Source organism: Nuphar pumila, chromosome 2, assembly GCF_984573655.1.
Source record: "Nuphar pumila chromosome 2, dmNupPumi1.hap1.1, whole genome shotgun sequence".
Lineage (NCBI taxonomy): Eukaryota > Viridiplantae > Streptophyta > Magnoliopsida > Nymphaeales > Nymphaeaceae > Nuphar > Nuphar pumila.
The window spans coordinates 112,415,965-112,488,053 of record NC_143250.1 but is presented as its reverse complement, the minus strand read 5'-3'; the positions used below and the strand labels follow the sequence as shown (position 1 = coordinate 112,488,053).

The 72,089-nt window shown below is 36.9% G+C and overlaps 3 protein-coding genes and 1 non-coding gene across 10 annotated transcripts; 2 read left to right on the top strand and 2 right to left on the bottom strand.

Moving 5' to 3' along the window:
• Nucleotides 1–5,638: 5,638 nt before the first annotated feature.
• Nucleotides 5,639–9,841, bottom strand: LOC149846770 (protein WEAK CHLOROPLAST MOVEMENT UNDER BLUE LIGHT 1-like). Of its 7 annotated transcripts, none has more exons than XM_089996554.1 (4): nucleotides 9,706–9,813; nucleotides 9,390–9,496; nucleotides 7,965–8,722; nucleotides 5,639–7,715 (listed from the first exon to the last, which is right to left on the bottom strand). In XM_089996554.1, the coding sequence occupies exons 3-4, from the start codon at nucleotides 8,634–8,636 to the stop codon at nucleotides 5,871–5,873; spliced, it is 2,517 nt and encodes an 838-aa protein (XP_089852680.1). In that variant the 5' UTR covers nucleotides 8,637–8,722; nucleotides 9,390–9,496; nucleotides 9,706–9,813; the 3' UTR covers nucleotides 5,639–5,870. The 7 variants fall into 7 exon arrangements, with proteins under 7 accessions (XP_089852680.1, XP_089852683.1, XP_089852686.1 ...); XM_089996557.1 differs by having other exon boundaries at nucleotides 7,965–8,683; XM_089996560.1 differs by having other exon boundaries at nucleotides 7,965–8,653.
• Nucleotides 9,842–16,101: 6,260 nt separating this feature from the next.
• LOC149846769 (U6 spliceosomal RNA) lies at nucleotides 16,102–16,201 on the top strand. The gene has a single exon (XR_016430666.1). It is a non-coding gene; the product is annotated as a U6 spliceosomal RNA (small nuclear RNA).
• Nucleotides 16,202–18,700: 2,499 nt separating this feature from the next.
• Nucleotides 18,701–39,678, bottom strand: PAI1 (phosphoribosylanthranilate isomerase 1). Its single transcript, XM_089996552.1, has 4 exons — nucleotides 39,488–39,678; nucleotides 20,829–21,193; nucleotides 20,573–20,739; nucleotides 18,701–19,080 (listed from the first exon to the last, which is right to left on the bottom strand). Exons 1-4 carry the CDS (start codon nucleotides 39,528–39,530, stop codon nucleotides 18,858–18,860), a joined length of 798 nt encoding a protein of 265 aa, XP_089852678.1. The 5' UTR covers nucleotides 39,531–39,678; the 3' UTR covers nucleotides 18,701–18,857.
• A 14,265-nt stretch (nucleotides 39,679–53,943) lies between these two features.
• On the top strand, nucleotides 53,944–69,436 carry LOC149846767 (elongation factor). Its single transcript, XM_089996551.1, has 6 exons — nucleotides 53,944–54,275; nucleotides 57,445–57,550; nucleotides 57,719–57,912; nucleotides 57,994–58,021; nucleotides 68,091–68,199; nucleotides 69,207–69,436. Exons 1-6 carry the CDS (start codon nucleotides 54,006–54,008, stop codon nucleotides 69,286–69,288), a joined length of 789 nt encoding a protein of 262 aa, XP_089852677.1. The 5' UTR covers nucleotides 53,944–54,005; the 3' UTR covers nucleotides 69,289–69,436.
• The last annotated feature ends 2,653 nt before the right edge of the window (nucleotides 69,437–72,089 follow it).

The following is a 72,089-nucleotide window of genomic DNA, read 5'->3' as shown; positions in this document are numbered from 1 at the left end:
TTTTGTCATTCTTTAGCTTGTGGAGGTCATTTTTCTAGTCGGAAGACTGCTGCAAAAGTCCTTCAGTCTGGATTTTGGTGGCCCACACTTCATAGAGATGCTCACGAATTCTGTAGGAAGTGTTTGTGATGTCAGCAAACAGGTCGCATTACCAAGCGCGACATGATGCCTCTTTTACCTATTCTGATTGTGGAAATTTTTGATGTTTGGGGCATTGATTTCATGGGTCCTTTTCCGCCATCATTTGGATTTACATATATTTTAGTGGCGGTTGATTATGTTTCAAAATGGGTCGAGGCTGTGGCCACCCGGACTAATGATCATAAAGAGGTGCTTCGATTTATTAAGCACAACATTTTTAGTCGGTTCGGAGTTCCTAGAGCGATCATCAGTGATGGTGGTACGCACTTTCGTAATGTGCAGGTAGCTTCCTTACTTAGGAAATATTTTGTGCATCATCGGATTGCTACACCTTACCACCCACAAACCAGTGGCCAAGTTGAGGTATCTAACAGGGAGATAAAGAGGATTCTTGAAAAGACAGTCAGACCAGACCGCAAGGATTGGTCTTAGCGCCTTGATGATGCCTTGTGGGCTTATAGGACTGCTTTTAAGACCCCGATTGGTATGTCACCATTTCGATTAGTTTTTGGGAAACCTTGCCATCTTCCTGTTGAGTTAGAACATAGAGCATATTGGGCTATAAAAAAATTCAGATTCAACATGACCCAAGCTGGAGTCGAGAGAAAATTACAGTTGAGTGAGCTAGAGGAATTGCGTAATGAGGCCTATGAGAGTGCAAAGATTTACAAAGCTCGAACTAAGCATTTTCATGATCAATATATTGTTAGGAAACAGTTCGAGCCTGGGCAAAAGGTATGGCTTTATCATTCACGTCTTCATCTTTTTCCAGGTAAGTTGAAGTCAAGATGGAATGGTCCATTTGTTGTGCATAGGGTGTTTCCATATGGAGCGATAGATCTTTTTGACCCTCGTACGGGTGCTATTTTTAAAGTAAATGGGCAACGGCTGAAGCCTTATATCTCAGATACTGGGACAGGACAAGACATTGAGGATGTTGATCTTTTAGAAGTTTAGGACTCACACATGTTTGTATATATTTTAAAATTTTGTAAATATTCATAGAAAAACAATTTTTTTAAGAGTACTTTCATATAGTTCATGTGCATAATTCATAAACCATGATCAGGGTAGGCATATTTTCACATTTTAGATTTCATTGAGTTTACTTTCTTTCCCTCATTGATTTTATCTCATGTGCATTCACTTAGTTTCACATAAGCATGGGGGAATGCCACTGGGACAGTGTAATTCAAGCATGGGGGAGGGTGTAGTAGCTCACCAGAATATTTTTGTCTACGTTCTTGCACATGTTTACACATCTCTCATAAAAAGTAGATTTTTAAAGAAAGAGTTTGAACTTATATGAATGTTATTTCAAATCTAATGTTTTTAGAGGATTTTTAAGCCCCACGAAATTTTTTTTCTGACATAGATCTAAAAATTATGGTTGTTTATGCGGATTTCGAGGAAATGATGATAGATATATGTTAGAATTTATTTTGAATCATAAATATGAATATGCATAGTTTTATTTTTGAAAAACTAAGCAAATGAACAAAAAGCGTAAAAATGAGCTCAAAAGAAGAAAAAATATATATATAGCATGCGTTAGGTTGTTTGGATAATTCCACAATCCTTAGTAGATGAAAATTAGATGTAAGTTGAAACTTTTAATTCCATTTCGAAAAGGAGAGTGGAAAACTTTGTGATCCTAAGTAACTGAGAACAGATACAAGTTGAAATGTTTGACTCTCATGTTATAAAGGTGAATGAAGGAAGTCACTTTTATGTCTTAGTTGATATCTTTATTGAAAAAGTATAGAAGATATTGACATTGCACAAGGCATAAAAGCAGACCACACGCAAGCTATATGAGAAAAAAATAAGTGCGCAAAAAGAAAAAGCGTGAAAAGAAAAAAAAGAGAAAAGAGCTTAAAAAGAAAGAAAAGTTCAATGCTTAGAAGTGTAATTGAGAAAACCTGTGCAGGAAACATATGAGTGAGGATAAGTAAATAATAATATGTTTTTATTGGATTTTCTAAGAATAAAACATAAATAATTGTGATATTTAGAAAAGTGAAAGAAATTCTTTTTCTGTGGTGGTATATAAAAGACTCTAATTATATTTCGATTGTGAAATAATAGGAACTATTTGTAAAAACAAAGTCTTTAATTACCTACTGCTTATGAGGATGTGTAATATTATGCATACATGACAGAGATGTTTGTGGGTAGCATCAATGCAAACCCTCACGAGACCTTACTCGTCCACTGGGGTAACCCAGGGGTTGAAAGGGCTTGTTGCATGAGCTAAATGCAACCGTGATTCCTACGAAAGTGAGTTAGGTGATAGTTTGATTTCTTGCATTTTTCTAGTTTGCTCGAGGACTAGCAAAACATAAGCATGGGGGTATTTGATCATGCATATAATTCAGGGTTTATTAACATTTAAATATGCATGATTTTATAAAATAATGTTTCAAAAACCCAATATTATGTTAGTTTTTGAGTAAAAGTGCTAAAATGATTTAAAATTAGAAAATGAATAAAAAATAGTTTTATTTTACATTCTTATGCCTATTTTAGTTTTTTTAGTTGGTTTTAGTTTTTATTAAAAAGAAAAAATAAAAAAAATAGAGAAAAATAGTTTTATTCATTTTAAGTGTTGTGTTTTTTTAGAAAAGAAGAAAAAAAATTTATAGTAGATTAGTTTTTGAAGTTCTTTTATAAATAGTTTTGTTTTTTGAAAATTTTCACAGTTTTCTTTACTTTTGAAAAGAATAAAAATAAAAATAATAAATAAAGAAAAAATATCTAAATAATAATACAAACCGGGTGGAACCGGTTTGTATTTCTAAAAAGAAAAAAGTGAAAACCAAACCGGCTGGAACCGGTTTGGAAGTTTTGAAAATAAACAATGGTTGTTTCAAACCGGTTCCAACCGATTTGAACCCTTTTAAAAAGGGGCGTAAAGCAGAATCGGAGGGGTGTTTTTCATTTTCTGTGCGCCAAAATTTCTTTCCCTCCCTCTCTGATTTACGCCCTCTGCGAAGGGTATTCATTTGTTGTAATAGCTAGTTGTTTTTACTTTTCTGAACATTTTACATTTCAATAATTCGACAATAAAGAATAGTTTAGATTTGTGTACTTGAATACGATATATTCCCGTTCCCTGAGTTCGACCCGGTCTCATCCACTAGTGAGAACCGGTTTTTATTATTTGATGTCTGGTTTTCACATGTTTTTCATATAAAAATCTTTTCAAAATTACAACGATTTAAAAGAAGACATCAGTATCAAAGCAAGTGCAGTTTGATATTTGCTTATATTGAGCATCGAGTTGTCACTTACCATGCCAATAAAAGACACATGTCGTACATGTGTGTTGACGATAATGCTCTTATTATATCCACGAGGTTGTAAAGCGAGTTCAATAGAAATTGTTGACAGAGCAGCGATATGAATGCGAAAATCGCCCCAGCATGCGTGTAACGATGTGTTTCTGCACACACACGTTTTCAAAGTTTGTGTACAAATATCTTAGAAATACATATTACAAAACATATAATATCTTACAAATCGATATACATATCGAATAATATATTAAAAATCGATACGGCAGTTCAGCATAATAACTTACAACTCGACAATACAAAACCATAATATCTAAAAGGTCGATAAATATATCGCACAATAAATTACAAATCGATACGGAAGAAATTGAGCATAATAGCAAACAAATCGATATTAATTAACAAAAATATATCTCACAAAAATGGGAGTATGTTACTAATACAGCGGTTTGAGATACAATGCATATAATGAGTGAATGTAGGATACCTGATGGGGTAGAGGCCCTTCCTAACATTTGTAAATAAGCATTCTTGTCAACAGGTCCAAGCGTATTACAAATATCGATAAGTTTCCAACCATCGTAAGAACAAGATCTACCTGCAATAACCAAACAATGCCTTAATGGCACACAAGACGACATGCCTTCTTCATCGATAGCATGATGAGATGAAAAGCTACTCACGCCACCTTAATGGCACTGGTTGGAATGTTTGTGCATCATTGCTTTCTTCCATAATGCCTAACAACAACAAAAATGAAGAGAAGACACGGGAATGTTTTGTGACACAAGGCAGGCACGAGAAGACGACGATGTGTTGTAAAACAGGATAAAAAACAAGGCGGAAACCTCGACTGGAGACGAAGGCAAAGTTTGGGTTGATAATGGGAGCTACTGTTACAGCAGATGGCGCATGAGTTTAATGAATAGAGAATGTCTCCACTTTAAATAGTTAACATCAAACTTTCTAGATGGAGGATTTTTTTGCCCTTTTCTCGAACCATAGTTTCTCAACTTTTGAATGGAGGATATTTTTGTCATTTCCTTGAACCGTCATTTCAGGGTAAGAATAGCAAGAAAGGGTACTTAAGTCTTTGCAACAACACCAGACTACGATGCAAAGTTATGTCAACATACACGGGAATACAAGCCTCATGTGCGTAAATACGTGGCGCTCATTCGACCCCCCGAACACAGACGTGGGATTCAGTGAATCATCGGGGGCGAACATACACCACCCTCCCCATTTGAGAGGTCCCGTTAAGTAAAGAAAATTTTAGACAATCACCATATTTTGGACCTACTTTGGTTGGATGGTCATTCTTTTATATATATATATATATATATATATATATATATATATATATATATATATATATAGAGAGAGAGAGAGAGAGAGAGAGAGAGAGAGATTGGTAGCTGCTCACACGTTACTTGTGAAATCATAAGTGCTAAATTTGTTTTTCTGCCCTTTCGGTGTTTTTTTTCACAGTTTTGACCTTATAAATGTCTCGGGCATGGTCGATTTACAAGAAATCCACACCTGGATCATGTGTTTTCGATAAAGAAAATGATATTTGGAGTCTCAAAGTTTTACGAAGATTTTGGACCATTGATTTTTTGAACCTTATAAAAACCCACCCATGTATCGGAATAGAACGCTTCAAGAGCTGATCCATATAAAATAAAGTACATAAATCACATATATACGGTGAGAATTTAAAAATAAAATAAAAAAGGCTGAAAAACCCATTTAGCACGTTCATTTGAGCAGCTACCAATCACTATATATATTATATATATATATATAATCCTTAGGTGCACAGCTATGAATGAAATCAGGTTGGTCGTCCATCACACGCGTGATTGACAGCCATCATGCAAAAACAGTGAAACAATATTTTTTGCAAGTTTTTGAGTTATTGACGCTTTTAAAGTGCCGGTCTCAGTTCTGTTCAGATCTTTAGGGATGCTTTAAAGCGTCGCTAATGCCTCTAGGCAGAACTGGCACTAAAGTCCTTTTTACATAATTTTTTATGCTTTTCAGCATTTTTTGTGAGAAAAACATTGAGCGTCCATCACATGGACACTCAACAACATCCCGTTTTAAGATGTGCATTAGACCGGACGCTCTCACACACACACACCCGAAAATGCAACAACCTCATCCATTGACAATGCGAACTGTTACAATCTGAACTCTGAAGCCCAAACCATTCAAGAATAATTTATAGAGCTCAATTATTGCTTACAAGTAGAATACAAATCTATATTGTGATGCCCTTCATCAATGACTGACGTCTCCCCATACACCAGAACCATATGATTGACATCCCTAGTCTTTTAATAAAGCATGGCACACTATTATTTTACACCAGGGGGAAAAGAGAGACCTATAATGGAACAACAATATAATTACAAGGGTATACTTGCTTCAATGGCCGTCTTTTTTCCTGGCCATAAACATGACAATCTTAGGGAACAGAGACTTTTTCTTCTTTTTCATAACGGGATCCGGAACCACAATCCCCACATTGGTTTCTGGTATAGAAACCTTGGAATCCTGATCACCATTAGAGCCCCTCACAACCTTCCCCTCCTCAGCATCACTCCTTGTTGGACTGCTGCTAACAGGATTTATTACACCAGAAGCAGAGTCCTTTGCTTTCCTTCTCTGCTCGTGTTCAGCTCTCCATTTCCTCAACTCCTGTTCCACACCCAATTTCCCTTCCTTTGCGAGTTCGGCCTTCTCCTTTGCCACCCTTAACGCCTCCCTCTTCGCATTTAACTCCCGGTTTGTGGACTCCAACTTCTCCAAGCTTCTCAACTCAGCCTCCTTGGCTGCATCTATTTCAGATATGGCAGCTGCTACCCTTGAATTGGCAAGCTCCTCTGCTTCATGTGCTTTTTTGCTGAGTTCGTAGTACTGCTCAAGAGAGAGAGTCACCCCAGAAGGCTCGCTCTCATCTAGCATGCTTGAAGCTGTTTCGCTTTCGTGAAGTGCTTTGATTGCTGCTAATGCAAAATTCTCCGAAGCCTTGGCTGCCTCTATCTCCTTCAGTGTCGCACGCAGTCGGCTCTCTGCAGTGCTTGCACCAGATTTGGCGAACCCTGCTTCTTCCTTCACCCTGCGTAAATCCTCCCGTGCGGACTGGGCCAATGATTTGGCCTCATCTGCTTCTTGAGCAGCTTGCTGCAGTGCCTTGGGCAACTCCATCATACTATGCCTTGCTTCTTTCTCCCTTACTTGAGCTGCTTCAATCTCTGATTTTGTCTTGGTGAGTTCTGCTTCAAGAGCAGAAACTGTTACAGTTGCTATTCCCTCTCTCTGTCTCATGGTGGCAAATGCAGACTTTTCCCCTTCCAACTCTGACTTGAGTGACATAGCTGCGACTCTCAGAAACTTCACTTCCCCTCTTGCTTTTTCGATTTTAACCCTGACTTCCTCAAGCCCTTTCGTGGTCGAAGAGAGTGCAGCAAGTGTAGCTGTCTGAGCCTGTTTTGCTTCTTCTAGCTCCATCGACAGGATTTTTTCTTCTTCAACGGTACTGGTTTCCGAGTCCAGTTTAGCTTCCATATACGCTGCCAATTCGGCCTTCAAATCCAGCAGCAATGCTGATGCAGTTTCTAATTTTGCCTTGAGATCATTGGATGCTGAAAACTGCTCAGTCAGCCTATGTATTTCTTCCTCTGCCATCTTCATTTCTTTCTCCTTTTTTAGGTTCTCTTGATCTCTAGCCAAGGCAGCAGCAACTCTATGCTCTTCTGCTTCCAAATGGGATGCATGGGCCAACTCCAAGGATTCTTTTGTAGCCATCAGCTCCACAGTCAGTTCCTCAACCGTCTTTTCTATTTCCTTTGATGCAGATATTGCATCCTCAGCTTTCTTGACAGCTTTGTCCTTCTCTTCGATCAATGTTAGGTACTGACTTTTAAGACTTTCCAGGTCATCCTTCACCTGTTTCAACTCAGCAAGTGCCGCCTCATGCCTGGATTTTGCAGCATCCAGCTGAGCTTTGGCAGCAACACTAGCTTCATCAGCAATCCCTTGCTTGATTTCTTCAATGCGCATTTGAGCAAAATGGAAGTCTTGTTTTGCTTCTTCTTCTTCAGTATGTGCTCTCTCCAAGTCCACTTTTAGTTCTTCAATAAGCCTCTTGGTGCTGTCTAGCTCCTGAAGTACTTGCGTCTTTGTATTTTCTGCAATTTCCAGTTCCTTCTTGCATTCAGGAACTTCATTTTGCACCTTCTCAAGCTCAAGCTCAACATGCCGACGCCTCTGTGCATCCAAGGAAACCAAAATAAACATCCTCAATGTAATAAAAAAGTGTACTTATTCCAAATACCTATAACAAAGAAAATTTGAGTTCAAAAAATATAATATCTGCTTCTGCCTTGAAATAAAAAGAACTACTCGTAATTAAATTGTTTTCTCATAGTTATATCAGAACCCACGAATTTTGGTAATTCAGTAGGTAACAGACAAGTGCACAGACAAGCAATTGGTTAAAAAAAGATTCACATATACCTCCACTGTCTGAAGTTTATGTGCTTTCCAATCAACAATTCCCCCAAACATGGTCACAGCTTCTCTCACAGATTCAAAAGGTGCTGCAGTATCAACCAGCGCTCTGTGTGCCTCCACCTGCTTCACACTGCTGGAGGATAGATTAATGGCTTCTGGAGTTTCTGATGGCCGATTTACAATCTCTTCTTCAGGTAACCGCTGACTGACTGCAACATCAAATTGTTCCTTTCGTGCTCTTGCTTCACTCCAGATTAAAGATGGCGTCACATTTTCTTCCTGGGCATTAGCTAAAGTAACACTACCACCTCCTTCCTTTTCAGGTTGCACTGCATCGGCACTAACCTCGGGTTTATCATCATCTGAGGCAGAAGCCAATATAGTACCACATACATCTGCTTTTTCTGTCACATGGTCCTCAACTAAAGGCTTTGATTCTTCTGCAGGTGATGCCAACTTAACTCCATCAAGATCTACTACAAGGGCATCGGGCACAGCTCGTGGGCATGATACCTTGCATTCTTTTACAACCATTTCCTCAAGCAATTTTGCACCATTAATCGCAGGAATAACCAGAGTTTCTGAGTGGAGGCTTGGATTTTCTAGAGAAGGTAATGGAGGGGCAGAGGATTCACTAACCAGAGACCTCTCTTCCTCATTGTTTTTTCCTTCCATTTCCTTGCACTCGAAATCTAAGAGAATCAGAACTATTTAGCCACTGCCTGCAGCCCAGAAGTGATTTAACATGTCAACATGTTTAACTGTTAAAAAGCATGGAGCAGAAGGAATATGAACATAAGCTACCGCTTTCCTATCTTAGATGTCAACATTCCGCCTCTCGTAAACGAAAATAGCGGCCATGAAGTATTTTTTTTTCATATTCATGCCTATGATTCTGATGAACAAATACCATTTTCACAAAAAACGAATAGGTAATAAAATTGAAAAATAGAAGACATCTCTTATATCACTTATGAAATTCACACTTGAACCATAATCTAAATCCAAGAATCATGAATATGCTTCAGGGACTAATCTAAATACCAGCACCAATTACAAACAATCAGTCAAAGACTCAAACCCATGGAGAACATGTCAACTAAATATAAAAACATTCAGTGAAAAACCAGTTGTAGCTCTTGGGCAACACCTTCACACTCGCTTCCAAGCAAAAGAATTCCAAGAACCCATAAGGTGATAAGCGAAAGCTTAGGTCATTCACATCGTCTAAAAATCATGAACTACATCTACCATGATGCAAGGCCCCAATTCTAAACTTCACTCCAGAACCCAACAAACATAATTACAATAAAAAACCGATTGAAATTTCAAAATTTTCCACCAGAAACTCACTTGAAAACCCTAAACCTCAAACCCCAAACATTTCAACTAAATCCAGCACCACAACACAAAAATTCATCCACGTACCTCGAAACACTCATCCAAACGCCACCCAGCAATGCTCGATCCACCAGACACGAAATTCAAATCAACAATTCGCACCGAGACAACGAGATTTCCTCGCAACCAAAACCCTAATTTCAAGAACTCGTCAAACAACATGGATCCTCCACCGGTATAGTAATTTTGATCGCACAGAAACAAAAGAGCCAAAAGAAACACCAATTCCGAACGATCGTGCAAATCAAAAACCCAAATTTCGCCATCATATCAAAAGAAAAATACCCCAAAAAGCAAAAAGAAAAAGAGAAATAAATCACAAGAAAAGAAGCTGCCGACTTACCCGAATTCTATTAAGAGAGAGAGAGAGATCCTTCTCTTCTGCAAGAAATATTCTGAAGGCCGAAAAATTAAAGTGAAAATAATATCGAAAAAAAATGAAAAAAGAAAAGGGAGGATCTCAACAAAACAAGCTTATTATCCACTCAGAGTCCACTGTGTCCGTCTGACATTTATTTATTTATTACCATTAATTGTTTAACTCAACTTTTTCCCTTTGGTCTTGTGCAATTTCCCGTTGTTTATGTTTTTTAATTAACTTTAAAAATAATTTGTATAATTTTGTCCGAAATGCGTCGCCTTCGAGTCTTTGGTGACCCCACAACGTGAGAGAGCCGACTGATAGCGTCACGCCACGTCATCACTTCAGAGGACGTGGAACGGTCTTGACTTTTGCAAGAATGACAGATTTGTCTTTGCTTTTATTTATTTGTTATTTGTTGAGTGGTTTGGATTTTTTTTTTTAGAGATTTTTCTGACAAAAAAATCTTTTATATCCATTTTTGCCAAGGGATGGGCAACGGGCTGGGCCGGACAGGCTCGCTAATGGATTGGGCTGATCGGCCTGACCCATCAAAGCCCAGCCCGTGAAGTGATAGGCTGGGCCAAAAGTCCCGCATATGGCCCGCCCCTATAGGCCCTTAAACCTAATCACTCAACCTATATATATATATATATATATATATATATATATATATATATATACATATATATATATAGAGAGAGAGATGAAAACCTACCCACTAAGAAATATTTATGAAATTTTTGATGTTTTTTTTCAAAATTCTTACATTACAAATATGTTCATTACTATTGATTTACTAGAAATTGACACTTGGATCATGTATTTTTTGGATGGAAAAATGCTATTTAGAGCCTTAAAAACTTATGAAATTTGTAGGCTGTTGATTTTTGAAACCTTATAAAAACCTATCCATGCATAGTAATCAAATGCTCTAAGAACTGATTCTTAAAAAACAATTACATAAAAAATATAGAAAATCCGATAAAATATTTTTTAGTGGGTAGGTTTGGTAGGTTTTCTAGGGAGTGGGTTTTCATTCTCTTATATATATATATATATATATATATATATATATATATATATATATATATATATATATATATATATATATATATATATATATATATATTAGGAGTTGGGAGTTCCAACTAAGGTCCAATCCATTTGCTAATCTATTGCAGTCTGGTCTATTGTGAAGTAACATGCTTAAAAGATCAGTAACGGGTTACCATCTTTACCAACCCGAGTCAAATAATGGCTCTTACCAACTCAAACCAAAGACCTTGCATCGACTTATTTTTAAGGCCAACACATGTTGAAGACTCGGTTTGGTCAAGTAAGACCACCCTAGCATTACTGACATGTTTCAATGGGCTTAGGTTCAGGTTTTAAGCTTTAGGTGGATTCGGGTTAGGTTCGGTTAAGTTAAAGTCAAGTTTGTATAATAGGTTAAAAAATGATTTGATAGGATTCAAAGAAAATTCAGATTCTTCTAAAATATAATACAATAAATGCTAAAAATTTAAGAGATGGCTAAAGACATGTCAACGAAGTTTAGGTTAAATTTTGAGGTTCTGAGTTTGTCCGAAAATATGAATATGTTCAGCTTCTGATAAACCCTAAGAGAGTGAGTAATTTCTCTCACAATAAAATTCAAAATAATTACAAAAAAAATGATTAGGCTAGGGACAAGTTAAAAAAAAGGTCTGGTTAAAATTTGAGAGTCTTAATTGATATACTTTTGGGATTTAAAAATAAACAAAATCAGGACACAGGTTTAGATCAAGCTTGATATTTGGTCAAAATAGGTTTTAGTGTCAGATTTAATTCTCCTAATTAACGAAAAAGAATTAAGATCATATTTTTAGTGAGTAGGTTAAAAACATATACGGGTAACTAGGGTTAATTTTGCAAGTCCAAACTATGTATGATTCTAAGAAAAATGTTATTTTTAAGATGGGTTAAATTCAGAAAATCACAACAACAAAATATTGTTTTCATAATTGGGTTTAGGAGAGGTTTTAGCTTAAGAGGAGTTTAGGAAGCAGGTTCTAAGGACTTACATGGTTTGGGTAGAGTGTTCTAAAGCTGAGGAAGAGTTTGGTTTGTTCGGAGTTGACATATGAACAATGTTGGTATAGGGTTGGTTCAAGCCAAGCGATAAGTTAATGTCTACTTAGTACTTAGGCAAATTTTAAATTTTTATAACATTGAAACCACCCAAATAACGGAGAGAAAGGCCTAAAATAGGGTGAACGAATCAAAGGGATAGAGACTTGCAAGAGTGAGGAAGAGAGAAGAGGGCCTAGGGGTCCAGAGATAGAAGAGAAAGAAAGACAAAATGTCTCATTAGAGAAGGCGAGTTCTTGATATAGAGAGAGAGAGAGAGACAATTCTTAATTATATTTTTAATATTCCCAATTACAAGAGTGAGTCCCTTTAATAGGCCAAAGGAACTCCATACAAGCATATTACGAAATTTCAAGCATTTCTCAAATAACAAAGTAAGAATTAAAAGAAAAATCTCTACTTAGATAAAACCTACTTTAACTTAAAAAAATACTTTTTCAAGGTTTTAAAAAGAGCCTAACTCACAAGAGAAACTTGGGGTTACCAAGGCCCATTAAGGAGGCACCCCAAGGGTCTATACTACTTCCTTGGAGGAGCTTAATTGGATACCCTTAGATGATGCTATGAGTTAGGGCCCTTATGCCCTTCCAAGATGCTTCTAGAGAGGATGTCCTGTGTGGGTCTTAATTTATATTTATGAGAAAGTGCCCAAGGAGGTCTCTTATGCTGAGGTGGCTGCATGAATGAGGTGGTTGCATGACTGAGGTGGCTGAATAGCTAACGTGGTTGTCCTCCCATGTAGCTTGCATAGTTTGGAGCTCTGGTAATAGTTCTAGTTCATCCAAATAGGAGATCCGTTTGCAATTTTTGAAGCCTAAAAACTGGATCTGGGTCTGCATAATTTAAAATCGCATTAATTAGCATTTCTTGCAGTGGTCCATATGACTGGGCATGCTAGAGCATACTTGAAGACCTAAGCTTGTAAGATCCACATAATATAGACATAGTTGACAAAAAAGAACTTCAAGGACTGTCCAGGTCCTGACTGGCCCAGATCGTCGAACCATAAGAGCATGTTAGCTTCACACACACACACACACACACACACACATATATATATATATATAGGTGCTTCTATAGTGACTGTCCACCATTGATTTAAATAGATCTAACCTCCAAAAGCAAAATATAACCTTTAGGTCATTTAGGTGATTTTTAGCATGACGAAGTTTTATATCATTTTTAAACTACCTTTATTTGCATGAATTGTGAGACATTGATTCTTTATTATCTCAAAAATGAAATCTTGCAGTGTAATAGACATGAAGAAACGGGAGCTTAGCTTGTCTAATAGGAGCAGGTAGTGCACGTCACCTTGTTGCAATGTTGCATGTTCAAAACCCAATGGTATAGTTGTATAACTGGTAGGGGTCAGCCTAACCCTAGTTTGCCTTTAAAAAAAATGAAATCTTGTTGTGTATTTTACATGAAGAAACATTCTAACATAGTAAATAAATCATGTTAAACACATTTGTATGATTAGATCCACCATTTAGTGGTTAGATCCATTTGAACAAGAGTATGTAGCACTGCATGATATCCTTATACAAAACCATCATATACTCTCTCTCTCTCTCTCTCTCTCTCTCTCTCTCTCTCTCTCAAAAGATGTAAACATAAATATTTTATCAAATTGCTTTCGAAAGAGAACAAAAAAGGTATTCTTTATGAATTTTGTTGATGCAAGCCTCTCTCTCTCTCTCAAAAGTAAGCATATTTTTTTTAGGCAAAAAAAAAGTAAGAATAGTTATTTTATCATATTTCTTATCAAAGAGAACAAAAGGTATTTTTTAATTAGTTTGGTAGATGGAAGGCTGGAATGAATGAAAAAGTCATGGCGTTTATCACAGTTATCACCCTTTTTTTTGGGTTTTTTTATAATCAACCATCACCCCTTTTGGACATAAAAAACATAAAAGTCACCAAGAATAAAGAGACCACGATTGCTTACCTTGGAAGCATGTCATATATTTAAGTAACTAAGTTTTGAATTTTGGAAGATCCAACGGTCAAAATTGATTCTGGAGAATTATTTTACCCTCAATAGATATTTGAGGGACATCTATCGTGTTTCCAAAAGAAAGAATCCACGAACTTCTAAAACAGATTTCACTGTGCATGAAGAAATCAATACTTCTTTTCTACCAAGAGCTATTTCACATTAGTAGATAACAGTGGTGATACGGCAATTGACACAGCAACCAAAAGTATTAAGCTAGCTCGCTATGAAGGACATCAGTGGACCGTGGAGAAATGGGTATCCGTTTGAACCGGTCTCATTTGAGGGGATCGAGGACATGAAACGGGAAACAGACCAGGAATGAGGGTGAAAGTCAAGACCCCAGCAGGGATGGACTTACTCTTTCCCCGCCCCCGCACCCACCTGCCCCACCCCCCATCCTTGTTAATAAAATGATCAAAATATTCTTATTTATTTTATAAAATTACATATAAATCCTTTATATATATATATATATATATATATATATATATATATATATATATATATATATATATATATGTTTCAAAAATTCATTGTTTATTAAATTGCCCAATGTGGGGACGGACCGGGTAGGGGTGGAGGTCCAAAGTCTCTCCCGCCACGGAGATGGAGGACAATATTTTGAGACGGGGTGGGGATAAAGATCTTGCCCCGCCCACTTTCAACCCAACTCACTATGGTTGTATACTAAAGCACTTGAAAAAGTCAGGCATGTTTTTGAATTGCAAGGTGAAAGATGAATATATTTACTACCATTGAAGCTTGGTTGGAAATCTACAAAGTAATAGTGGGAGGAGCTTTACGTGATGGTGATCATAGGCATAGCAAGCTAAGATCAGCCCGGTTAGGTCTTTAGTCCTGGGTATGGTTTCTTCGTGTAATACACACACAGAGCCTAAGACCTATTAGGATTTTTTTTTTTATATATATTTACATGAAGAAACCGCCCTCAACAACAAAGACATAGTTGTGCTGGCTCTGCCTCCTGTACTTTGTCCTAGTAGGATAAAACTCCGTGGGCTTATCCTTTGCCTCACAGAGTCATCACGCTTTGACTTGCACAAATGGGTGACACCCATGAGATTTGAACCTAGACCACCTGCCTAACAGCATAGGCTCTATCCCACTATGCCAAACCCCTTTAGGGCAAAAAACCTATTAGAAAAATTGATTATTTTAAAGTAGCAGGTAACATAAGGGATACCACCTTGATACCACCAAGGTGGTATCCCATGTGGTGAGCAGGTTCCTGTGTCAAGCTGAAGGCTCAGGATCGAATTCCTCTGCCACATGGGGCAGCTGTTGTTCTGGTAGGGGTCCCCTAACCCCAGCTTGCCTTTAAAAAAAAATAGCATAAGGAAAGCCCACAAGGGCTCTGCTCATCTAGCAGGGAAGACTTGTGAAAGTCACCAAGTTAATTGGGACATCTTGTCGTAAGGCTCCCTTCCGAGACATGGCTAGACCTGGCTGATTTAGACCAGGCTAGAGTTTGTAGTCGGCCATGACTTTGATTTAGACCAATCAGGTCTTGCTGCTGGGCTCATCTTGATTCCGTAACGTCTGACTGAGTCTGACTCTGGTCAAGAGCTGAGTAAACTTGACCATGACTGGTCAATGTGGGTCAATGTATCACAAGTTGCCCAAGTCTTGTTGTCACCCATCTTGACTACCAAATTTGATACACTTACCAAGTGGGTCGCCGCTTGTCTGGCAGGAGCAGTTAGTGCAAGCCACCTTGTGTTGGGACGTTGCAAGTTCGAATCCCAATGGTATATGGTTGTATAACTGGTAGGGGACTGCCTAACCCCAGCTGTCTGTCAAAAAAACTTGATACACTCTCGGACATACCTGCTGGTATATGTGAAACGCTTATAATTCATTACAGTTAGATATAGGGCTAAATATGCTCACTTTAAAATGAAAAATTGATACGTAAAAAGTCAGTGAGAGAAAAAAAAATAAAGTGGTAAAAAATGTGGATTTAATTCAGTTATAATTCCATAAATGGGTATGCATCATTGTTGGCACCACCATAAGGAGTCAGCTTTGCAAGTCTTATTTAAAAAATAATTTAAGAAAACCTTTTTTTTGTGAGGTGGGGGAGCTAGGCCAAGGGAAAACCCACCCCCATTATCAGCTGCATATTAGCAGGCCTCAGGTTAGTAAAACCCTCGGGGCCTTCTCTGCCAAATGGAAAGTACACATCTTTTGTAACACTCCGAGATTTTTAACCTTTGAAAAATGCTTCGGAGACATCTGATAAAATTGAAACGATAAAGAGAAGATTAGCATGGCCCCAGCGCAAGGATGACACGCACAAATTGAGAAATGGTTCAAAACTTTTAATTTTTACGCATTTTTCAAAGGTTAAAAATCTCGAAACATTACATCTTCGATCTTGCAGCGAGGGACAACCATGTGGGTTTCAAACTCGGGAAGTCCCATCAACTTGGTGATATTTACAAGTCGCCCCTACCAGATGAGAGAAACCCTTGTGGGCACATGAAAACCTTTTTTTGTATATTTATATGTGGGCTTTCATGTGGATCAATATAAAGTATACTAACACCAACCAGGGCTCTGCCTGTTTGGTAGGAGCTGTTAGTGCACGTCACCTTGTGTTGGACACCTTGTGCACCCATCTTGACCGGGCCAACATGAGGTTTGGACTGATTCAGGTCCACAGTCAACGTGACACCTCTCAGCCCGTAACATCCAAACGATAGTGGTTGTTTTTCCATGTTAACTTGAAAAAAAAGTGTGGTGTGTGTATATGAAAATGAAAACCTACAAAATGGGCAGTGCTAAATGAAATATGCTAACAGATTACCCGTGTTTTTTCTTCATAGGTGTGTTCAGCATGATTGGTTTACTAGAAATCGACCCTTAGATCATGCATTTTGGATGAAAAATGGCATTTAGAGCCGAAAAATTTTATAAAAATTGTTGTAGGCCCTTGATTTGATCATGCATTTTGGATGAAAAATGGCATTTAGAGCCGAAAAAATTTATAAAAATTGTTGTAGGCCCTTGATTTTTGAAACCTTATAAGCACATGTCCATGCAGTGTAACCAAATCCTCCAAGAACTGATTCCTATAAAAACAATCATATAGATTACATATGTACAGTCTGAATTTCGAAAAAATACAGAAAATCTGAAAAATGTTTCATTTAACATCATGCCATATTTAGCGTGGATCCTATATATATATATATATATATATATATATATATATATATATATATATATATAGAGAGAGAGAGAGAGAGAGAGAGAGAGAGAGAGAGAGAGAGACCCAAACGTGCTAAATGGGTTTGGTCGACTTACTAGGAATCGACACCAAGATCGTGTGTTTTAATTTGATGAAAAAATGACATTCTAAGCCTCAAAACTTTAGAAAGATTTTGGACTGGTGATTTTTCAAACCTCATATTAACTCATCCATGTGTCTAAATCAAATGCTCCAAGAGCTAATACTTATAACACCAAGTACTTAGAGCACATATGCACAATCAGAATTTAAAAAATAAAACAAAAAAAACACAAAAACCCCATTTAGCATGTTTGGATCTCTCTCTCTCTCTCTCTCTCTCTCTCTATATATATATATATATATATATATATATATATATATATATGAAAATCGGTATCTGTTCACTCGTTATGTGCTCAAACGAAGGTTATTCACGCTGAATGTCCATCGGGCAGCATGATAGACGCTCATCATCAATTTGTGCAAAACAAAACTTTTACTGACACTATTTTAGTGTTAGTAAATGTTTTAGCTAACACTTTTAGACTTTTACTGGTGCTAAAATAGTATTAGTAAAAGTTTTTTTTGCGCAAAATGACTTTGAGCGTCCATCACGCCGCACGATGAACGCTCAGCATGAGTGACCTCCGTTTGAGCACCTAACAAGTGAGCAGCTACCCATCATATTCCCTAGAATATGACAACCAGAAATATGGGCATTCTTTTTTGCAAATCCAACCATGTAGATGTGTTCAGCATGATAAATTTGCTAGGAATCAATTGTTTGTATTTTCAATGAAATATTTAATTTTTAAATGCTTGAATATTTATAAAGATTATGAGAAATTGAATTTAAAGCCTTACAAAAATCTCATTTATGCATCATAATCTGATGAATAAGAGCTGATCCTTATAAAACCAAGCCTGTAGATTACATCCGTACTGTTAGATTTAAGAGAAAAGAACAATAAATCCATGAAAGTCGCAGTTCACACGGTAGTTATCATATTCTAGTGACTATATACTCATATTCTATACATATAGGACTACTGAAAACTTCTCCAAGGTATTCAAACCCACTTTAGTCAACAAATAGATTGAGAATCCCACTGATGTACCAAATTTTATAGCACAGTCGCAAATCTCGTTCTTGGAAAAATATAGATGAGGAAAATTTTCATTTACATGTTGGAAAAATCAGATTTCTCAAGAAAATGTTGACAAAATACCTGTATACATAAAATATCAAATGTATATAGAATAGATGAATATAAACAAAAACATAAAAATTAGAAAAAAACTGAAAATATCTATCATGTTAATATCCTGATAAGAACATGACATTCTCAAAATAGGTAGTATTTTGAACACATGGCATGTTTTTTCGGTATGATATTGGCCTTTGAAATTATCATGATATCTTCAAAATATCAGTGACATTTGAGATCATGCTTTAGACCACTGTCCCGGATGAGACTTGATTCCGGCAGTCAATTCAGGCAACCAACAAAGTCCCACCGAAAACAATGGTACTTGATGAATTTGAAGCCATAATGCTGCGGGTTGTTGATCTAAAAAAAGTCAGATGTTCTAAAAAAACATTTATTCTCATTATTTTTCTCTATGTAGGCAAGACAGCCATTCTCAAAAGAATTGATTCTCAATCTGCTGTAATAAATTATAGCACCCAAGGACTTCTTCATGCACTATGCAGAAAAACATTCAAGTGTTCGGTTTCTGTATTCAGTTTGCAGACCTTGTGTTGAGCATAAAGGCTGATATTTTTTGGGGATCCTTTGCGATCCCATCTGGTGCACATATACCACTGCTCACATCCACTCCATGAGGTTTGAGAATTTCAATAGCTTGACGAACATTTTTCGGGTTGAGACCTCCTGCCAAAAGCCATCCACTCTTACTTTGAAGGGAAGGCAGTTTAAATCTCATCCAGTCAAATCCTTTGCCACTGCATGCAAATAAAAACAAAATTACTTGTACGTGAAGACATGGCATGGGTTCATGCATGGTAGCATGAATGAATGTGCATTAGCATATAAACCAACATCAGGTACAGATAGTATAACAAGCACACAGACATCAATGAGTAGCCATGCAAGTGTGCATGAACACACTCTAAAAAATTGTCATATAAACAGTTACGCACGCAAACATGCATACACACATAGAAACACAGATTTCTCATAGGGCGGCCATATAAAAAGAATTGGCAAGGAAGCATGAAAGGAACATACCAAACATGACGAAGAATACCTACCTCGTATAACAAAAACATACATGTCAGCATCAAAATAGAATAGTTAAAGTGAAACTCTCTTCTAAAAAGCGTTTAACACTCACAATCCAACAACACTTCCAGATAGACAGACTGACATAATTCTACGAGGACATTTATCAACTTCAGCATCATAGAAAGAAAGATGCCCATAACATACTGGTTAAGAATTAAGATACTGGTAGGTGACAGAATTCTAAATTCTTCAGCTAACAAGTTTTAAAGAGTACAAAGAGCTATAATGGATGGACTGGACATGAATAGACCTAGGTTTGAGTCAGGCTTGCTAAGCCTTTGGTTCTTTGGATCGATGAAAGATTTTTGGCCCCGTCACATTCATGCATTTACGATCCTGTACTTTGCTGGGCTTTGGATTCATCCGGTTCTCTCATTCTTTATTCTTTTGCATCAAGCAAATTCTTAATGCTCTCAAGTAGAGGCAACAAATCTCTGACTCAGCAGGGAACCTCCCATGACGAAAGAAGGGATGAAGGTTTTGTGCATAACATATAAAATACAAAATAGAATTAAGTTTTTTATTGTAGAAGTAAAACAACCTTTCAGTTATTCCTTGTCAACATATCAAACTCAGACACAGATACCAATAAGATGGCATTAGCTGTCAGCTAGGAGAGTCCCGGATGATAGAGAAGACATATAATATTGATAAACAAAATAGTCTATTATGTTAAACCAAAAAAGAATATACAAAGTTTTAGATGATAATAATAATTCCCAGTTACAACACCCAAGCTTTGTGAATGAATCAATATCAACAAAAGAAATGCAACTGCATATCTCTGTTATTTTCTTACACAATCTTAGCAGTATATATATATATATATATATATATATATATATATATATATATATATATATATATATATTCACTATCATAGATGAAAGAGTGCTTCCATTTTAGAAAATCTTCCTTATAAGCATGAATGTAAATGATGCAAGCATGCATGTACTTGCATATTGTGGTGCAGATTTATCACTAAATTTCAAGCTCATGCATGAAAATGAATGTGCATGAATCAGGCACTCAGGGCTGTTACACTTGTATGCTGTATGCATCATTATTACTAATCTTCATTCTCCTGGGCTAAACAAACCCAGAGTAAAAGCTACCGAACATTTCGGAGATCAGAATGGTGTCACAAACCTGCCACCCTGAACACTATCTACCAGAACCCAATCAACTAAAGCAAGAGATTCATCATCTGGAATTCCTGTGCAAAGCTTTCCAGTTTCATCAGCATGCAAAACATACACTATCTGGCGCTGTCGGAGCAAAAAGGGAAGAGCAGCACGAGCACCATCTCCATGGAGCTGCATTCATTCAATTTCTATTCCTGATCATTGGGAATTATAGCATATTGATTATTGAGGGAGGATTAAGTCATTGGACCAAAAATTACCTGCACGAGTTCAATGTCTGATGCATCAGAGAACCTTAATATTGTATCTGCATCCTCATCAACAAATACTCCAACAGGCTCTGCTCCACATTCTCTTGCAGCCTTTGAAATATCCGATGCCACTTGGGGTGATACAGAACGTTTTGAATTGGGCCAAATTATCATCCCTATAAAATTAGCACCTGCTTTTGCAGCAATTTCTGAATCCCTGGCAGAAGTAATGCCACACATCTTAACCAATGGAGAATTAGCATGAAGATTCACTTCACCAGACAACCCAGCAACCTGAGCAACTATTTGCCTGCTTCTCTTTTGCAGACAGACTCTTTCTTTTTTGATAGACTGAAATCTTCTGGTTTGAGATCCTATAAAGGAAACACACTATAACACATCAAAATGCTGTTCAAGACAAGGAAATGAACTATGACACAATGCAAGAAAAATAATTATGCCAAAGAAGCACATTTTATACGTTTGAAATACAACTCAGTCGACACTTATGTAGATTATGTTCTGGAACAGAACACTCATGGACTTTAGTTTGTACTCAAATGTCACAGGTAATTCAAATATATTACTGAAGGAAATTCTTTTGCCAAAGTAAAAAATCAAGAAATGAAATAAAAACAGCACTGATGAATTCCCAATAATCTCTAATTAACAACAATTATAATAGAGAGTGCATCGGAGATATATAAATACCTAATGCAAGCACCGGCCAGAAAACAACATAAGCAAAAGTGTAAATCTAGATGTACCAGAAAGATGAAATAGCTTAGTAAAACAATACAACTACATGCATGATCATCAAACTCTATGAAAGTTAAGAAGCCCTAGTTTGCCAACAAGAACTTGGAGTTACCCTGCAAGAAAAGTTTCTGAACCTAGTGAAGGGAATGACTGCATTGAGCAATTATAGTTACTAAATGCTGGACAAATAGAGTGAATCCAAGCTTAAAACTAGGCACACTACGGGAAAGTGTGGAGCAGAACTGAAACATGACCATCTTGTAAAAAACCCATTGGAACCCTAATAGGCCCTTAGCCTGAAATCGCCTAACACAATTTGAGATTAGGGCTGATTGTAACTCGGATTGAGGAATCAAGCTTTTGATGTTGATCCGAGCTTGATTTGCTGGGATTTGCACTTCAGGTCACCAAAATTGAAGCCGGAGATATGAAACCACGATAGGCGTTCAGATATACTATAGGAGGTGCTGCAATGAGCCGGGAGTAAGCAAACCACTGCAACTAGGCGATCAATGTCTTATGCAAGGTAGATATGAGTTTGATCGAAGATCAGTAGCTCAGAGAATCACTCTCACGTAGAGAGCTCTGGCATTTGTATATTGATGGACTAAGATGGGGGGCGACAAGCTTGACCTTCGCTTGAGTGCTTTACCAGCAAAATCAGCTAGCTCAATCATGAATATTGAGAAAAGCTGATGAGTAGCTAGACTAGACAGCGTCCTTACGAACCAGCTCGATCTGGAATTTCTCAAAGTCAAAAGAAAAAAGACGATAAAAAGAAGGTACAGAAGAAGAAGAGAGACGAGAGAAGGATCTCGAATTTTCAATTCATTTCACGCATGTCCACACTTAACGCCTTTTTGGGCTTTTATACAACAACTCAATTTCCCTTTTTCCCTTAATGCCCTTTATAATTCAATTAAACCCTATGATACCCCAAGCTACTCTATTCAAATCCCTTACAATTTTATTCTCAAATTGTCCTAACTCCAATATGCTTTTAGCTTTATACTTTCACAAACACATTACAATCTAAGTCACACTGACTCGGCTATAAGGTCGACGCACCCGCATCCACACGCCCTGACACAGGTGCGGACACAGGTGCAGCTTCAGACACGGTCAACCAAGTGTCAGACTCGGTCAACGCATCGGGGCCGAGTCCGTCCACATTTTGGACTCGGTCAACTTTGACCGAGTCTATTTTTGTCTATTTTTTAGGGCAAAAGATGTATAAAAACTAAAAAAAATCATTTTTTTATATTTTTTTTCAAAATATATATATTGTGCAGTTGCACAGTCTGTCAGCACAGACTTTAGCAGACTCTGCAACAACACAGTCTTTAGATATATTTTTTTAAAAATATATATACATATATACAGCCGTGTCCCCGTGTCCAAAATTTTTGAAATTGCGTCGCAGCCATGTCGCACCCTCACCCGCACCCATGTGACATAGATAACAATTGCCTTAATTACCCATCATAACCCTAAGCTCACAAAGGACGTTAGACCCTAGCTAACTCTAATGAAATGCCTATGGATTTCTTTGGGTCTTCTTTAGTGCAAGCCATGTTTGGGCTCAAGGCAAACGGCTGAGCACACCCAAGCTTGTGTCTTTGTATAACTAGGTTGCAAGGGTGGTCCTGTTAATGTAAACATACAGGTTTACATATGTATTTTATACATATATAGTTAGGGGTATTTTTGTCTTTTTAGATGTAAATCTGAATCTAATATATTTTTATTTTATTTTATTTTCTAATAATGTAAACACTCTCAAGCCATATGGGCTTTTTGGGAATTAGGATAGAGTCGTTGGGACCCTACCCAATGGCTCCCTAGGAACTCTCTTGTGTATATACAGGGGTCTATGTTAAGATTAATGTAATATATATATACATATATATATATATATTTTGTTAATATATAATATTATAATATATATTATATATATTGTATATAGGAGTCAAATCAAACTAGCTTTGACTTGCTCCCAACGGCTAGAACTCTAGCCGTTGGGAGCTAATCAAACTAGCTTGACTAACTCCCAACGGCTAGAATTCTAGCCATTGGAAGCTCTCTCTCATGCTTTTATGAGAGAGGTCTTCTCCTCTTTATTTCTCTTCTTCTCCCCTTCTCTCCTCCACCTTTCTCTATAAATATAGGTCGGTGTGTGTCTTTATAAAGTGAGAGAGTGATGGGTAGTATTAGGGTTGTGTATTATTTTTCTTTGAGTGCATTGTAATGAGGCTTAAATGTAATTTTATTTTGCATTTCTTTTAATGTCCATTATGAATAAAATTATTTATTTACATTTTGATGTGTTTTTTAATTCTTAAGTTTGTTATTTAAATATATAATGTTTTGAGTCTTAAAGATAATCATAGAGTGCATTAGAATCCGCACCATTTCGTGACATGGTATCTGAGCAAGACATCGGTCTTTGAAAGGATTCGTATTAATAAATGAAATGGATTCAAAGATTTCGCATTCTGGTATATATCTTTGGCTTATTGTTTTTTTTATGTATGGTAAGTTTTAAAAAAGGAGTTATGTTAAAAATAAATATTTTTGTGAAGTATGTGAAAATTGTGGTGTTTTGATGTCTTAGATTATGGATATATGTAGTGAAAAACTACATTTTGTGTATGCTTTTACACTCATTTCATTTGATCAAACATATTTTTTTTATATATTGTGCCTTATTGTGTATCCGCTTGTGGGATTTGTGATTGTGTTTTCTTAGAACACCTCTTTTTTATTCCCTTTGTGAGTATTGTGAGTGTGTTCCTTAGAGAACACCTTTGTAGTTATCTACTCAAGTTGAATATGTGGCTTCTTATAATATTATGTGTTTTGCAAAATACTAAAATTTATATTTCTTAACATATGTATGGACTATCTTTGAAATTTTTTTAATATATTATGATGTGATCAAGCATAATCTTTTATCGTGTTGAAGCCTTTTTTTAATATGTTATTTCATATATAATAGAGCAATATTGCTCTATTAAGTAAAGATTATTTTCAAATGACACGTGTTGGATTAAGATTTTCTTTTTGGTATATGCCTTAATTATTGAAAGGCATAAGCATGACTTGTTATCATATAAAAAAAATGTGTTGATCTTTTGTGATTTCTCTCTTGCGTATTGATATTCTACGTTATGCTTATTGAAAAATGTTACATTATAAGAAAAATCTCTTGTTTAGTGTGATCATATATATGTGGATATATGTGGATCTATATAGCTCTTTGAGAATCTCCATTTGATTGTCTTCAATTGCTTCATAATAGACTTATAATTTAGCACTAACTTCTTAGTCATATGTGTTCTTGTCTCTTCAATGAGATTTATTAATCATTTGTATCTGATGTGCTTAGTGCACTTGGTTCTTATTGGTGGATTTATGATCTTTTGAAAGATTCTCAAACTTCATAATTCCACCACCTCTATGAAGAGTGTTTATATTGAGCATGACTCGTTATTTGCTTATTCAAGATTGTGAAAATTGTCATGAGACATCTTGTATTGCATCCATTGACATATTGTTGTGCATATGATTGTACTAATTTTTATATTAAAGTTTTTACCTAACCTTTTTCGGATTTGATTTGAAACTTGTCTTTTCAAATCGGATATTTGATATGAACTCATCTATTTGAAAATTGAATTATGTAAGTATGTAGCGCCTTTTATGGCATTTTGATTTGTCCATCACAAAATTTTATATGATGCATCATCTCTCTTGGCCTTGTTGTTGGGTTAGGGTTAGCCGTTGAGGTGAGTTGTGTGTGCACCTCATGACATCTTATTAAGCTATATTTTCAAAGGCTACGAGTGATGTGTTGTCACTTGTCTTTGGTCTGATTGATGGTTGATTGACCTCTGAACTCATTAATGTTAGTATTCCTAATTAGCCGTTGAGGTGAGTTATGTGTGTACATCAAATCATCTTATCAATCTGCAATTATCAAAGTTTATGTGTGTCGTGTTTGACACTAGTCTTGGATCCGATTGATAGTTGATTGGTCTCTGAATCCATATACGCCTTTGTTGATTCAAAGATGTTTGTTGGGGTGAGTTGTATGCACCTCATTTTATATCAATTTAGATTTTCAACTTATGTTTTGGCTCTAACTGACAGTTGTTTAATCTATGGATTTGAGTGTGGTGTTTCATTCATTTGTGGCCATTATTATTATGGATGCTTATAACTCTATTTATCTGTGATGGCTATCTTTTTTGAAACCATGGTGTTTCGAAAGATTGTTAAAATTTATATTCTTATTGATGACATTAGTATGTTTCCGTTACAAGTCTTCTTACCTCGGGTGTTTTCTCCTTTTTATGTCTCTTATCTAAGTATCATTATATGTCGACAAAAAATGTTTGTTCACACCTTCGTGTGTTTTTAGCCCTTTGTTGGCATTAAGATTATACTCTTCATCTAGCATTATATGTAGAGAAGAGATTTATTCAAACTTTCGTGTGTGTTTTTAGCCCATTGTTGCCATTATACTCTTGATCTAGTCACTGATACACTTGATATTTTAATGTTATTATATGTAGACAAGAGATGTTTATTCACACCTTCGTGTGTATTTTTAGCTCATTTTTTGCATTATACTCTTGATCTAGTTGTTGATACACTTGATTTTTTTAGTGTTATTATATGTAGACAATAGATGTTTATTCACACCTTCGTGTGTAATTTTAACCCTTTGTTGGCATTATGCTAAGGGTGGCAATCGGGTCGGGTCGGGTCGACGGGTTGGCGGGTCAGGTTGGTGGGTCAGAATACCTCAAACCTGAACACGACCCGTTTATTAAACGGGTCGGATGTGGCAAACACGAACACAACCCGTTTAATAAACGTGTAACCCGACCCGACATGGTTAACCCGTTTAATAAACGGGTCAGGTCAACACGACCCGATTACATGACACGACGACCCGTTTATTAAACGGGTCGACCCGATAACATAGACCCTAAACACGACGACCCGTTTATCTCAATGGATTCCAACCTTTAGAACCCTAAAGCCGCCTTTTCTCCTTTTTTTTTTTTGCTTTTCCTTTTCTTTCTTTTTGCTTTTCCTTTCTTTCTCACCCTCTTTCGTAAATCCCTTTTACGAATGGGTAAAAAACCAAAAGAAGAAGTGGGGTGGCTGCCGTCACCTTCATCACGGGTTCTGACTGTAATGAAAAGAGGCGGAAGCACCAATAGAGCAAGTGTCACTCTTTAAGAGTGACCACTAGAGCCAAGAACACAAACACCGAATGTGCACACACAAAAACTCTCAAATATGGAAATGACTTAAAGTCATAAGTTGGATATTATTGAAGAAAGGAAGAGAGGGGTATAAAACCCATACATAAGAAGGAGAACACCTCCTCTATTTATAGAGGAGGGAGGCACTAAAGAAGAGACTACAAGGGGGCTCCCTTGTAGTCGTTGGGAGCTCCAACGATCAGAAATCTGACCGTTGGGGCCCCAACGACTACAAGAGTGGGGCCCCTTGTGGTCATCCTAAAGAAAGAAAATAAAAAAACAAAAAAGGAAAAAGTAAAAAAGAAAAGATAAAAAAGAAAAATAAAAAAGTACATTGACTGAATTACAAGAATACCCCTATCGGGTATTTCAATAGAATAGAATATGTATATATATACATATATGTATATATATACTTATATATATATACAGATGTATATATATATAAGTATATGTATATATATATATATATATATTTTTTTTTAACACGCCCCCTCAAACTTTACGGGGAGAAGACCGAAAGTTTGCTAAGGAGAAACATGAATCGTGGAGTTGGGAGCGCCTTGGTGAAGAAGTCAGCTAGTTGATGCTCTGAAGTAACATATGGTAATGAGATAGTCCCTCTGAGGTATTCGTCTCGAACATAATGGCAGTTCATTTCAATATGCTTGGTCCGCTCATGAAAGGTGTGATTACTAGCAATGTAAATCGCACTTTTGTTGTCACAGCAGAGCTTGGTGGGAGTGGAAATGGGGACGCCCATGTCAGCAAGGAGACTTCTGAGCCATACGATTTCCATAGTTGTCATTGCCATGGCCCGATATTCAGCTTCAGTGGATGATAGTGAAACCTTCTGCTGCTTCTTGCATCTCCACGAAATGAGCGATTCACCTAAAAAAATACAAAGACCCGTTATTGAGATACGATCATTGGGATTTCCTCCCCAGTCAGCATCAGTAAAAGCAATTAAGTCAAGAGAGGAGGAAGAGGATAAGAAGAGTCCCTTTGATATAGTATTTTTGATATATCTGACAATTCTCAATACGGCTGCCATATGAACCGAAGTAGGTGCATGCTGAAACTGGCTTACTGCATGAACCGCATGAGCTATGTATGGACGTGTGATGGATAAATAGGTGAGAGATCCGATTAATTGACGGTAGGGGGTTGGATCCTCAAGAAGAACACCATCTTCAAGTCTTAGTTTTGCATTAATGACTTTGGGAGTCTCAACTTTCTTTTCATCAGATATTCCTGATTTGGCACAAATTTCTGCAACTAGTTTCATTTGAGATAAGATGTATCCTCGCGGGGAATAAGTCACTTCAATCCCTAAAAATATCTCAAATAACCAAGGTCAGACATATCAAAAGCTTCTTTTAACATGGACTTTACATCATTTACTCCCTTTTTGTCATTCCCAGTAATGATCATATCATCAACATACAGCAGAAGCATAATAATAGAGTCACCTGTCCTTTTAACAAAAAGAGCAGTGTCAGTATAACAAGAAGAAAATCCTAAATTTATTAATACGTTACTAAATCTATCATACCAAGCTTTAGGTGCTTGCTTAAGACCATATAAAGCCTTTTTTAATTTCAAAATTTTTCCATTTAAATCCATACCTGGAGGCGGTTCCATATACACTTCTTCATTTAAATTACCATTCAAAAAGGCATTTTTGACATCAAGTTGAAAGATTGGCCATTTTTTAACTGCGGCTATAGCAACAAGGGATCGAACACTAGTCATTCGAGCAACGGGGGCAAAGGTTTCATCATAATCTACCCCATACTCTTGGGCATATCCCTTGGCTACCAACCTAGCCTTATATCTTTCCAATGAACCATCACTCTTAGTTTTTACTTTAAAAACCCATCTACATCCAATGGGTTTCTTGCCATTGGGAGGATCAATGATTTCCCAAGTTTGTGCCTTTTTAAGAGCATTAAGTTCAAGTTGCATAGCTTCATTCCAATGAGCATATTGCTTAGCATCATTGTAATGAGATGGTTCATGAAAAGAGTGAAGAGCAAGTAGGCATGCTCGAAAGTTAGGCGAAAAAGAATCATAAGAAACAAATCTATTTGGTATTTTGGAAATCCGATTTGATCTTCTTTGAGAAGTCTCTTCGATGGACTCATTTTGGGAAAAATTTTCAAGGGCACAAGGAGGATTCCTTTCATTCCTTCTAGAGTAGACTTGAATTTGTCTTGAAACATTTTCTTCTAAGTTTTGATCATCGCTTGGATGTTCAACAAGATCTTAACTAAGGGATTCATTAGGATCAATATGATCATCTATGATGTTTTCTTTAGGCAATAAGTCAAATAAGAATGAATAATCAATATTTTCATTCGGTTGGTGCGAAAAACCACTTTCCTCTTCAAGGAATGTGACATCTTTAGAGATATAAAGCTTGTTTTTAAGTATGTCAAAACATCGATACCCTTTTTGTTTTTCGCCATATCCTAAAAAAATACATTCAATAGCCCTAGGGGAAAGTTTATCATTCTTGTGAGTTAAAACAAAACATTTACATCCAAAAATTCTTAGTCTTTTATAATCGGGAGACATATTGTAAAGTTTTTCAAATGGAGAAAGATTTTTCAAAGAGGACGAAGGAGTTCTATTGATAAGATATGTAGAGGTTAGAACCGCTTCGGCCCAAAAGGATTTTGGAATGTTTCTTGAGATTAATAACGTTCTTGTAGTCTCTATTATGTGCCTATGTTTTCTTTCAACAAGTCTGTTTTGTTGCGGAGTGTTGGGGCAAGAACGTTGGTGGAAAATTCCATTTTCTTTCAAATAGTTTTGAAAATCATTGGACATATATTCGCCTCCCGAATCGGATCTAAGAATAGATAGATTTCCCAAAAATTGGTTTTTGACCATTGCATGAAATTCTTTAAAGAAAGAGAAAACTTCGGATTTGCGACTTAGGAAGTAAATCCACGTGAATCGAGTGAAATCATCAATAAATACTACATAATACGAAAAACCTCCTTTAGACAAAATAGGGGAAGGTCCCCACACATCGGAATGAATAAGTTCAAATGGCCGAGTGGTAAAGTAACTTCTTTGTGGAAATGGAATAGCTTTAGATTTCCCAAAAATGCAATCTTTACAAGTCATGTGATTGTCTTTACAAGTATTGTTCAAAAACGGAAAAAGAGACATTTTTACAAAATTTGGATGGTCAAGTCTCTCATGCCATATTCCAATACTTTTGTCTTTTACAAGATTGCACGATGGCTTAGATGGAAGAGTCAAAAAATCCATAAAGTAGAGGTCACCCCTTCTATGGCCTTGCCCAATCAGCTTCCCTGACTGGAGATCCTGCACGGTGCAATCCTTAGGTGAGAAAGAGACTTGGCATCCATGATCGGTGATTTGAGATACGGAAAAAAGATTTAAATTTATTTTAGGAACGATTCTTACTTTGGGAACAAAAAAGTTTTTAAAATCAAGTGATCCAATACTTTCAATTTTTAGTGATGTACCATCGGCCGTTGACACACAAGAAGATATAGGTTCGGAAAAAATATTTGAAAGAGAATTTTTATGAGATGTCATATGAAAATAAGCATCGGAGTCTAGTATCCACATACCTGGAGGAGATGAAGAGTAGGCAATGGCGGCCCCGGATGTTGAAGGAGAAGTCTTGAGAAGATGTTGGAGAACTTCGGAGATGTGATTTAGAGTTTCTTTGATATCTCCTTCTTTGGTACTATCTTTCTTCTTCGGAGAAGTTTCCCCAACCGCGGCAACCTTTCCTTTGAGTTTTGGACAAGCTGGTCTAATGTGACCCGGTTCATTACAATAATGGCATATTATTCCCCTTCTAGGCCCATTATTATTTTTGTTAAAATTGGGAGGTCTATACGCTTTAACATTTGATCCGGGCCTAGTAACGGCCAAAACTTCATCACTCTTGATGCTTAAGCCAAGTCGAGTTTCTTCTTGACATATCTCGGCGAGGGCATCTTCAATAGGTAAGGCTTTGCTTCTATGAAGAAGAGATGCCCTTACTTGTTCAAACTCCGGGCGAAGACCACGAAGAAATTGAAAGAAATGTTCTTTTTCAATTTGTTCCCTCCTTAATTCAATATCTTCCGAAGCCACCCACTTATGCTCAAGAAGAGCAAGTTCATCCCAAAGGGGAGTTAAAGAGCTAAAATAGTCCCGGACACTCATGTCCATTTGTTTGGTGGAACGGATTTTTTCTTGACAAAAAAACTGTCGAGCAAGATCCTTTTGGGTATACATACCCTTAAGGAAAAACCAAGCCTCATTGGCCCTTCTAAATTTGGCTATATTAGCACAATTTTTAAGGTCAACATTGTTCATAAACCATGCCAAGATTTTGGCATGGTTACTTTCCCAATCTTCAATTTTGGATTGATGATCATTAATAGCTTTGATGTGCGCATCGCCATCTAAAGCCTTTTCAACTTCATTTTCGATCTTGGTGAGAACAAGAGAGGGTTCGGGAGTAGTTCCCATAACAAAACCCCAAAGTTTCTTACCTCTAAGATGATTTTCCATAGCGGAGGCCCACATGAGATAGTTGGACCCATTTAGCTTAAAAGAAAGCTCCACTTTAGAGTCACGTTCCATCGGCACCAACAAGTCCTTCCTTTCTTCAAAAAAAGAATGAGTCACACGTTGCAAAGAAAAGGCCAATCACCAACCGAGCTTTGATACCATGTAATGAAAAGAGGCGGAAGCACCAATAGAGCAAGTGTCACTCTTTAAGAGTGACCACTAGAGCCAAGAACACAAACACCGAATGTGCACACACAAAAACTCTCAAATATGGAAATGACTTAAAGTCATAAGTTGGATATTATTGAAGAAAGGAAGAGAGGGGTATAAAACCCATACATAAGAAGGAGAACACCTCCTCTATTTATAGAGGAGGGAGGCACTAAAGAAGAGACTACAAGGGGGCTCCCTTGTATTCGTTGGGAGCTCCAACGGTCAGAAATTTGACCGTTGGGGCCCCAACGACTACAAGAGTGGGGCCCCTTGTGGTCATCCTAAAGAAAGAAAATAAAAAAACAAAAAAGGAAAAAGTAAAAAAGGAAAAAAGAAAAATAAAAAAGTACATTGACTGAATTACAAGAATACCCCTATCGGGTATTTCAATAGAATAGAATATGTATATATATACATATATGTATATATATACTTATATATATACGGATGTATATATATATAAGTATATGTATTTTAACACTGACAGGCCCGCCCGTCCGGTGGAGGGGATTCCACCACCGGCTGCCTCTGCCGCTCCCACCTTCGAAAACCACCACCATCGCCCCTGAAGCCGCCTCCATTGATGCCGACAACAACTATCCCATAGAGACCTTGACTCTGGTATTGATGCTTGCGCGCTCCAGCGAAAACCTCTATAGAAGTAGAATGTTGGGTTTTGTGATCGTCCACCACCTCCTTCTCATTGGTGATGCAATAGCAAGCCAACGATCTTCTGGTTGAGGAAGCGCCTCAGCTCCTTTTCAAATGGGACGGTCCCCAGTACGATGTCGAGGCAGAGCAACAGCCACATCAGCTCCTCGTTCAGGCGGAGCTGCTCTCTCGGCTGGCTCTGAACCCTGTCCACCGTCTCCTGCGTTTGGAACTTTGGAGCTCGCTCTCGAGCCGATCCGCCTCCCTCTTCACCTTGCCCACAGCCCACACCAGGGTTCGTGTAAACGGGTTGACTCGCCCGCCTAACCCGTTTATTAAACGGGTTGGCGGGTTGGCATACCCCTAACACGAACCCGACCCGTTTAATAAATGGGTTAGGCGGGTCGACCCGTTTACGACATGAACCCGTTTAAGCCAAACCCGAACCCAGCTAAGAAGCGGGTTGGCGGGTTGTGTCAGATTTTGCCACCCCTACATTATGCTCTTGTTCTAGTCGTTGATATTAGAATATGGAATATGGATTGGATATGGATCCGATAACCTTGTAAAAGATTATTGTAACCCTATTAAGAATAATGAAGCATTATTGCAGCCATCAGGTTAACAGGGGCTGCCGATTTCTGAAACCTCTCTCCTTTCCCTTTACTTTTTCTCATACTTTCAACAGATCACGTCAGTTCATAAGGAAATTTATCATGGTATCAGAGCAGGATTAATCATGTGCGTGAAGAATATATGAAAACTCGTGCCTGGTCAGCGTGAACAGCAGATCCCTTTTCAGCGTGAACAGTTTCCCAGATCACCTGCCTGGTCAGCGTGAACAGTTTTTGACAGATCTGAAAACTCGCAGATCTGAAATCTGAAATCTATTATCCCACAGAGCCTTTTTCAGTGTGAAAGTTGGTAGGTCACGTGATCTTAACTCATCCTTCTTTTCTTTCTGTTATTTATGTTTCTTTAAGTGTCAATCTGTCGTAGATCTGAAAGTTTCCCAGATCTATTTATTTTCTTCTATTATCTTGCAGATCTGAAATCCCTTCATATTTGCTATGTCGTAGTTCTGAAATACTTTCAGATTTATTATCGTCTCTCTCTCTGTCGCAAATCTGAAAGCTGGGACAGATCTGCTATCAGTCCTTTCTTCTATTCCTGGTGATCATTGTCTAATTCGAGTTTCTTCTATTCCTCGCAGATCTGAAATCCCTTCAGATCTGCTATTCTATCTTTGTCACAACCTTTAGTGATCATTTTGTTTGTCGCAGATCTGAAAATATTTTCAGATCTGCTATCAGCCCTTTCAGCCCTCAAATATGTCTGTCACGCCTACTTATTTTCATTTATCTTAATTCTTTGTCAGTCCTTTATTTTCTGTCCCAGCCACCAGTTTCTTTCCGCTGTCAAACAGTCTATCAATGGATTCTTCAGGTAATTCGGGTCTCTCTTCCAGTTTCCTGGGGCAGTTAGTTTCAGAAAAGTTAACTACCAACAACTATTTGACTTGGAAAAGGCAGATTTCCCCTTTTATTTGGAGTCAAAATCTTTCAGGCCACTTGGATGGATCGACTCCAATGCCTCCAGAATTTATCACAACCGAAGCCAAAGAGGATGGAGGATTGCCGAATATTATTCTCGCAACCCTGCATTTGTTACTTGGATGAAGCGTGATCAGGCACTCGTCGCATACATCACTTCCACATTGTCACAAGAAGTCTTGATTTTCATTCCTGATGATTGCACATCTAAGGTTTTGTGGGATGCTTTAGCTCAGACCTACTCTCAGATATCAGAGGCTAAAGTGTTGTTTCTTAAACGCGAATTTCAGATGTTAAAAAAGGGTGCAATGAGCATTATTGAATTCTTAAATCAAGTCAAAAGCATCATTTATGAGCTAAATGATATGATGGAGAATTAAGGCAATTGTAATGGGTATGTGAAAGTATAAAGCTAAAAGCATGTTGGGGTTGAGACAATTTGGAATAAAATGCATTATAAGGGATTTGGATAGGGTAGCTTGAGGTATCATAGGGTTTAATTAAATTATAAAAGGCATTAGTAGGGAAAGGGAAATTGAGTTGTATAAAAGCCCAAAAAGATGCCAAGTGTGGGCATATGTGAAATGAATTGAAAATTCGAGAACCCTCTCTTGTCTCTCGTAAATCTCGTCTCTTCTTATTCGTCTTTTCTACCTTCTTTTTATCATCTTCTTCCTTTCAACCTTGGAAATTTTCATATCAAGTTGGTCTGTGAGGACGCTCTCTGGACTAGCTACCCATTGGCTTTTCTCAATCTTCATGATTGAGCTAGCTGATTGTGTTGCCGAAGCACTAAAGCGAGGATCGAGCTTTTTGACGCCTATCTTAGTCCACTGATCTACAAACGTTGGATCTCTCTACGCGGGAGCAATTCTCTGAGTTTCTGATCTTCGATAAAGCTCATAATCTACCTTGCATACGATGATCGTCTAGTTGCAGTGGTTTGCCCACTCCCGGCTCGGCACAACACCTCCTACGATATCTTCGATTATCGATTGTGGTTTCAAATCTCCAGTAATTCTGATGACATGAAGTGCAAATCAAAGCTCGAATCAACATCAGAGGCTTGATTCTTCAATCCGAGTTAGAATCAGCCCTAATCTCAAACTGTGTTAGGCGATTTTAATTTAGAGGCCTATCAGACCCACCGCCTCGCTCTACTTGCATGGGGGTGGATCAAATGTTGATAAAGACAGACGTGAGGCCTAAAAGCATTTAAGGCTATGAGTAACTTACATGAATGGCCCAGCTTTTCAAACTCAGGTCCTATGTCACACAGACACATCATAGGACCTTGCGGCATGGGTACGTGTTGGTTCATATCGGGTCGAACCCTAACCCAACCCATATATATATATATATATATATATATATATATATATATATATATATAACCTTGGGTGAAAGGCAAGGAGGAAGAAGAAGAAGAAGAAGAAAGAGGAAGAGGAGGAGGAGAAGAAGAAAAAAAGAAAGAGGAAGAGGAGGAGAAGGAAGAAGAAGACGAAAGAGGAAGAGGAAGATGAGGAAGAAAAAGAAGCAGAAGAGAGAGAGAGAGAGCAAATCAGGGTTATTCCTCAACCTTCTTCTCCTCTTCTTCTTCCAATCTGCCTGAGAGAGAGAGAGAGAGCTTTCATGCCCTCTCGGCCCAAACCCACATATGACCTACCTTTTTAATAAAAAAATTCATTCCCCCTCCTTTTCAAAAATTACAGTCAACCCCTTACAAACTTTTTTAAATAGAGGGGAGGACTTCTAAAATGAAATTAAATGTTTATATTGTTGAGAAAGACTAAACAGCCTACAAGAACTATGATATAACCCCACCACAACTCCACCAATCCACCTCCCCACCTCTCTTTGCCACCCACCCACACTGCAGGCAAAAGCAGTTTTTTGCATAGTTCTCCTGCATGAGTACACTAGCATAGAGATTCACAAAGTTTATATTCTAGGGCCTAGCCACCTCTGACCTGCATATTGTCTTGCAATATCACTTTTCTTATTGACTTCGTCCAAGACTGTTAGTGCAGAAAGAAGTCAAAACATGTTGTTCAGACTGTTCACTTGTCTCACGCATATTTGTTTGACAAACTTGAACACCCATAAAATGGGGAAAATGCTCAATACTTTTGCAATTTAAAGTATCAAGAAAGAAGCTGTCAACATGGCATATTAAATGTAAAAGAGAGACACAAACATCATCAATGTTCAAGCCTGCAAGTAAACCTTAAGGCAGGATCAGATTTACATTAAAACATGATAATATATTGATGCAGTGCACTAGAGGATGATAAAGCAATGATCACTAAGCATGAGATACATACTTTAACATACTGACAAGCTTTATGTTCTTCAAATGTAATGCATATTTTAGCATACTGATGAGCTTTGCTGTCATCCTCAAACTATATATATATATATATATATATATAGGTAAATATTGGCTACTAATGAAGGTACGGAACTAATGAGCTAGAAATCATAGGTGCAAGTTGTATTGACTCAATCTAACCACATAGATGTGTTCATGCTTTTCTGATGTAAAAATGTGATCTTTTGAGTTATGAATTTTTGGCACATCGTGGGCCATTGATTTTTGGACCCCTTTAAAAACCTAATTACTTGTCATAATCACATGATTCAAAACATGTTTCCTATTAAACAAACCATGTAGATCACATTCATAACATTTGATCTACAAAAAATTAGAAATTTTTGAATTTTTGAAGAAAAGAGCGATTTCTACTCATTAGTTTCTTACCTTCATTAGTAGCCAATATTAACCTTATATATATAGCCATGTCCCGTACCTTCAAATTTTGAAATTGCCAAGTCGTACCCTCTGTACCCATGTGACATAGCTCAGGTCCAATAAGGTTCAGGCTTAGGCCCAGTTCGTATATAAACAGGTTGTTTTGTAGCTTGAATGCAAGTCAAAAATAATGTTGGCGTGGTCCCAGCCTGGCCTGTTTACATCTATAGTCATGCAAGGCTTTGGTGATTGTCCTGTAAGAACCATGGGCAGGACTTGCATGTTTTAAAGCTTGATGAGACATTAGTTGGGCTTCGGCTATGTGGGACCGGCCCACAGCCCAACCTCTCTGATGTTCACATCTAAGTTCAACACATCATATTAAATGAACTATAAAGAAGAAACTATATAGAGAACAAAGCTTGTAGCTCTTTAGTCTCTACTGTTACTATATGAGAATTATGAAAAGAGACTTGTTCATCAAGCAGTTTGCCTATGAAACTCACCCAAATTGACATAAGAAGATAGAATCAAGGGTGATTAAGTCATAATAACAGAATACCTAAGTGCAAGCCACTCGATCATAATCATCACCATTCAGAAAAGGGAATTGGTGGAGGATTAAACTCGACAACAAAAATGACTGTCCACAATTGGAGATAGATTAATTGGTTGAGGTCCTTGAGGTATCTGAGGTTGGTTACCCTATATTTGATGGTAATGTGAACTGAATTATAGACAACACTATGCTCGTGTTGTAGGTATGTTGAACCCCAGAAAAAAAATAGCATCTTTGTTTTTGTAACAAATATTTATCAGGAAAACAAACTGATAACAAGGGCTAAAAAAATGACATCTTTCATACAAAAGGGGGGGCCATGTAATCTCTTAGCACATTACTTCTCAATATTCGAGAGAAAGTTGACAATGTGGACCTGGAGATTTGTCTTTGAATGTTGTAACTTGTAAGTCTATTAGAGTATCATGACAATATTGTTTTGAACTCACAAAAAGCATGTATTTTGACTGAGTGGGTGATGCAACCTGACCAATGAATATTGGTAAAAGATAAGTGGCACAAACATGGAGCACTTGAGCGATTACTTTCATGATTGACACTAGTTTATCATACATCAAGTTTTGTAAAATGGGCTAAAGCTTTACTTTTGGATTGTAAATGTTCCCCTGTTTTTTTATTTTAAAGCAATTTGGTGCTTTATTATCTAGATATGTGGTTGGGAATCAGTCTAAGGCTTTCTTGAAACACAAATAAGAAGTTCCTGTTTTTTTAGGACTCCAAGATGAATAAATGCACTGTAAATAGTTACAGAAAGCTAGATAGGTGAATCAATGAATTAATTAATGAAACTGTAAGAACTATATTTGATACCCTACCTACTTGATTTTCAATTTTCCATGTTCTCATCATATTAACATTTATTTAAATATGTGCACCAACTCAAAACCAACACTGTTTTCTGAAAAACAGATTCACTGAGTTAGATGTGGATTTTAAATAAAGGGAATCATATTTTACCATTGTCACTTTTTAAGAACAAGTTTGGTGGCAAAACCTCACGCGAGAGAAAAACTTTGCATGGAATACTAAGAACAAGGAGGCAATAGAATGCCATTATGCTACAAACAAAGGGAAATTACCTGCAATTGTAAATAGAGAATGAAAGTTTTTTTTTTTTGGGTGGGGGGGGGACTTACTTGCAATGAGGACACTAGGTGACAAGTGATAAGTAACTGTGGACCTGATAACTCAAACACCAAGGTGCGTCCCTCCCAGACCTCTCATACCAAGGAAAGATCTTCCTGGTACACTTTAATTCATTTAAATTGGTTGAGAATAAGAAAGGTGAATCCCAATTTTATTGAATGAGGTTTAATCCTATTCATGGGGATTCTATGACATATCATATTCACAGGAACATGCTGCAACTTAATTGACAAATCAAGCTGTAAAACTTCTTAACTCAAGAAAAAAGGAGGCAGCCCCAAGAAGGTTAAGTTCTCCCTGAATGGATCTCAAAAGAGGAGAGCAACATATTTCAATAACAACCAAGCACTGTCAAAGAGCACACACTTTATCATCAATTGATAATCTAACAGGACAAATGAAAAAGCTCTATCCTACAGCTAAAAGATCGGTGTCCATGACTGCATCAATTCAATAGAAGCATACGAGATAAAAGTGTTAAAGGTGCATCTACAAGATCTCTAACCAAGGTTTTCTGATCAATTAGAAGATGAAAAAAACTCTAAGAATGTCCCATGCTTCACCAACACATAAGGAAGCAAATTCTCATCAATTAAATATTCCAAAACTGGATGAGATGTTCTTTCTTGAGTTTGAATTGTTCATTGAGTTATGTCATAATATAGTTCCATTAAATTCATCTAAAGAAGCACATCTAACTCATGTTAAAGCTCCCCACACACACACAAACACAAATGCAAAGCTTAAGCAATCAACCAAATTCTTCCTGAATGGATGGAAGGGAGGGCGGTCATCGTCGCTCAAGAAATGCAGTCAAAGAACCAATCAAGAAACAAATAAATACACAGAAATAACCAAAAGGACCAATAAAAAAAACAAAAAAGAATCACCATTGACAAATAAATTACAGTGGAGTTTCTGAAATACATGGAACAAGTTTATGAAATCTCTCTGAGATTACCCTAGAATGGTGAAATGTAAAAACCACCAATTGCAAAAAAATGTTCGAAAAATCATCATCTTCCTAAAATAAATTCATCAAGGAAAAACTTGCACCAAAAGGAGGAGGAAAAAAGGAAAAAGGAACAAAAAAGATGTATTATATGACTATGAAAGCGAAAGCCAAGAATCCACACGAGCAACAACTACACATCAAAAAGAGAGATAGAGATAGAGAGCGTCACCGGATTGGATAAAGGGAGAGAGGGATACGGAGAGAACCGCCATCGAAACGACCAGGAGACCACCGATTTGCGGCTCTAGAGAAACGACACGAGAAACCTTCTTAGTTTCAGAAGAGTGCTTCCCATTTTCCCAAAATTGTATGGAGCGCCACCGAATTGCCCAAGTACGCGCCCCTGGTAAACCTTCATATGCAAACTCGTTTCTTTTCCAAAAACTTATGTTAAATACGATTTTGGCGAATCAAACATATCTGTTTTTTAAATTACGTTAGGTGTCATGTAAACATGGGTTGGGTCGGTTCAGACCCACACTCAAAATATCCATTTTTTTCGTAGTTGAACCCGACCTCCAAGAACATAGAGTAGCATCAGAGACGGGATTTTCTTGATCTCACCATAAATTAAAATTTTGTTTTTTCTTGAGAAAAAACTCAACGAAGTAGACATGCATGCACACGAACCAGAATGCTAGGCCATTTACTTACGGTCACACACATACACATGAGTCATGGGCTAGGCCATTTACTTACGGTCCAAAATGCTATCCATGCACCTATGAAAGAGTCAGGGTACCATGCATGTATCTACTAGACATCCATCCACATGAACCGACCACACATGCACATGAATCATGGGGTAGGTCATTCCAATGAACCCGAGAAGGAAGGCAAAAAGAAATGGAAGAAAATGTCATGCGTACCCATGTGGATCTTGAACTTTTAAAAGCTAAAAATAAAGGTTTTTCACACAAAAAAAAATAAATGAATTTAAAATTTAGATTCGGATTTGGGAAGAGTGTGAGGACCGTTCTTTAAGATCTCGCATCTTTTCTCTTCTGTTGAGTAAAAATTAGTCGGATCAAGCACTTTCGATCGGTGTTATTAGGGCATTGGCATTGTGAAAAGACATACCTCCAACACAAATCCTAAGAAAAAGCGGGTTTGGTGGTAAGAACCATCAAAATTTGAAAGAAATGAAAATTACCAAAATATATTGATGTTAAGACAATCTAAACTTAATAAATTGCATACAATAAATAAAATCACAATTAAAAATATATACAATCAAACTCACCTCGAGCTTAAGTAGCCTTTTTTACGTTCGATGAGCATAGGAGCATAGGCGACACTTCAGCTTGGCACGGGATCGATATGGATGTGAGTTGGAAGATCTGAGTCCTAGGTTAAGTCCAATGTGGGCTAGGATTAGGCTTAGTTGGCTACACTAGGTGGGCTAGGCTGTTCAGTTAAGTTAGGTCCATTTTGTTGGGGTTTCAGCAGAGTAAGGGTGCTAGATGTGATTGAATCTAGATATGAAATAAGGGTGATGGTCTCTCCTATTTATAGATTTCTAGGCGAATCCGAATGCGTTTCCTACATATTCAGGATCCAAAGGCAGATCTACACTTGAAATTCAAAATAATTTGAATAATTAGCCATGATTTAATCTAGGAAGAGGTTATCTATGATATAATCGTAATTAAATAGGTTTAATGAGTGCCATTAAGAAAAAATTTTATTTTGGAAAGGTTGATGCACACATATAAGGGTGATTTTAAGATTTAGAAATATTCTATTTTTGGTTTTAGGGAGATAAGGATAGGGTTTTGGGGGGTTTCTCTCTAAATGGCGCACGTGGAGGGGCTTTTAGGAATTTTTAGATTGAATATAGGAATTTTGAATCTCCATGTTCAAATCATGTCATTCTTTGAATCCATTCTGATATGATAACTTGCTTAGGTCATAATTTTCTACCCAGATATTCGTTTAAGGTGATCTTTAATGTGTTGGAAACCTAACATCCTCTACTTGATTTCATATTTTTATAAAAAAATTTAGTTCAATCATTTTGGTTGTCAAGAATTCATTCAAAATGAGTCATACCTAAAAACCATGATTTTTACTAAATAAGTCACCTTATTTTGGTCATAACTTTCTTCTTTTATTTTTGTTTGATTTTATTTTTGTCTTGTTGGAAAGCTAAGATCCTCTAGTTTAATTTTTATTTTGGACAAAAATCTTGAAAATATCATTTTAAAGGTCAAAAGTAAAGTTTAAGTTAATTTAACTTTGAAATAGGCTGAAAACACTGGATTTTGGTAGGTGACTTCTAACATAAAATTACTCTGTCAACATTTTTGTGTATATAACCCCCAAATGCATCACGACAAAGATGAAAACATATCTCATTATAAGCCAAAAAAGTTTTACCGAAGCAGGTGAAATTCGAAATAGGAAAAGAGAAGAAGCAGGTACCCGTAGGGGGGGGGGCTACAAAATTGTGCATGACGAAATGAGGTGACAAAAAAGTGGTGATGTTTTACCTTAAACCCATCGATGGGTCCCATGTGGGGCCCAAAAGAGGGGTACGTGGCACAAGGTAAGTAGCACATGTATCATAGAGAACCTTAAAGGTCGTGAAGTCGATAGATGATAAAGATGGGGCTCACTAGATGCCAAACCAACATCACCAAGCAAATCACATTCAACCTTAGTAGTATTGTTAGAAACTCCATTTAAAACATGTTTTTTTTAATAAAACTTTAAAGATAAAAAAATCAACAAAAATTTATTTTTTAAAAATATTGGTCAAAAATAAAAATTTGAGAGGAACATTTAGAACATAAACATTTATATTTTAAAAAAAGTACTTTTAGAAAATCTCAATTATGGATTAAATTTGATTGAACCTTGGGTTCAAATCACAACGATTCTTGAATTTGATTTTCACAGTTTTTATACCCTAACTTGGTTTCTAAGGAAAAATCATATATATATATATATATATATATATATATATATATTCATTTTTTACCTCATTTTATAAATTTATAACTGAATTAAAGGTGTATCTCTCGTTTATCAATTTTTCGGCCACTCATTTTGTGCCATTTTTTTGAGGTCGTCTTTTTTTTTAATGCAAAACCTTTCAAATGACATATCCAGAATGAGTTTACCGACCTTTTATAGGTTCACCTATTGCTAACGTGGTTTCCACATGTTGAAGTAACAAGATTGGGTGCAAGTCTGGCTTTGAGTAGTATTATCATAAGCATTGACGCATGAATTTGAAATGCTTACTGAGTCATCAGGTATTTGCTATATCATATTGATAATGCAATGTTGTTTATTATAACTAACAAATTATTAATACTTGTTTTTTTAATGCAACAACTAAGACACAACGAGGGCGTACATGTGCTTTAGCTACTATAGGCCTTCGCCCAAGACATAATCATAAGGTTGTCACTAATAAGTATGGACAACCCATAGGGTGGGAGGCACAATACCTTAGTACTTACATAGAAACTATCACACGTGATCTTGACCAGACACCATTGAATCTTTTTAATTGGCGTTCATTACCAGTTACCCGTAAGGAGGATGCTTGGGCTTCTGTTTAGGTATTATATTCCTTATATTTATATTTTGTAATTGATTTAATCTTTAGCATTTATTCCTCCAACAATATTTAAGATACATATAATATTAATGCAAAAAAAGTTTGAGATTCCTGAGATGATAAAGGGATGGGTGATAAAGGAATACGCCAAAGCCTAGAGAAGCTTCAAGTTCAAGCTTAGGATGATTTACAAGCAACATAATACTCACGAGGACCAATTGATTACACATCTACCTTACATTCTTAATCTTCAGTGGGAGGCATTGATGCATCATTTTGATACTCGCCAATTAAAGCTTTGCATTTTTTTATAATATGTTAATATTGTATGCAATATTATATAGTCAAATGTGATGGTGTATATATATCTCACTTGCATGTCTTTGTAGGCCCTAAGTGCAAAGAGCACAACCCTTCGTGCCTTACAAAAACATTTGCATACAATAGGCATAGAGAGTTTTGACGAGAATGTACATATACTATTTTTGCATGCTTATTATTCATTTACACTTTTTAATCATATTCAATTTATTCATATTCTGGTGATAATATGATTGAGCCTTCTCAAAGAGAGATGTTTTATATGTCTCGTACTAGCAAGAAACCCAGGGTTGTAAGTCGAAAAACAAATCGTGCAATGGTAAGGCATATTTGTTTGATTAGGGTTCATTGTTAGTCATAAAAGAATTATATATTAAAACAAAAGATATAATTATTATTGAACTAATACGTTGTTTTGCAAACTGAGATCAGAGATAATAACTCAGATGTTTCAGACCTTAGATTCATCTATCGACTGCACATCACAAGTGGATGCCCTCTCTCAGGTTTTAGGACCAGACAAATATGAGTGTATATGAATGCTTGTCTTAGGGTGTTCACTAAGGTCCAAGCAAGACAACACTCTTGCAGCAAAATAATGAGTATCATGCCAATATGGCTTAAATGAAAGCGAAACTTGAAATCTCAGGTCGGAGAGTTGAAGAAGCTATTCATGAGAATAGTGGCCAACAATAATCAAACAAGTTTCTCACTAGCTCCTTAGGTAAGTTTATATAAATGAAGATTGTAATCTTGCAGATGAATCTATATTTGGTGTATATATATATATATATATTATGTATGTATGTGTTTGTAATTCTTTCACCTATATTTATTTATAGGCTTCGTACAAGTGTTATACACCCCAGGTTCAGAGACTGTTTCTCCTCTATATAACTCATGAACTGAGATATTGTGTATATGATTGAAATGCAACTTTTTTTGCTATCAATTGTTTGATATTTGTTTAAATTTGTTTCTGATTTATGCATGAATATTTTTATAGTGGGTTGGAGTTATATATTTGTATATGTGAATATTGGAGTTATGGCAGATGTAGTTATCGAGAAATGAAGAAAGAACTATAGAAGTGTGTGTATGAATGCTTTGTATGTTGTATTTCTTGCAGGGTTTTAATTATAAATGTTGGAGTTATGACGGATGTAGTTATGGAGGGTTGAAAGAAGAGATATATATTATTGAATGTATAAGCAGATTCATGAATGAATGAATGAACATGTAGATTTATGAATGAATGAATGAACATGCAAGTTCATGAATGAATGAATAGATTGATAACAAGGAAATGAAAAAAAAGAATATCTTTACTGGCTTGAAAAATTTTTACACCAGTAAAGACCACTTTTCTGGCACATTTTTTTGTGCTAGAAAACATCACTTTACTGGTAAAAATATGCATAAAAAACAAAACTTTTTTGTCATTAAAATGCACCAAAAAAGTTATGTTTACTGGTGTGTATTTCGTACAAATGAAATGATGTTTTTTGACACAAAAAAATGCACCAGAAAAGTTGTCTTTACTGCCGCAAAAAAAAGTTGCACTAGTAAAGATGTTATTAAAAAAAATACTAGAAAACCTCTTTACTAGCGCCAGTAAAGAGATTTTTATTGGTGCATATTTAGCGCCAATATAGAAAATGTTTACTGGTTCTACCATTTCAATTCAGAAAAGGCTATACCAATAAGACCTACTATGACACACTTACTGATGTATTGACAACACCAGTAAAGACATTTATTGGTGCTAGTCATGTATTCACTGGAACGATTTTCGTGCCAATAAAGGTGAAATTTCTTATAGTGTATATATGTAGATGGATCCCAATTTTGGTGCACATCCAAAAATATAGACACAATCTAGGTTAGACCATCCCACTCTCACCCATCACTTACTTGATGGTAGGGGTTGTTGGAGTCACCCACGTATAAGGACTCTCCTAGAGGTGTCCCTATCGAATAAACCTTACCATTTGAAGGGCACAATTATCTTAATTGTTTCCTAATAATGGTTAATGCTATAAAAGGGGTATTGATGAGAGACCCCTGTGCAGAAGCTAATCAACACAGTTGATTATTCTGGGATTCGGATCCTGCTCACCGTCGCTGGAGGGCCTACGCTCATCAAGGGTTGCGACCAGCTGAGGAGACGAACGTCTCATAGATGATAGATCGGGTTCACTCATCAGCCATTATCAGACAAACATGGCCGCTTCAGGTATATTTTATGTCATCTTTTGCGTAGGTGCCAACATTGGGTTATGGTCCCACACCATGTTTCTGTTGCGCGTGGGTGCGAGTTGGCCCTTTTGGCATTTTCTGGATTCAGGCCATGCACCAGTACCATTGACCACATGTCACCATGGGGTGACATGGGTCACCGGTCATTCTGGCAGTCTATCGCAAATAGCGACAGATGATGGCGATGTCGAATTCCCAACAAACTATTGTCGTGGGGCGACAAAAAAAAAATCCTTTTTCCCCATTATTTGTCAGGGTTGTAGCAGTGGCCATCGAGAGAAGGCATCACCGTTGTGTTTCTCCAGGAAGAAGGCGGCCATTGGGTCGTCGCTTCACCGGCATCCTCGCCGGTGAAGTCCCTCGACAACATGGGTCATCGTCGGTGATCCGGGAGGGTGGATGCAAGTCACCATCACCGATGTTTATTTTTGGTCGGAAGGTTCCTGCAACTGTCGTGCTGATGTCGTCGCCATTAGAAACCTGGGGGGAGGGGGGGCATCGCCGACGGCCTTTCGATTAGCCCTTGGTGGCAACGACTGTCCTGACAACCCTCTGTTTTATAAAAAAAAATAGAGGATCGATTTTACCTGAGCTGTCGGGTTGCTGGATGGTCTACCGCCACTGGGGTTACCGCGGGATGTCCTCGTCCGATGACATGTGGCATTCGAAAAAAAAAACCTTTTCTCTGCCCTGTGATCGTCGGATTGAAGGGTTTTTGTGCCGATGCCAGGGTCTCTTGATAGATTAATCATCACCGACAACTGACAGATACCGTGGGTGTGTTGTCGGGAAGAGGTGGTCTTCATCAGTCGTTTCACTGGTGTCATGATCTGTACGACATCACGTGAGCCCCCTTCTTGTTCCCCTCTATCGTCGGGCAGGGTGGGAATAGTCGTCAGAGTCTGTCGGGGGCTGCTGCCACTGGCAACTTTTTGGCCTACCGCCAGCGTCTGTCGCTGACAAGCGACGTGGGTCACCGTGGGGCGACAAAGACAGAAAGAAACCGTTTTAGTTTCTCAGAAATTATAAATAAAAACCCTCATGTTTCTATTTTAACCGGTTAGTCAGATCAGGTTCGGCTTTTTGACCCTGTGACAGGCCCGATCCAAACCCATTTTGGGTGGATTGGGTCTATTGTTTCCCTTGGATTGGACCTAGACCCATAATGGTTTCGAGTCTGGTCCAGAAAGATCCGGGTCCATTTTAGATCGGATTAGACTTGGGTAAAGGTAGGACCGGGTCAGATCCGGATCCAGTTTCGACCGGGTCAAACATGGGTCCATTTTGGACTGGGTCAAACCCGGGTCCATTTTGAACCAGGTCAGACCGGGGTTTAGTTCAGATCGGATCCGACCTAGGTACATTTCAGATCAGGTCAGACCCGGATCCTGTTTGAACCGGGTCAGACCCATGTTTCGACAGGGTCCATACACTATTTGGTCTAAACCGGATCAGGAAGTGATATCGCCCTTTTCAGGACTAGTTCAGAGCTGTTTTTGACCGGTTCTTTCGAGTTTTTTGGTGTGAGTTTTGAAAATTGATTTTTAAATAATATTTTTAATGAAAACTAAGTGAAAGCCAGACACCAAATAATAGAAACTGGCTCGCACGAGTGGTAGAGTTTGGGTCGAACTCAGAGAATGGGAAATACTTTGTATTCAACACACAATCTAACTACTCTTTATTGCCAAAAAGAAAAATGTAATTAATTAAATTAATAAGGGAGAGAGTGCAGCCCTCTACGGAGGACTTTAAACAATAATTAACGACCTTATTACAACCAAATAATTGAATAAATAACAGAAATAAAATCATAATCTAAAACTAAAAGAAAGGTCTTCAGTGCTTGAGTCCTTGTCCCCTTGTGTTCCCTTCTTCTGCTTTTCTTATTTGCATATCACTTTGTGGTCCCTCTGAGGGTTTCCTGAGGGTACTTTTGAGGGCTTGAGGGGACCTCAGAGGGTACTTTGAGGGCACGAAAAGGGCTTCACCGCACGTCCAACGCTTCCATATAAAACACAAAAATAAAGCAGTACGAATAGAACTAAACAAGAATTGATTAACTAATGACTAAAAAAATTCAGCATAAACAAGATTTAAATTAACAAAACAAAACAAAACAAAACATGAACTAAACTGCACATAATTATAATCAGCTGAACATAATTAAACTAATATTAACAAAAGAAGAAAGCAACTAACAAGAAATAAAAAAGAATATCAGCTATATGCAACTGCACTAATCGGCTAGCATAAACCAATTAAAACTAATGTTAACTATATGCAAGAGGAACAATAAAATAAACTAAAACAGTTTAACATGAATCACACAACTATGTTGGACCTAATACCCACTATGAGACAGACTTATGTAGTGAATCCATCTAACCTATGTATGCAAAATATCAAATATTCATAATAAGAGGCACTCGGTTATTGATGTTTTAACGAATCTAGTTATGCATAAAAGAAATAAAAATCTGGACTACTATTAAATTTAACACTCAACTGACATGTATTAACATGATTTGTAATGCAGTAAATTAATCTAAAAATAACCTACAACAACACACAATCACACATAAAATAAGTTATCAAAATCAAAAAGACGATAATTGATAATATAAGGAATTCGACAACTAACCATCACCAACTATTTTAATTGAATTCAATTAAACTAATCTAACTGATCCTAACTACAAAATTAACCCTACTCTAATTGCTGGAAAAACAACTTCTAGTAAAACTCAAAACAGGAAAGATGACCTATTAAGAATCGACTACACTAATAAAAACGATAATCCACAAAAAAGAAACAAAACGATAATGATAAAAAATAACTATTTCTAATGTGATCAATGAAACTAATTTTTTTTGGAAATAAAATAACATAAAACTAACTATTTACTACCAAAAGAAAGTGCCTACTTTTATCTAAGCTATTCTACAAAGAACGATAATGCAATAAAAGAATATCTATGCCGGCTAATAAAAAATGTTATTTATTTGATCTAAAGAACATCTAAATAAATAAAACATGAAACACGTTATTCTGGGCTAGATCTAACCTAAACCTAATAAAAAACTAATCAAGAAACATAAAAATATACGAAACTCTATTCTAAATCTAACGATCTACCTATAAACCATGATTATTCAATGCTTAGATAAAAAATGGCTAAACTATCTAATCGACATATATATATATATATATTTGTTTATTTTCAGATGCAAAACATAAAACAACTAGATGAAATATGCAGATGATGCTATGAATAACTAAACTATATGCTATGCAATGCTTAATGCAATGTAAAACCTAAATCTATGGTGAAAAAGAGAGAGAAAGAAATGACCTATCACAGATCGCCTCCGATGGAAGGGTTGAGAAGAGAAGTTGGTTGATCTAGCTGCATCCATGCTGCCCTGACGAAGAGAAAGAGGTTGCCGATGACGAAAGGGTTTGAAGCTTGAAGAAAAAGAGGAAGAAGAAGAGGAGGAGAGTAAGAGAGAAAGAAATCGGCAAAAGAGAGAAAGAGAACAAGGGAGAGAGAGAAGAGGGAGGCAAGAAGGAGGGGGCGTGAACTCAAATATGAAAAAACGTCCTCTCTTTCTTCAACACAACTATTTATAATATTATAATTAGGTTAAACCCATTTTTTTCAAAACAAGTATGTAAATTTTCGATAATTTCTAAAAAGGCATTGTTTTAGAAAAATGTGTTTTTCAAAATCTAGACTTCCTAAACTAATTAAAAGTAACTAATTAAAACATAACTGAGAAAATTCCCAAACTAATAACAAACACTAAAAATACAGGGAAAGCTTTGAAATACATGATTTTTTCGATAAATTCAATTTCAATGCAGTTTCTCAAAACTAATGATAAAAATAGGGTTTTAAAGCAATTTTAACTTGGATCATGCATATAATAAGATGAATAATAATGCAAAATGTATGCATGATCATTTTTCACTGGTTCTGAGATGCTAAGACACTGTTTTCATAAATATATAAAGATACAGGGATTTTGGCATATGGTTATAGGGTTTTATGGACTTTTGTTCATACTCAGTTTAGAACTGGTTCAGAGTGTTTTCTGACCAGTTTCTGCTTGAGGACCTAGGTTTTACCCATTTAAGCTTGGTTTTTGTTGTTTTTTATGCATTTTATTTGTGATTATACATGCATTATGTATGAATGATATTGAAATCATGAATAGTTAGATAATTTAGTGAATTCATGTTACCAAAGTAACTGAATGCATATATGTTGTCAATTTTTGTTCTATCATACAGTTTTATCCAATATTAATGTTGTACTTAAATTTATGAAATGATGAAGCGACCCAAAAGGAGTTTCATCATGTTTGGAATTTATGTAGGGTAAAATAAGGCAAGTGTGTTAAGATATATCGCGCATGTGTTTCCAAAGGTGCCATGTATTGATGGTCTAGCTTCTTATAAGCCTTAAGTTTTACCAACTATGGTCGATAGGCGTAGTGATTATGCGTGTCAGAATTTTTACCAAAGTAGGACTCCGATGACTCCTTACACTCGCTCAAAAATAAGCATATCAAGGGCCTTTTATTTATTGCTTTTTCCATTAGGTTTGTCTCATATATGCTTCCTTTGATACATGTCTTTTGCCATGCAGTTTCTGGTTCTGTGATTTTAGATGGCTCAAGTACTATCCCTTTTTTTGATGGATCTAATTTCAGTGACTGAAAAGAAATTGACATTTTCACATTAGGGTATATGGATTTGGATTTGACCTTAAGAAATGATGAACCTGTTGTCTTGACAGATCAAAGCACTGCTGAACAAAAAAGTGCTTTTGAGAAGTGAGAGTGCTCGAATAGACTTAGCTTGTTGCTTTTGCAATCTAAGGTGGCTAAGAATATTTATAGTGTTATCCTGCAATACAGAACAATGAAGGAATTCCTGAGTACCATTGAAGCACAATTTGTCAGTTTGAATAAGGTCAGGGCCAATACCCTAATGTCAAAACTCATATCTATGAAGTATTCTATAGAGAGTAATATTCGCCAACACATTTTGGAAATGAGAAACATAGCATCCCAGCTAAATGACATGAAGCTAACCCTTTCTGACTCATTCCTAGTGCAATTAATTTTGGCATCCCTACCTATGAAATATGGTTATTTTAAGATTTCTTACAACACACATAATGATGAATGAACGTTAAATGAACTTATATCCAAGTATGTTGTGGAAGAAGAAAATTTGAAAAAAAGAAAAGGTGCAAATTGCACATATGATTTCTCATGGATCCAAGATATGACCAAAGAAAAATGCATGTAAGAAAAATACTAGGAAGAAGTCAGCAGAAGAAAAGCCATCTCAGAGCAAGCAACCCGATTCTGCTCCCATGAAGTGCTTCTTTTGTAAGAAGAAAGGACACAGGAAGGCGGATTGCATAAAGTACAAGAAATGATTAGAAAAGAAAAGAAATTTGTCATTTGTTTCTCATGAATGTAATTTATTACATACTCTTGAAAATAGTTGGTGGATTGATTATGGTGCTACTGTTCATATTGTCAACTGTTTACAATTGTTCCTGAACAGAAGGGAACCAACAATACATGAGAAAAGCATCTATTCGGGGAACAAGATGCATCCACACGTGAAGGGTGTTGGGACCTACAAGATCACTTTAGATACCGACGTAGATTTAAATCTTCATGATGTTTTTTATGTTTCATCATATAGTAGAGATTTGATTTCAATTTCAAAGTTGGATAAATTTAGATATTGTTTTAAATGTGAAAACTCTAAGTTATTTATATATAGAAATTCAATTGAAATTGGTTCTGCTTTTGTTCATGATGGTTTGTACAAATTAAATGTGAAGATCCAAACTCAAGAGTCTTTGACTTCTGAATACGCATTGGTTGGGAATAAACGTATCATGATTAATGATGAGTCCTATATGCTTTGGCATCGAAGGTTGGGTCATATCTATGAAAAGAGAATAAAGAGACTCATAAATAAAAAGATTTTGAAATCCCTAGATTTTACTAACAATGACTCGTGCATTGATTGCATAAAAGCTAAGCAAACAGACACATATAAAGAGGGTGTCAAACATAGTAGTGAGATATTGAAAATAGTCTATACGTATATATGTGGACCATTTACCCCATGTTACACAGGCGAAAGATATTTTGTCACCTTTATTGATGACTATTCTTGGTATATGTATCTCTGATTGATTTTTAAAAAATCTGATATATTTTAAATGTTTAAAGAATTTAAGAAAGAAATAGAGAAACAAGCTAATAAAGTTATTAAGATAGTCAGGTCTAATAGAGGTGACGAATATTATGGTAGGTTTATTGATATGGGGCAAATGAAAGGACCATTAGCATGATTTCTCAAAGAGGAAGACACTGTGTCTCAGTATACCATGCCTGGTAGTGCCTACCAAAATCGTGTAGCTGAGAGAAGAAATCGTACGCTTAAAAAAATGGTCAGGGTCATGTTGAATTATTCAACACTTCCCATCAAGTTATGGGATGAAGCCTTAAGGACTGCTGTGCATATTTTGAATACGGTTCCTACAAAATCTGTGCATAAAATTCCCTACGAGTTGTGAACAAGTAGAAAACCATCACTGTCATATATGCACATATGGGGATAACCTGCAGAGGCTAAGTTGTATAACCCCCACATTAAAGCATTTGATCCAAGAACAACCAACAAATATTTCATTGGTTATCTAGAGAGATCAAAAGGATATAGGTTTTATTGCCCATCTCATTCACCACAAATTATTGAAATGGACAAGGCAAAATTCATTGAAGATGGTTCAGTCAAATTACGTGCACTTCAAAAGCTTGGTTTTGAGGAAATACAGGATCCAGACTCACTACCTGTTGAGGAAAACACTGAGAGATACCATATTGTTATTCCTAATAATGATGTATTTGATCACCCGATTGTTGATGCACAAATCCAAAATGAACTTATTATGGATAATGCAGAAGAGCACGAACAAGATGAACATGTAGAACGACCTGTTTGGAGACCCATAAGGGTTAGAAAATTTGCCATACATCCTGATTATATGGTGTACCTTCAGGAGCCTGATGATTTCATATATATAGATGATGACCCGTTGACTTTTATGAAAGTTGTTAAAAACAAACAATCTTCGCACTAGATAAAAGCCATAAAAGAAGAGTTTGACTCTATGACTATGAATCAAGTGTGAGATCTTGTTGAGTTATCTAAAGAAGTAAAACCCATTGAGTGTAAATAAGTCTTTAAGACCAAAAGAGACTCCAAAGGTGACATAAGGCAAGATTGGTTGCTAAAAGGATTCACCCAGTTGGAGGGCATTGACTATAGTGAGACATTCTCTCCTGTCTTAACTAAGGAGTTAATGAGGATAATTTTGGCCCTCGTAGCTCATTATGACTTAGAGCTACATCAGATGGATGTGAAAACAACGTTCCTCAAAGGGGATCTGAATGAAGAGGTATACATGGATCAACCTCTTGATTTCTCTGAAGATGATCATTTGACTTGCAATATTACAGTGAAAACATAAATTGCATATTACGGTGAAAACATAAATTGCATATTAGAACGATCATTTTTTTTATAGGCAAGTTGGGGTTAGGCAGACCCCATCAGTTATACAAAACACTGCTGGGTTTTGAACTTGCAAAGTCCCAACACAAGGTGAGGTGCTCTTACCAGGTTGGTATTAGACCAGCCATTCTAAGGACCAAGATCTGGTCCGTTTTAACTAGGGGTGTCAACGGGTTGGGTTTGGTTTGGACCCAGGTTGAACCAGACTTGGACCTGATTTTCGGGTATTATATCAAGTTCAAACCCGGGTCTAATCAAGTCCACTATAAGAAAAACCATACCCAGACCCGATAAGAACTACATGAACCAGACCTTATATTTTTTATCATTTTTACATTAAAAAATTATGGGTCTTAATCGGAAATCAGGTTGGATCCGGGCTTGGTATAAAATTTTACAAACTATACCCGGGTCCATGTATGAATCAGACCTTCAGGTCCAAACCCAAGTCTTAATCGGGTCTTCTAATTCATCACCATACCTGGACCCTATGGAGTTTGGTTTGGGTCTGATCCGGGTAAACCTAACCCGTTGACACCCCTAGTTTCAACCCTAAATCTGCCTTATTACTGATTGTAAAAAATTCCAAAACCTAAAAGACCGTAGATCTCGATTTCTAGCCAAACACGTAACAAGCCTGTCAAAAACCCAAACAAAGCGTTTGCTTGTCACTAAACGGGGTCAGGCAGACAGCCACCGGTTATATAACTCATACCATTGAGTTTTGAACTTGCAACGTCCCAACACTAGGTGACGTGCACTAACTGCTTCTACCAAACAAGTGGAGCCCCCGTTGATAACAACGAGCAACTTGCACGATTACGTGCTCTCTCTCTCTCTCTCTCTCTCTAGTTTTCTTCTTCTTGGGAAGCTCTCTTTTATCGTTGCTTCTGAGGGGGAGGCAGAGGGAGGAAGAAGATGGTGGTGATGGAGAAGATCGGTGGCGGTCACCCCTTGGAAGTGGTGGAGACGGTGCTGGAGGTGGCCGACGTCGCCTGGGCTGCTCTCGAGCATCACCACGACCGCAGCCGCTGCGCCTCCGCGGCCAAAGATTGCCTCCTTCTCGAACGGGAATTGGAGGGCCAGCGTGCCGAGAACCAACGGCTGAGAAACGTCCTCCAGCGAAACTCCAAGATCTTCGAGGACCTGCACCGATCCCTCTCCCTTTCCGAAGATTGCCCCGAAGACGTACCTCTCAATCATCTTTCCCCCCTCGTTTCCCTCATAAGTTTTGATTTTTTTGGGATATTATTTGATTTCTCTGCAGGACTTTGCACATCTCTCTCTCTCTCTCTAAAGGTCGATTATGGTTTCCAAGGGTTGGAGTAAATAAAACAAGCAATATGAGAAAGAATTGGGAAATTGGATGATATTGAAAATTGGGAAAGTAATTGGATTGAAACCAAGGGAATTTCGTTAAGGAGATTGGTTTATGGGAACATGGGTTCTAGAGATTTGCTGAGAGAGAGAGAGGCAAAAATTGTGTTTTTTAGTACAAGGAACGGGTTTTGTATGTGAAGTGAATTTTAGGTGAATAGTCTGTTAAAATTATGCATAGCTCTCATTATTGAGGAATTTTAGGGACATGAGCATGGTGAACAAGGTGGTGTGTTCAATCTCTTGAAAGGATTGCGATGACTCATCGCATTGCTGTTTCGATCTTATCGATGTTACTTCTTCCGAATGGGTGTCTGGATCACGGGAAGTGATGGTTTGGCATTTTCTATAGCTGATTGAATTGCATTCTATTGTTGCGATTGTTTCCTTCAAGGCAAAACCAAGCAGTTTTAGAAGCGCCCTTCTCTTGGATCTTTTTTTGTAGTTGACAGATAATTTTGTGCTAGCTTGTCAGACTTCTCTAATTATCTTGTGAATTAGTATGTGGGGGTCTTTTGCAGCTCTAGAACTCATGTCTTGATTTACTCTGTGTGGTGCTGACTTGAATTAATTCGATGATGATACGACATGCATTTTAGGTCGCCGTTACAATTTTTTGGTTGCTTTTCTTGTTTGACATCTGACCAAATTACATCAAAGAAATGCTGTTGGTTTACATTTTTCGTACATTGTTGGTTGCATGTCAAATTTGGAATTTAATGGGGGTAAGAATCTAATTTTCAAGTTGGACATGTTTTCTTCTTTTGCATTGCAGAAAATAGATGAAAAACGTGGGCAAGATGAATCTTGTTTAGAAAAGGGAAAATGTCTATAAAATCAACTTTTTCTTAGGTATATTGGGGGGACAAAAACCTTATATAAAGTAGGGGTTTTTCTTAAAAAAAAAACGGATAACACCATGTTGGATGCAATTATGTCACTCTATTTCTTTGTTGGGATTTCAACTGATATCATGGCCAATTACTTATTTTGTTAGTTTGTAGGCCTTTTTGCTATTACTAAGTTTAAAGATTGGATCCTTGGAGAACCAACCAGACCAAGAGACAGAATTTGAGGGAAGCTCTTTATACTGAACTTGGAGGAACATGGCACATAGACTAACCAATAAAATTTCCATCAAAATCACAACTCTTTGCTTATAGAGATTGTTTTGTTGCTTCTTCTGAGTCCTGTAGATAACAGAGTCCATCTTCTCACCGTAAAAACAGAGTTTGAATGCATGGATTTATATTCAGTGATGTCAAGGGACTAGAATCCTTTTCAAGGTGGCTGTGATGAGCAGCAATAAAGAGTGAATCCAGGCACCTTTTTGAGTGTGCCATGGTTCCTGGGGATGTCAATTAATTTTTTTGTCAATGCCATGATGTCAGTATCTTCTGTTTAGATCACCCTGTCTATAACTTTATTAGCTATCTATTAGAGTACTCATTTAATGCCTTTGCAGGTAAAGTCGCTGGTGAAACTTTTACTCTTGCTTGTAAGCAACTTTTGTATGATTTAGAGGATTGACTACTTTGAGGGCTACATGATGCTACTATGTCCTTCAACTAAGACAATTGATTAATTTATGTGCTGACCCTTGGATTAGATTCAGCCCAATGGCTAAGTTTTAATTTTGATAATCAGAACATAATAAATGACGATGATCAGGGGCAGAACCAGAAAATTTATATAGGAGGGGCCAGTTATATATATATATATATATGCGGAAAATTATAAAAAAATTGCATACAATAACAATTTGTGGGTGTTTTTGTAGAATGATATGGAAATCGATTTTTTTTTTTCGATTCTATCAAGCCCTTGAAATCTAAGAGTGTATCAAATCTGTTGCTGAAGATCCCCAATAAACATAATCGGACAGTCATCATTCAAATGATGTGCATAAAGAGAAATCAATGGATAAAAGCACCACCGACAAATGCCTACCAGTTAAAAAGGTCATAAACATAATAATAATAATAATAATAATAATAATAATAATAATAATTATTATTATTATTTATGATAGAGCCCATGGTAACAGAAATGGAAGACGAATGTAATTGACGGGTAGATGTTTAGGGTCAACCTTGAAGTCAAGTCTGGAAGGTGGGGAATGATAGGTACACTTAAAAAAATTCCACTAATGTAATGGGCAAATTAAGAAACGTTGATCTCAAAGGCTAGGGATAGGAAACCTGAAGATGTGTTAGGATGCTAGAAGTTAGGGATTGGTTATGGTAAGGTTTTATCATTTTAAATATGATATTATTAAGAAGATAATATTTCCTTTTAGATAATATGTTTCTCTAATATATGAGCTTTAGGTTCTCTATGGCACTCTCAATGAGTGAAAGAACAATATTGGCAATTATTGTATGTGGGGCCCCCTTGAATTACTCTCTCTCTCTCTCTAAATCCATATGTTAGCCATGCCCCATATAAATAATATGTTTTTTTAATTCTTGGGAGGGCCAGGATCCTTGCCCGCCCCCACTTGGTTTTGCCCTTGACGATGATGGTTATAAACGAGTTGACATGCATGAGATAAATAAAAAAATAATAGTTAATGTATAGGTTTCAGTTAGTCTGTTAGGGACATTTTCTGTGATGAGATCAGAGTGCTCCTTGAGTTAAGTTTAGTGTTCACTGGACAGCCAAAAGAATATAGTATCGTTGTTCGAGTGCAAAACCATGTCATACTGAGAAAATCTTCTTTTTTTTACTAAAAACATGTCAAATAATGCTTTGTAAACTTTCTACGTTTATATGTGGATCAAGACGTGATAGAGAATAGTAATTTCATTTTCCTTGTTAATATTAACTGTTTGTTATCATTCTATATGCATATCTAAAAGTACAAGTTTTCAATTTCGTTTTCTCTGTTTCATTCACAACATTATTTTTGCTAGTACTTGCAGAATATGATATTTTTTCCTTTACCTTTTTCATAGCCTTACCGTCCATGTATCTGCAGCTTTATCAGCGGCTTCTAGCTACGGTGGAGTCTTCTGGCTTCCTGAAACAATTTGATCCTTCGGTTGTTGCAACAAGCAGCAATGATTTGTTTAAAGAAGTTGAAGGTTCACTATTTCTGTTTTTTACTGAAATGTTGACTACATTTTTCAACAGCAATACCATGAACTCCTGCTGTATTGTGTTTTATGTTTATATGTTTTCATTTTCTCCACCTTTTTCCATGTCTCTTTTGCGGATTATGCACCTCTTGATAAGTAAAATTTTCATCTTAGGGGAAATTCTTGTCAACATTGAACTTGAGGAGCCAAGTTGGTGGGTTTGGGTTACTGATGAAATGACACCAACTGCTGTGGAAGAGTTAAGTGGAATTGACGATGAAAGCTATCTCATTGTTAATGAGGAGCACATAGTTGATGGGATTGCCAATTTCATTTCTAGGTGCATTGTCTTGAATCCCAAATCTCAGGTATGAAAATTCAAATTTTTGTTTAGTTGTCAGGATTTTTATTTGATTTATTTGTTGGCACTAACTGGCATGATCCTGCAGAGGTTGTCGCCAGAGGAGCTGCAAAAAAGTAAGTCTCCCTCAACTTTTGCTCAAAGAATAGTATTAATTATAACTATTTTGGGTGCTTTTCTACCATTCTTGCTCCACTTCTTTTAGTTTTGGTTTTACTGTATCTCTTTGTTCTGAGTAAAGGCTGAAGTAAATGCAGATGCCTAATGCTTTGGATTTCCACAGTTATGTATTCCTTTAGTTCAATAAGTTGGCTTAAATGCATATTATTAGGTCCCACTGTTTGGGGAAGGTGAGTTAGTGATGCTTGTCATAGTTAGGGGTGGCAATCGTGTCGGGTTGGCGGGTTAGAACACCTCAACACGAACCCGACCCGTTTATTAAACGGGTCGGATGTGGCAAACACGAACACAACCCATTTATTAAACGGGTACTCCCGACCCGACACGGTTAACTCGTTTAATAAACGGGTCGGGTCGACCCAACACAATTATATCTCTCCGTTAAAAGATGTTGCAAGCAAGAAAGAAGAAGGGGGGGGGGGTATTTTAAGTAAGAAGAAATTAAAAAGAGTTATACTTTTAGCTTGATTTGATGTTAAAAAAAATTAACGTTTTTTTCAGATGAGAACATTTAATGCTATTGCTCTCAAGTCTTGTCACTTATGCGATTAACTTTCCACCTCTTTCTCTCTCTCACATTTAATGCTATTGCTCTTAAGTCTTGTCACCTCTGTAGGGCGGGTTTTAAATATTTAAAAGTGTCGTGTATATTTAAAATGGGTCAACACAATTACCAGTTTGGATTACAAACGGATTGCGAATTTAATCATCCCAAAGAACCATTTTAAATATAAACGGGTTGCGGGTTGACGGGTTCGTGTAAACGGGTTGACCCGCCCGCCTAACTTGTTTATTAAACATGTCAAACGGATTGGCATACCCCTAACACGAACCCAACCCGTTTAATAAACGAGTTAGGAGGGTTGACCCGTTTACGACACAAACCCGTTTAAGCCAAACCCGAACCCGGCTAAGAAGCGGGTTGGCGGGTCGTGTCAGATTTTGCCACCCCTAGTCATAGTACAACATGCTTGATCAATGCGAGCATGAGATTGGTTACTCAGCGTTTGATAAGACTTGGTTGCTATAACCTCTGTGACTTGGCCTCCCACATTCTTGCTGTTAAACTGGGCATTATTGTTGTTGTTGATGATGTCATAGTTACTAGGAAACAAAATGGATACGAGAAGTAGGGGTGGAAAAATCTGACACGACCCGCCAACCCGCTTCTTAGCCAGGTTCGGGTTTGGCTTAAATGGGTTCGTGTCGTAAACGGGTCGACCCGCCTAACCCGTTTATTAAACGGGTCGGGTTCGTGTTAGGGGTATGCCAACCCTCCAACCCGTTTGACCCGTTTAATAAACTGACTGGTGCATTATAAATGTCTAGATTGTGGGTCTTGTTCAGTTCAGTGTTTTAAAACTCGCTGAGTCAACTCGTTGACTCGGCTCGGCTCGCCCCTCCAGCGAGTCAACCCGGCAAGGCAAACTCGGTTTGCCAAAACTCGGGCTTGACTCGGCCTGACTCGGCTTGACTCGGCCGAGTTTTGGGATGTTTGAAATTTGTTTTTTGAGTTTCAAATTACAATTTCGAAATATATAAGTACATATATTTTAACAAGGGTTACCCCCAGATTTTGTATAAAAAAGAAAATAAAAATCATTTAAAGATAAAAAAGCATTTAAATCCATAGAATAAAATCGCCATGTTGTTTGAACTACTGTTCACCCTGTGTTATCAACTTATTCTAGCAAAATATTTTAAAGAAATGATTCTCACTATACATGGCGGGTCAACTGTGCCTATGGGAAGTCACATTTAGGTTTCATCATCCATTTGTTACGTGAACAAGCATTGTACATATTCAAATATTAGTAGTCTTTTTATAGTTGTGCCATTAATATATTTCCTGCATAGTTTTATACATGAGAAAATTGCTTATTTATGTTGATATTGGACATTCTGTGAACTTTCAATATGCACATATATCCCTGTTTTACATTTATGGATTTGTTAGAGAGGGAATTAAAACTTTTAAAACAAGCTAGCATATATGATTGGCCATTTTAGGAACCTTAGGTAGTAGCAGACTGAACTCATGATGACCAAATCCTCTAATTCAAGTCATGAATTAGTCAAAGTGCTTGTATAGATATCAAATTCAATTATTCAAGCAAACCTCTATAGCTCTTTGCAGTTGTTTTTATATTCTCACAGACATTTGGAGTTATGTTTACTCAAAAACATGGTTTCAGACAAATTATATATTGTTTTTCTTTTAAAATCATTAACAAAACCCGGTCCGAGTCACCGCGTTGACCCGCCGAGTCATGAGTCAATAAAGAACGAGTCGAGTTCCGAGTCACGGGTTTTAAAACCTTGGTTCAGTTATAGATACATACCAACTTCTGCATGAATTTCACTTGGACATGGCTGAATGTTGTGGTTATCTTTTAAATGTATGAATCAGTATATGTGAAAAACTGTCATTGTTTACATGATGTACTAACATCCAACATTAAGAATGGAAATCAAGGTTGGAAGTTGGAACAACTAATGGTTGTAACTAGTTCATCCATTTAGTGGTTGAGAGAATGGAAAATCCTTTTAACAAGAGAGGGCTTCTGTGGATGTCACATTGATATGGGGGTAGGGTCATTTTTATGAAATTTCCAATATGACTAGCATATAAGAGAATATAGAATGGGAGTCCAAATGGGGTATCAGTATGGCAGGCTTGAAAGACAGCATGATCACTACATCCATAACTTTTTTGTTAAAAGCTGGTTTGTTGTCAACTTTCAATTAAGGTGATTGTGTATACGATTCAGATGGGCAACAAGGCTGGCTGACTTAAACCTTGTTGATGGCCTGGGTGCATAAAGCAATTGTGATAACCAGTGTTATTAAAAGCGTGCCTCAAGGCGCAAAAAGCGTGCCTCGCCTCAAGGTGAGGGCCTTTGTGCCTTGAGGCACAGGTATAAAGCACAAATGCCCCAAGGCGTGCGCCTCATACGCCTTGAGGTCCACGCCTCGGGGCGAGGCATGCCTCAAGGTGAGGTGTATACGCTTCAAATTTTTGGTCAAATGAGGGTCAAAGCCCTCATTTGACCAAAAATTAGGTTTTAAATAACAGACCCCCCGACCCTAATGTTATATTTTTTGAGAAACACGTAGTTGGGGCTTGTTGTTTTCTGAAAAACAGAGAACCGAGGAGACTTGTTAGGAGGAGATGAGTTCGGGGGCCAAAAATTTGTTTGGGTGTATTAGGGTTTGTTGTCAGAGAGAAAGGAGGAGACGAGTTCGTTCATTTGAAACACACAGTTTGTACATTTTGGGTAAGTTTCACTTTTTCCCTATTCTTGTTCTCGGTTTGTATTTTCTATTTTTTCTTCGACTTATCTTTCCATCTTTTGATTTGCAAAGGATGAATGGACTGTAGCCCTCTGTCCGAAATCTCCTATATAGATTGTGATTTGCTGGTCATCTTTTTAGGTTTCTTTAAGGTGTGGGATAAATGCCCTACTTTTGAGTGTTGATTATGAGACTTTGTTACTGCAGCTTCAAGAATCCTCTTAGGTTTTTAACATTAATTATTTTTTGTTTGATTTATTCTAGTTTATTAGCTTAAATTACTTAAATTAGGATTTTCTTTTGATTTACTACGGCGGACCTTTGGTCCAGACCATTTTGTCAAGGGTGCTTCTCATAACAAAAAAAACTTAGTGGGTCTTCTGGCTGGTCATCATCCTAAATCAATTCTTAATGGGTTTATCTCTTTTAGTAGTCAGTTGAGCACGTTATTGTGGTGACAAAAAAAGAATTAAAAGTTGTCAGTCATTGAATTGATTTGGCAAGCCGTGCACAACTTGCTACATTCGGTTGAGGAAGAAAAAAAATCAAAAGATATGTTGAATCCATTGAATTGATTAGTTGTTAATGCTAACATGCATTTTTTAATTATGTCTATATGATGTTGTTAATGCTAATATGCATTTCGTTGTTAATTTTTTATTGAATGAATGCGCATATTTTATTTCTTAGATACTTACGTAGATCAAGTTGTTGCATTAATGTTACTTTTACATGTTAATCTCATTTTTTTTTCAGTATTTATTTGAGATTTTTTTATTTCTTGTTGGTTGTTGTTTCATCAATAAAGCAATTTTTATTTATTTATAATTTTAGATATTTTTTATAATCTTTTTTAAGTTAATTTTTTTTTAGGCTTACGCTTTACGCCTCGAGGCTTATGCCTCGCCTCAGATTTTGGTGAAGCGCCTCGCTATGCCTCAACACTTTTCACAACACTGCGGCCCAGACTCGGTCAACGACGAGTCGGACTCGGTCAACGAATCGAGGCCGAGTCCGTCCTCGTTTTGGACTTGGTCAACGTTGATCGAGTCCAAAAATGTCTATTTTTAGGGCAGAATTTTTTTTGATCTTTATATATATATATAGCATGCACATGAAACATAAGCCAAAAAAAAAATTTGAGAGACCCGCGTCGGGGGGAGCCCTCGGACCCCCCTTTCTGCAAGGGCAAAAGTCCAATTTGCAAAGTTTGTAAAAACACTCGTGCTCGTGCCAAACTTTAGAGGACAATATCCACATATATGCACACACTGGATATATATATATATATATATATATATATATATATATATATATATATATATATATATATATATATATATATATATATATATATATATATATATAGTCGTGTCCCCGTGTCCAAATTTTTTAAAATTGCGCCGCACCCGTGTCACACTCGCACCCGCACCTGCACTCGCACCCATGTGACATAGCCCTATGGCTACCCTCACACTGCTGCATTCACCCATAGGCATTGTATTCACTTTGTCGTCTCGGGCCTGTATCATATCCATTTAACATTTTCCTGTGATTTGTAGAAATTATCAATTTGATTTTAGAATGACATCCTTTCATCCGGTTGGTATTTTCACCTTCAACTTTCAAATACTTGCAGTTATCATCCGATCTGATCCAGTATCAGATTAGACCTACTTTGCAGTGATTCTCCCTTATACTGCTTGGGGTCTCTTCATTTTCAATGATATTGCACTTCATTTTAATATCAGTTCTTATTGTGAGGGTTTACGATTGAATCATATTCAATCCAAGCTGTCTGAAGCTTCAAGTGATAATGTTGTTGTGTTTGATAGTGTTATGTACTGAACCGTGAATGCGAATGTTACCACCTTTTTATATGATTCGAGAGGTGTAACGTTTGTTTTTAGGCATAGGCATTCATTTACAGGGCATAATCTTTGCAAACCATTTGTTAGAAATCGGAAGTTGTCGTGTTATTGTTTGTTTTGAGCTCGGTTTCCAATCCTATGACCACCCTGTTGTTTTGAACTGAGGGTTTCTTTATGTATCTGTAAAATTTTCTTCTTTTTGCTGTTGAAGACCTTTAGAGTTTTCTTGTTACCCTTTCCCTGAAATCCACACTGTTTTTCTAGGGAAGAGGATGGTTTTTTTTTCATATATAATTTTCCTTAAAAATAAACAATACATGAGAAAGGAGGGGCTTGTGGTATTATGATTGAGGGCAGTTTATATGTGTATGGCATATTGGATAGCCCATTTTTGAATCTGGTAGAGAAAGTAAGAGCTTGGATAGATTGGAGGGGTGATTTGTCCGATAGTTCTGGAGATCTTTGGAATTGTGATGAAATCTGCAGTATGTGCTATGGGTGCAATTCGACTTTCAATGTGTTCGACCAAGAATATCGATGCCGAATCTGCAGCAGGCTATTTTGTGTGAGATGCATGCAAAGCGACAATATTTCTGTGACACTGAATTGTAAAATAGGAAGCCCTTTGGGCAACAAACAGGTCATTGGGTTGTGTAAGCTTTGTTTCTCTCCGGCTGGGCAGGAAATACTAGTGGGGCAACCTGAGAATCACCTCCTTGTGCCTCCTGAAGAGAACTGTGTGCCACCTTCTTCATCATTCAATAGCAACACAGCTGATAGTACTACCACTGATGGTTGTTCAAAAGTAGGTCCATCGTGTGGTGGTTGAGATTGCCCCAATGAACCAGTCTCTGAACCAGATCATGCTAATTTTCTCGGTCATTTTATACAAGGGCAAAGCTGGTCCTTCCATAAATTCACAGATGGAAACATTCCCTCCCCTGTAAATCCACTGTCACCTGTGCTATACCCTGTACTCCTCAACCTAGCATATGCACCTGCCATTTCACCTTTCCATTCACACTTTTGCAGCACATCCGCTATATCACTTCCCTGCAATCACCACTTGCGCACCATCTACTGGATCTTCATATCCTATTTCACCTGCATCAAGTATTGCACAGCATCACTATGCACTACATAGTATCACTGCAGCACCACTATCCTCTGTGCACCTGCACAACCCTGCATTACACACATTCCCTGCTACACTTCTTCATCCCACACACACAGAGGTACACCTCGGGAAGTCAGAGTTAGCATTTTCAAGGTTTAGTAACTGTATCTTGTTGATGGCATACGCCAGTACTTTAATTGAAGAATCATCCAGACTCCTTCAAAAAAAAGAAATCTGATCATCCCTTGACCTGTTTTAGCATATTTGTCACTCATGTATCATGCTGCATATTTCATTTTCTGCAATGTTCAAATCTCATATCTTCCATGCCTATACATCACATTCCCACATCCTACATTCTGCACTTTAGTTGCCTGCATAATCCCTGCTGCACCCCCTACACTCAGCTGCACCTGCTGTTCACTGTTACACTTCCATTCAGCACCTTTCTCTTACACAGCAGCAATACCCGTACACCTGCTAGCCACCCTCTTCATCACCTCCTGTGTTGCACAGCACCTTTCACCCACTACACCTTCATTTTCACCTTCACAGCACTATCAACAGCTCTGCTGCATCTATCACCTGTGCGATTCACTTTCAGCCACCAAATCCACCCAGCTGCTGTGACCTCATTCATAGCATTTTGTCATTCACAGCCACCTACAAACTGCTGTGACCTCTGTATATTTTCCTTAACCTAAATGCGTTCATTGCATTCTTATATGCACGTAGGTAGAATCATTCTCATATGCATATGTCTTCTCACATATAGACTTTCATTAGCCTAAGGTATTGCGTGTATATATATATATATATATATATATATATATATATATATATATATATATATATATATATATATATTCTCATTAGTATAGGACATGCCGTATGCATTTCTCATTTAGCATGAGTATAGCATTTTGTATATGCATTCTTCATTAGAATAGGTACAATCATATGCATTTTTGCTTTCAATGTAGTATTCTCTTCCATATGTTGCATCTTGCCTTGTGCTAACCCAATTTTTGCAGAAAAAATGTAGAAGATTTTGATTTCCTTTCTTAGATTAAGGATTTTATTATGTCAATTTCAATTTGAAGATTGTAATAATTAAATATTAATGATAATTTTATCTTTTCAATTTAGAATAGAATGCATGAGCATATAACTCTCATAATTGCTTGTTTCATCTCATTTTATTTTCATTTTTATTTCAAAAATCCACAATGGTGAAACACGAATGGCACATGCACCTTTCTAATAAGAGGTAAGTAATTCTAAGTAGATGATTCACATTTATGGCCATAGTCAAAATGTGAACAATACTTAGGGTTTTTATCTTTTATAGACTAACATTTGACCTTCACTTAGGTATCTTTTGAAAATCATCATATTTTTCTGAAATATTCTTTTCTTTCTCTATCAGAATTTAATATGTGAATTAACTTAAGATATATTTGTGGCCATAGTCATGGATATATGAAAAGTTAATTTCATTTTAAATCCTATACAACAAACAACAACTACGCCTCCATCCCAAAATAAAGATTATATTATAAAGGCATAAAAATTTATTTTATTTTTTATTAGAATTTAAATAAAGATTATATTATAATATGTTTATGGCCATAATCATGAATGTATTATGATTTAATCTTATTTCAATTCTATTAAATAATAAAATATGCTTTTAAATTTCAATCTTTAAATAAATTTCAAAGCATTTCATCATTTAGGATAGAATTGCATCCTTTTCCAAATTATTTCAAATTATCTTAAAAAATCCAAGTGATTTTGAAATAAACTTTCAAAATACAGTTTTCATTTTCTAAATTCAAAATCATTTTCAATTCTTATTTACAAATTCAAATTCATCTTTTATTTTCAATTCTATTTTATTTCAAATTCCGTTCTTTAATTTCTTATTTCTAAATTTCACCTTTCTGAATTTCATATCTTAAATCTCATTCAAATTCATTTATTCCATTTTTGAATTTTATTTCAAATCCTGAGTTTTAATACAATTTCAATTCAAGGTTTTTGAAATTCATTTTTGAGATTCCAAGTTGAATTTTGAGATTTACCTTGAAATTCAATCCTGATTTCAAATTCCAAGTTTTAATTCAAAGTCTATTCTCAATTTCAAAATCCAAATCCAAGGTTTATTTTAAAGTTAAAATTCCAGTTTGAATTCCTATTCAATTTCCATTTCAAATTCTATTTCTAATTCCAATTTCTAATTCCATTTCAAAGTTCAGATCTCAATTTCAGTATCAATTCCAAATTCAACTCTTATTTTCAAGTTCTATTTTCAAGATTTCACTTCAAAATTCCAAATTTCATTCTTCTCAAATCTTCCTTCAATTCAAATTCTAATCTATTTCAATCTTTGATTATTTCAATTTCAGAATTTCAAATCTCCTTTTTCAAAAATCTCAAATTCACTTCAAATTCTAAGTGTAGATTCAAATTCCAGTTTTTCAAAACAGGTTCAATCTCTGGACCATTTCCTCAAAGATGTTTTCAAAACTTATTTCAAATTTACTTAGAAAACTCCAAAATTTCTGAAGCATTTTCTCAAAAGCATACATCTTTGCATTTTCATTGCACAAGCATGATTCGATGTGCATTTAGGATTTTAGAATAATTACTTAGACAAATTTAGGTAAAACAAAAGTCATGAATTCGATCCTTGGTTCAATTACCCCTGATAAAGGCGCAAGGAACGGTTGAACCTCGTACCTACGAGTGAATCCCGTCTCTCCATTTTTCCCGCAAATTTTCAAAACAGAGGCGAGTTAATTTTTCAAAATATCCTTTTCAAATAAAGGTCAAGTGAGACCTTGCAAAAAAGTTTCTATCTTCTTCTCTTTTTCCCCTAAAAAGGAGGAAGAAAAGAAAAGGGAAATTTTTTGCAACGATCACACTCTGTTGTGCTTCAACATTCTTGTCATGTTCTTGCTGTTAAATTGGACAATATTGTTGTTGTTGTCAATGTTGGACTCAGTTGAGCCAAGTAAGATTCATCTGGGTATTCTTATTGTTCTTTTTCTTTTTTTTCCCTTTCTTTGACCTATGCCAATGATGATGGAATCATGCATGGTCAGGCCAGAGTCTCGGCAATGAGATGGTCTTTGGTTTCAAATCATCCAGTCCTGTGATTTTTGTCACACAGAGTCTTTGGACTGTGTAAGGCTCAGGCCTGTGATCTTTGCCAGTTTTTAGGTTCTTTAGGAATGTAAGTTTTATTTATCTTTCTTAGTCTTTTTCACTGCTTCTTTCTTCCCAGTTGATCTCAGAAAGTTTCGAGTTGTTTGCCAAAGTCTGAAATTTTGTACCTGTGGTATTCTTTCTTCTTGTGCACATCCTTTCATGTGGGTTTTGGAACTCTTGTTGATATTAGCTTGATATGTCACCCTTATTGTCATCGACAGGGCTGTCGATGAGATTTCACCTCATACAACTGAATTAATTTATTTTTGCTGTGTGAACTTCTGAATGTCTATGTAATATGAATGTGTTACATGTGTGTGTGGGATTAATGAATGATGTGAACTTATGAAGGGGTAAAAGAAACTATCCTGCCTATTTTGTTCGAATGATATTCTGCAACTTTTATCAACAGTATTGGTTTTGTTGATAATGTTTCTTTTAATGGAAGTTGAATTGACTGGACATAGGCTACAATTATAATGTTGTTGTTTAACTGTGGATATCCAGTTTTATCGAAAGCATTGGGTCAAATGAACCATAAGTATAAGCTAAAGAAGTTGTGGCACGCTGGAAAGCTTTTATATTCTTTATCAACATGGGGAATTGCTTTGGCAGGGTGAGTTACAGTATTTCTTCTTACTTTATTGTACTAGCATTACCCAATCTTTTTCATTCAGGCACGTTTCAAGGGTCACTTACAAAAAAATACCCAAAAGTTTTTATAATTCCAATTCATACAAAAAAAATTGGTAATTTCAAATGCATACCTGATTTATTTTATGGTTAACCAAAGGCATTCCTGTGGTCAATTGCTAGATTGGCCTTTTCTATCTCCACTCCAATTCATGATTTTATCCTTACAAAAAGTCACTTTACACTTTTTTTTTTTTGGGATGGGGGGGGGGGGGGGGGGGAGAAGAGAGAGTAATTGAAGGTAAAATGGGCAAAAGAAACATATTTATTGAGGGTGTAATTTTGAATTTATTAGCTATTAACTATGATTAAATGTAGAATTGTTACAAGAGCTAGGATTAGGAATTTGAAATTTTGAATAACTGAACATAAAACTAGGTATGAATTTGAATTATAAGTACTTTTGAATATGAAATTGAAGGGGGGGGGGGGGAAGTAATTGAAGGTAAAATGTGCAAAAGAAACATATTTATTGAGGGTGTAATTTTGAATTTTTTAGCTATTAACTATGATTAAATGTAGAATAGTTACAAGAGCTAGGAATTTGAAATTTTGAATAACTGAACATAAAACCATAAAACTAGGTATGAATTTGAATTATAAGTACTTTTAAATATGAAATTGAATTATCCAAAAATGTCAGGTATATCTTTGTAAATAATTACAAGGAAAAGGCTTTGAAGGGATGCAACGGATAGAATCCAGTATGGAATTTTTATGATTTTTTGTTGTTTCTACCCTTAGCTGATCTGCATCCGATCCATTTGCATGCCTCTGGTATCAATCACTCACAAATAATTGATATCTTTCTGCAGCCATGTGAGGCGTATCTACTTTACATGGGCTTTTGCGTTCGTGAATGTCTCAAGATATGCTTATCATTTGGGTGTGTTTATCTTTACCATTTCCTTATTGTCATTTATGTTACAGATTATACAGGCACCGCGTTGTTTTAAAAGCTGCTGCAAAGGGAATTGGGGCAACCGGAAAGGTGATGTTGAAAGCTTTCTGAGTTGCAATGTCCTCATCTGCTGTTGTCAAACAACAGCACCTGTATGGTTTCCATGTATATGAACTCTTAAAAAGTGTTTATTATAGGTCTGTACAGAAAAGTTGACATTGTGGATTACAATATGAAGTGTTTTGATTCGTTTGGAGCGCATTGGTATTGGTAAGACAAAATGCACAGTTTGCATGTGAACGTGTATCTTTGAACGCTTGTATCTTTGAAGTTTGCAGCATTGAGTCAACCTCCACTGTTCATTTCTGGGATAAATGGTACATATGGAGCACAAGAGGGTCGTTGCTCATCACAATGATAAAGTGCCCAGGCTGTCCTGAGGAATCATGGGTATAAGCCACATGTGAGCAGCCACTTATTGCAAAAAGCTTGAGTATGTATATTGCTTTTTTTTCTTTTTGGATGATCTAAGTGAAAAAACCCCATCGCCGACTGCACATTGGCTGACCTTCTGTTGGTAAAACCCTTGAGGTCCTCCCTGCCCACTGTTCCGTACATCCAGCTTGGACATTGTGACAAGGGACGCCACTTGTGGGTTTTGAACTTATGACATCTCGTCAACTTGGTGACATTCACAAGTCAGCCCTACCAGATGAGCGGAGCCCTTGCGGGCAAGTATATATATTGATGCATTTGAAAACATGAAACTATTTGGGCAATTTAAAGAGATGTCAATCTTAAAAGTGCCCAGCTTCGAAACATTAGTGGCTAATTGAGCAAAATGAAGCCTCAGGCCTTGGAATAAACCTGATCAGCATTCCTTTACCGATCAATGTAAAATATCTAGGAAACTCATTTTAATATCGTGCATTGGAAATAAAGGGAACTGTTTAAGCTGTACCATCATGTTGGACAACTTGGATAGAGAAGGATGAATCAGGTCTGATCCTTTTGGTTCCCTATTGGATCTGATCCAACCGATACACAGGCACACCATTAAGAGCATCACCACCATGAGGGTCCCAACTAGAGGGGGGATGAGATTTCATGCTTGTCAGCATGGGATCAAGGTTCTAATCTTTCTTTCTTTGCTAATAGGATGTTCAGTTTTTGTTTTAAAGTAGAGAATTCTGAATGTAAATCAAGATGAACATAACAGGATGAAGACAAGGAGGTGGAACCGAGTCTTTTCTTTTCTTTGTTTAATAGCCAAGTTGGGGGGAGCACCTGTTAGGAATCAAAACTAGTGACTCTACCCTGTTCTTTTATCCAAGTTTGTTGAGCCTTTTCAATGGTACAACTTAGCAGACTACTAATTTGTGCTTTACAAAAGCTGTATTGGCGATCAACACAACAAATGACTTGGAATATTGGTTTGCTTATATAACTGGTCTGATTCTTGCCCTATTCGAATAAAAGAACCTTCAATACTGGCATGGAATGTAAAGGCGGTTCACCGCCCATTTAAGAGGGAAACAGGTGAAGGAGATTTTTGATGATGAGGAATCCTCACTGAGAACCAGGTCATTTAATGGGCCCACCTCTTTGCGAGGTAAACCCGGGTGGGGTCACTGACACCCAAGCTCTTACAGAGCCCACCAATTAAAGGCACCTGCCTGGGACAGAGGGGTCAGCACCTTCTCCCCAAGCTCACTGCCACTCGGGTGACCCAGGCGGGTGTACCAAGTGAAGGAGATCAATGCTGAGGTTTGGAGTACAGTTTAAACCAGCATACTGTTTACTCCTCTTCACTGGTGACACCAACCCTGGTCTGGTTCCAAGATTCCTCTACTCTGAAACAGGATGAAATCCTATTTAGTAAAGCACCAAGGTGTCCACTTGAAGTGATCCAAACCAATGTTGCCAGTATCGGAATTGGACCTGTATCGTTTGGCCAACAATTCAGGTGAACTAATTCTCAAGTGAATCGTTCTGAGTCGGCCAAAAAATATTTAAAAAATATTACATGTCAATCAGAATGTGACACGAGTTAAAGCAATTAAAATAATATTAAAAAATAATTAAAAACATTACGTGTCAATTCAGGTCAGTTTCATATCAATTTTCTTGGGCTGATACACATCGATACTGACAACACTGATCCAAACACAAAAAGATAAACCAATAGTGGTTCCAGTTTGATTAAAGTCACTAGCTACTGGACTCAAATGTGGGAGATTGTATAACAAATCTAAAATTTATACATGTGAAGAATTCACGACTATATATTTGGTGTGTTGTCTCTGATACATCCGTACAGGTCCGAGTCCCAGCTTGCCCTTGTGGTACAAAGCATAGATGGTGGCATGTTCTTGTTTGTATGTGGGCAGGCTGCTCATCATTTTGGAAGCATGAGCCTGACTGTTGCTTGAGCGTCCTTCCATTTGTTATAGCATGCATCTTCTGTCCAACGTGAAGACTATAATGTGCTGCTGATGCAGAAATTGATTGTTGGTTGTTTACATGGAGTGATTGTTAGTTACTAAGCAAGGTATTCCGTTCAATTCATGCTCTAAAATTTGCTTCCCTCTTGTGGTTGTGAATTTATGAGATGGTAATGGATAACCACTCCTTTCGTTGCACGACTGTGACAACTCACTGAACCTGTTGAAATGTTGTGAAGCTCAGAGAGAGAGAGAGAGAGAGAGAGAGAGATTTGACAATCTAAATGGTAGTTAGAGAGAGATTTGACAATCTACATGGTAAAGTTTTACCATGTTGACAAGTTTGGCTCTTCGATATCTGAAACAAGGCAGGTTTCATTGTCAACATTTGGGGTTTTGGAGTAAACACTGACTACAATGTAAATGAGCCGAACCCCTACTCCAATCAAGTCCGGTCATTCATACCGA

Excerpts from the sequence above, each read along its gene's own strand:
- PAI1 (XM_089996552.1), bottom strand. The coding sequence starts at position 39,530 with ATGGCGGTTCTCTCCGTATCCCTCTCTCCCTTTATCCAATCCG. Across the intron at positions 21,194-39,487 it reads CTCTCCCTTTATCCAATCCG|GATCTCAAACCAGAAGATTT; the intron begins GTGACGCTCTCT and ends TTTCCTTTATAG. Across the intron at positions 20,740-20,828 it reads CAGACATTGAACTCGTGCAG|CTCCATGGAGATGGTGCTCG; the intron begins GTAATTTTTGGT and ends GAATGAATGCAG.
- LOC149846767 (XM_089996551.1), top strand. The coding sequence starts at position 54,006 with ATGGTGGTGATGGAGAAGATCGGTGGCGGTCACCCCTTGGAAGTGGTG. Across the intron at positions 58,022-68,090 it reads GCCAGAGGAGCTGCAAAAAA|TTTTATCGAAAGCATTGGGT; the intron begins GTAAGTCTCCCT and ends GTGGATATCCAG. Across the intron at positions 68,200-69,206 it reads TGGGGAATTGCTTTGGCAGG|ATTATACAGGCACCGCGTTG; the intron begins GTGAGTTACAGT and ends TTTATGTTACAG.
- LOC149846770 (XM_089996559.1), bottom strand. The coding sequence starts at position 8,636 with ATGGAAGGAAAAAACAATGAGGAAGAGAGGTCTCTGGTTAGTGAATCC. Across the intron at positions 7,716-7,964 it reads ATAAACTTCAGACAGTGGAG|AGGCGTCGGCATGTTGAGCT; the intron begins GTATATGTGAAT and ends TTGGATGCACAG.